This window comes from Rattus norvegicus, chromosome 13 (assembly GCF_036323735.1).
Source record: "Rattus norvegicus strain BN/NHsdMcwi chromosome 13, GRCr8, whole genome shotgun sequence".
NCBI classification, from domain to species: domain Eukaryota; kingdom Metazoa; phylum Chordata; class Mammalia; order Rodentia; family Muridae; genus Rattus; species Rattus norvegicus.
The window spans coordinates 8193107-8265195 of NC_086031.1; positions in this window are offsets into that span (position 1 = coordinate 8193107).

The following is a 72089-nucleotide window of genomic DNA, read 5'->3' on the forward strand; positions in this document are numbered from 1 at the left end:
AAATAATTCCTTCTTCTTTAAATAGAAAATGAAACAATTTAATAAAATGAACAAACCAGCATGTAAATTGTAAAATTAAACACGTGTCTTGATAAGATTTTAATAATCCATAGCTTAATGCATTCAATATGTAATGTATTTATATTGTTCATTATTTTCTGTTTCTCATTAATATTTCATACTTGGTTAATTAATTGATTTGTGACTTTTAAACACATGTTAATTAATTCTCTATGAGGAAAATAATTGTTTCTCTTATTAAAGCTTGCTGAGACATGTTTTCCCATACAGTAGTTGCTATGATCGAAATAAAATTTCTACATAAAAGTAAATTAGTTTATTCCCCATTTACTAACCCAAAGGTGACACAGTCTTAGAGTAATAAGCCCCATTGCCTTCTCTGAGCTCTTGATAATGATTGAAAAGGCAGAATTTGTCCAAGGGAGGTAAATTATTTTGTGAAAGTTTGATAATAATTTTGGCTTTGTTGACCAAATCTTCCTGAAGGTAATTTTGTTCTTTGCGTGAGCCAAAATCAATTCATAAGTGCATGATTTGGCCTCCAGGGAAAAGTCTTTTTCTTTGAAGTGTATAATCTTTACATTTTATACAATTTTCATGCACCATAAGATGTAATCCTACTTTTATAAAAACTCTAAATATTAGATTAATCCTGCTTTCATCAAATGTATGCTTCATTTACTATGGGAAACTGAATGGTCATACTGAAAAAGATTGTTTAAAGTACAAAATAGATAAATGACCACAAGAGGCAACTCAGCCTTTTTTATTGTTTGAAGAGAAGTCTTATAAAACATCAGAATAGTGAAGGCATGGATCCACCATGGTAGTATGTGGTATATGTGCTCTCATCAATAAACCCTTTTTCAGTATTTTTTATAAATAATACAGGAAATGTGAATATCACTCTCTTCATCTGTTCTCAATTTCTTTCTACCTAAATTTGCAATAAAGAAGGTTTAATTTAGAACCTTGTGTTACATTGTGTAAGTGTCCCAAAAGTTATCCAGAACCGCAACCCTCATATTCTTATTGCACATGTTGGCAAAGCACCCACATATGTGAAATAAAATAATATATTTTATATATTTATATTTTAATATTTATAAGGATTTATATATCACACTGTGTGTATGTGTAGGTCAAATGACAATCTTGAAAGCGTCATTTGCCTGCTTCTACCCATGAGGGTATGACCCGTCCAGTGGGTTCAGTGACTCAGGGTCCCGAAGATGCTCTAACTGAGTGTCAAGGGGGGAGAAAAGAAGGAGACCAAGCAAAGTTCTGTTGTCAAGGTCTTATTTATTGGGATGAGTGTTACAGCTTATAAGCCAAAGGAAGGAGGAGGTGAGGGTATTTGGGCAGTGATAACAAGAGGCAAAGAGGTCAGGCGGTAGAGACACCTCGTGTTTGTTCAGGAGACATCTGGTATTTGCTCAGGCTGAAGCATTCTGTGATTGTTATCTTCCTGTGCCGTAAATTCATGCAAGAGGCTTTTGTCCAACAGTCTCAAGACTTTATGGCAGTCATCTTAGGGGTGAGTATCTGTGGCCATACAACCCAGAGTCATGTAGCCACTTTGAGTCATACAGTCACAAAGTGGCTAGGCCCAAATCCAATACGGCTCCCTACAAGGGTAGGACTTAGTATCTGAATAAGCCACCTCTGATAATCCCCACTGTATTTTCAAAAGGTGTTATTTTTCTTCATGTTTAACTGCTTTTGTAACATTTGTAAATTAAGTATTTTACATCAAATAATTCATGTATCAAATAAAAGAATGAAATTGTTGGAAAATACTTAGAACTAAATGAAAACAAAAATAGAATATACTGAATAAGTTAGGAAGTTGAATGAAAGTTAATTAAAAATTTGTAGTGCAAATCAAAATACTTTCCCTAATAGTAAGTATAATTTCAAACCAATAATCAGATATTCTTTATCAGGAACTTAACATTTAAAAAAAACTGAAAGCAACAGAAGAAAAAGTAAATAATACTAATACGCAATGAAATAATACTTATAAGCAATGAAATTTAACACTTGGCAAAATTATGAAAGTCAATAAAATAATAAAAGCTAGCTGTGCCAAAGATCAATAGAATTGATAAATCCATAGCAAGATTGGAATACAAATAAAGCACAACACAAGTAAATACAAATCTTTAACTTAACAAAAATCAATGAAGGAATGGACAAAAGGCTCATCATCTTTAAAAGCATAAATGTGCATTCTCTATAAACTGATGCTCATAATTCTACTATTTTAGAATAAGGACAACTGACAGAAAAGATAAAATAAGCTTAAACATAATTAGACAACGAAAACTATCCTTGACAATTTCAAACTGAATTCAGAATTTCGGGCTGTATCACAAGTAGTTAGTGATTGCAAAGAGTTGGACCTCTTCATTAACACTAAATGGAGTAATCCTACAGGGAAGAAAATTAATTTCTGATGACATTTATTAAGTGAAAACAGGATGCAATGGCACATGGTGGGTACTGAACACCATTGCCTAGCTCTGGCCTTGCTTCTGGGTATTGAGGATACTTGTGGAACATCAAGATCATCCTGCTTCCATGTGGAAACCTTCAAGGGCTCCAAAACTATTAAACTTGGAATGGTGACGACCACACATCCTTGTTAGATCCACAAATCACCATAGAATGCCCACCTAAGACAACCTGCAGAGAAGAGTGGCATGGGCAGCCAACTTAGCACCACTGTCTTGCACTGGTTTGCTCCTTGGTTCAGAAGAGAACTGCTGGAAATCATTCCACCTCATTGTAGAAACCTTTAGTGGCTCCAGAATACACCACATTAAACGTTACCTGATTGTCCATCCTAGATGGATCTGCCTGCCCCTGAAATTCAGTGTGACTGGGACAAAGCCTGCAAAGCAGGATCCATCCAGAGTACAGCCAATAGAGTGGGGTCTCTCTGAGGCACAGCCAACAAAGTAGGGTATCCTGACATCCATTGTCTGGACCAAAGATCACTCAACATCCTGAGAAGTACTGGTGCAATAAGTATCAACCAGCCAACATCAGGGAGATACAGAATCCTAAAGGACATCATAAGAACATAATCAACAAAACCCAAGGCAATGCTGCTATACCAGAAACCAGCCAACCTTCTACAACTAAGGTTGGATTTTGCAGTAAACCTGAAGTACAAGATATTTTTAAATAGAAACTTATAAAGATAATAAAGGCGTTTAAATGAGACATTAATTAACCTATTAAGTAAAGACAAGAAAATGCATTTAAATAGTTAGAGATGAAGAGGAAGCAAATAAATAGAGAAATAGAGGAAAATAAAATCAAACAGGTGAATTATATGAATAAAACTGTTAAGGTATAAGACCTGAAGAGGGAAATGGAACAAATAAAGAAAGCACAAACTGAGGCAATAAGTTTGATAATAGATGGACAATGTAGGAAGGAGAAAGAAAATTCAGACATAAGCACTACCAAAAAAATACAGGAACTAAAAGAGAGAATCTCTCAGATGTAGAAAACATGAGAAAGCAAGTGAATACATCAGTCAAGACAAATGCAGTTATATATATATATATATATATATATATATATATATATATATATATATATATATATATATATATATATATCACAAAACATCCAGGAAATTTCAAACATTAAAAAAGTACCAAACCCAAGAATAATAAAAATAAGGTAGATTGCCAGCTGAAAAACCAAGAAAGCATTTTCAAAAAGATCATAGAAGAATATTTTATTAACTTGGAGAAAGAGATCCCTATAACTGTATAAGAACCTTAGAGAATAGCAAACAAATTCGACTAGAAATGGAAATACTCCTACCACATGATAATCAAGATATTAAATATACATAAAATAAAAAGAAATTTAAAAGTGCTCAGAGGAAAAGACCAAGTAAAACAAAGGCAGATCTCTCAGATATATTCACAATTTCTTAGGTGAGATTCTAAAAGGTAGAAGAAACTGGGTAGAAGTCGTACAGACCTTAAGAGACAACATATGTTAGGTCAAACTAAAATACCCAGAAAAATTTTCAATCAACATGGTAGGAGAAATAAACATATGATGAAACCAAATACAATCAATAAACACACACACACACACACACACGAACACAGACACACACACTCACAAACACAAACACAAACACACATACACACACAACTACCCCCAGCATAAAATAAGAGGAAGAAACATTCTTTGTTCATTAATATCTCTCAATATCAATTGATTCAGTTCTCCTCCTGGATAGCCTAATAAACCTAAGGATAACAAAGTACCTGCATAAAGAGAAATCATCATTCTAGTATGTTCAAGAAACACATATCAGAAACAAAAATAGTCATTATCTCAATATAAGGGGCAGAAAAATGTTTGTCTAAGCAAATAGACTAACAAAACAAGTTGCAATAGCAAATTGAGTATCAGTATCTGATAAAATAGACTTCCAACTGAAAGTAATCAAAAAAGACAAAGAAGGATACTTCATATTCATTAAAGACAAAATCAACCAAGAAAAGCCTCAATTCTGAACATCCATAACTTAATGCAAGGAAAAATACACTCATAAAAGAAAAATTATTATTTTTTTGTTTTTATTTTTTATTTATTGGATTTTTTATTTACATTTCAAATGTTATACCCTTTCTCAAACCCATCCACAAACCCCATATTCCCATCCACAAAACCCGTATTCCATTCCCCCTTCCTTGTATGAGTGTGTTCTCCCTCCCAACAATCCATCCTTTCCTGACTCCCCTTTCTGATATTTCCCAACACTGGGGATTCCAGCATTGGCAAGTTCAAGGGCTACTCCTCTCACTGGTGCCTAAAGAGGCCGTCCTCTGCTACATATACATCTGGAGACACCCCTCTTTTGGTGGCGGTTTAGTCCCTGGCAACTTGGAGGGGTATGGTTGTGTTGTCCTAAACATACACACATACACACACACACACACACACACACACACACACACACACACACACACACACACAAAGTATGCCTGTCTTTTACCTCACTAGGTTTGGCACCGCAGTTCCCCAAGATATCGGCTAGCTATCTTGCCAGAAGCACACATTCCAACTCCATGGCGGCCCAACCCAACCACCTCACACTCCCATTACACTTAAATCTACACATGAAAGAACACATAACACAATAATCTTTTACCCAATTGATAACATAATTGCCCACTTAAACACACAGAGCCCAGTACCATTCATCCCCTTAAGAAAATTAATTGCAACCTGTAAACCCACAGAGCAGAATCTTTTTTTTTTAAAGATTTATTCATGTAATGTATATAAGTAAACTGTTGGTATCTTCAGACACACCAGAAGAGGATATTGGATTGCAGTACAGGTGGTTGTGAGGCACCATGTGGTTGCTGGGATTTGAACTCAAGATCTCTGGAAGAGAAGTCAGTGCTCTTAACTGCTAAGCCATCTCTCCAGCCACACAGAGCAGAATCTTAACATCACCTGCCATGAATTCTCGCCCTATCTCTCCTGTCGTTTCCTCCTTCTCTCCCAGTCTCCTATTCCTTCAAACTGCTCTCCCACCCATCCTTCCTTCTCCTCCAATGACAGGCCTCCTTCTATCCTGGACCTTACCCTCACATGTATTTTACAAATTCAAGGTGAAGAAGTTTCTGGTGAAGTCACCTGAGTCCTAAACACTTGACTATGCAGCAGTCCTTGAGGCAGTGGAATTAACATCAAAATACAGACAACTCCGGACAAACCATAATATGGTTGGTTGGTATTGTTGTACTCATGGAGTCATAAACCCCTTCAATTTCAATCCTTTCTATAACTTCTTCAGTGGGAACCCTATTTTCTGTTCAGTGGTTGACTACAAGGATTTGCCTATGTATGTGCCTTGCTTTTGCAGCGCCATTCAAGAGAACTATATCTGGCTCCTGTCATCATGCACTTCTGGTCATCAGCAATATTATCTGGGTTTGGTTGATGTATATGTATGAGTACTTATTAGTTAGTGCAACTGTGTGTGATTTTTGGGGATGGGTTGCCTCACTTAGGATTATATTTTCTAGTTCCCCCAATTTTGCCTATGAATTCCTTTGTTTTTAAATTGATTTTTTTTATTTACACTTAAAATGCTACTATCTTTCCCAGTTTCCTATCCCATTATCACTCCCCTTCTTTTATGAAGGTGTTACTCCTCCCCAACTGCCTCCTCCATCTCACCCTGACATTTCCTTATACTGGGGAAATGTCATATTTTGCAGAACCAAGGGCTGCTCCTCAGAGTCCTTAAGTAATACTATGTCTAATTATCTGAGGAACTTCCAGAGTGGTTACATCAGCTTGCAATCTCACCCACAAAGGAGGAGTGTTTCTCTTTCTCCACATCCTCATCAGCAACTGTTGTCACCTGAGTTTTGACCTTAGCCTTTCCGACTGGTGTGAGGTGGAATCTCAGGGTTCTTTTGATTTGCATTTCCCTGATGATTAAGTATGTTGAACATTTCTTTATGTAATTCTCAGTTATCAATATCTGCAGTTGAGAATTCTTTGTTTATCTCAGTACCCCATTTTTATTACAGTTATTTGATTCAATGGAGTCTAGCTTCTTGAGTTCTAACTTCTTGAATACATATTACCTCTCTATTGTATGTAGCATGTAGAGATCTTTTCCCAATCTGTTGCTTGCCATTTTGTCCTAAATACAATATCCTTTGCCTTACAGAAGCTTTGAAATTTTATGAGGTCCCATTTGCTGATTGTTCATCTTAGAACATAACGCACTGGTGTTCTCTTCAGAAAATTTTCCCCAGCACCCATGTGTTTGAAGCTCTTCCCCAGTCTATCTTATATTAGTTTGAATGTATTCAGTTTTATGTGGAGGTCCTTGAACCACTTGGACTTCAGTTTTGTACAGGGCAAGAAGAAGGGATAGATTTGAATTCTTCTTCATGCTGACTTCCAAATGAACCAGCACCAGTTGTTGAAAATGCTATCTTTTATTCCACTGGATAGCTTTGTGTCCTTTTTCAAAGATTAAGTGACCATAGGTAGTTGTGATCATTTCTGGGTCTTCGATTCTTTTCCATTGTCGTACCTGCCCGTCTCTGTACCAATACCATACAGTTTTTTTTTTTTTAATCACTATTGCTCTGTAATATAGCTTGAAGCAGGGATGGTGATTCCCCTAGAAGTTCTTTCATTGTTGAGGATAGTTTTTTTAACCTGTTTTTTTTGTTTGTTTTTGTCTTGTGTTGTTGTTGTTTGTTGTTATTCTAAATGAATTTGCAAATTGCTCTATCTAACGCTATGAAGAATTGATTTGAAATTGTGATGGGGACTGCATGGAATGTGTAGATTGTTTTTCTCAAGATGGTCATTTTTATAATATTAATCCTGCCAATCCATGAGCATGGGAGATCTTTCAATTTTCTGAGGTCTTCTTCAATTTCTTTCTTTAGAGACTTTAAGTTCTTGTTTACAGATATTTCAATGGCTTGGTTACAGTCACACCAAGTATTTTATGTTATTTGGGACTATTGTGAGGGGTGTCATTTCCCTTATTTCTTTCTCAACCTGTTTATTCTTTGAGTAAATGAAGGCTACTGATTTATTTGAGTTAATTCTATATCTAGCCACTTTGCTGAAGTTGTTGATCAGACTTTGTAGTTCTCTGGTGGCACTTTTGGGGTCACTTCAGTATACTCTCATATCATGTGCCAATAGTGATATTTTGACCTCTTCCTTTCTAATTTGTATCCCTTTGACCTCCTTTTGTTTTCTGATTGCTCTGGCTAGGACTTCACCTACTATATTGAATAAGTAGAGAGAAACTAGGCAGCCTTATCTAGTCTCTAAATCTTAAAACATGACACTGTTGCTGATGCCACTATGTGCTCACAACAGGATACTAGAATAGCTGTCTTTGAGAGACTATGACAGCATCTGATGAAGAGTAATGTAGTCACTCACTGGAAAATCATAGATTGAAAATGTAGACCTCAATAAAAGAATTAGGGGAAGGACTGAAGAACAAGACAATAATTACAACCCCCCCCAAAAAAAACAACACTGTCATCTAACTTGAACCCTGGAGCTCTCAGGGAATAAACCACCAACCATAGTATACATGGGTAGACCCATGGTCATAGTTACATATGTAGCAGAAGATTGCCTTTTAGGGTATCAGTTGGCAGAGAGGCTGTTGGTCTTGTAGAGGCTTATTGCTCTAGGGTAGGGTGATGCTAGAGGTGTGAAGCAGGAGTGTGTATGTGGGTGGGATTGTACCCTCTTAAAGGCAAAGTAAAGGTGGTTTGGGATATGGACAATTGAGGAAGGGAGACCAGGAAGGGAACATTTACAATGTAAATAAATAAAATAATCATTTATAAAGGAACAGCTTAAATCATACAAGAAACCCCACTTTAATAATGGGAGATTGCAGCACCCGATTTTCACCAATGGACAGGTTGTTGAGATGGAAAATAGAGAGATACATAGGGAAACTAACAAATTATGACTAAAATAGACTTAAGGATAACAACAAATCATTCCATAACACAAAAGAATATATATTCTTCATCACCTTACAGAACCTTCTTCATAATTGTAAAATTCCAAGGCTGACCTCTAAAGATAGAGGCAGATTGAAATAATCCCATGCATTTTACCAGATTACCATGGATTTAAGCTAGACATAAAAAACAGAAACAACCAATAATCTACATAGTCACGCAATCCAAACAGCTCTCTATTCAATGAGAAATCAGTCAAGGGGGAAATGAAAAAAGAATTGAAAAATTTTCTAAAATCCTTAATATTAGGGCACAACATACCCAAATCAATAGATACTACAAAGGCAAAGCTAAGTCTAAAATGAAAAATAAACAGTACTCAATTTAATAAAATCAAAATTGAAAAGGGAAAAAACAATTAATGAGGAAAATCAAAGAATACTTAGATCTTACGTAAAAAGCCTGTACTCCACAAATTGTAAAATATAAATGAAATGTAAGAGTTTCTAGACAGATACCAATTACCAAAGCCAAATCAAGTTCAGGAAAACTATCAGAATTGTCTTATACAAAACATGGAAGTAAAAGTAGTCCTTAAAATTCTCCCATTCAAAAAGGCCAGGTGGGTTAAGTGCAGAATTACAATAGACTTTCAAAGAATAGGTAAATCCAATTTCCTTTATAAATATTGATATAAACATAGTGAATAAAATAGTCACAATGCAAATCCAAGAACACACTAAACATATCACCCACAATTATCAAATAGGCTTCATCCCAGAGATGCAGGGTTGGTTTAATATATAAAAATTCATTATTGTAACACAGTATATCAAGAAAAACAAAGTAAATTAAAAAAAAAACAAACAAAAAACAAAAAAGAACATGATTATCTCACTATATGCCAAAACACCATTACACAACACCTAACGCCTCTTCATTTTAAAAGCCTTGGAGACAACATACATACATGGTGCATACTTAAACACAACGAAGACAATAAAACAAGTAATTGCCAACATCAAATTAAATGGAAAGAAATTCACATTATTTCTATTAAATTCAGGCAAAAGATAAGGCTCTCTTCTCATTTCTCTTCAATATAATACTAGCTAGAACAATAAGACAATTAAGGATGATAAGTAGGATATGATTTGGAAAGGAATAAGTCTAAGTATTGCTATTTAGTGATGATATGATAGTACATATAAGTGACCTAAAAATTCTACTAGAAAAAACTTATACAGCTGAAAAAAAAACCTCAATAAAGTGGCTGTGTGGAAAATTGACTAAAAAGAAAATTAGTATCATTCCTTTACAAAAGCAATAAATGAACTAATGATGGAGATAGGGTAATAGTACTCTTTCAATACTTATAATAATGTAAAATACCTTGGTGAAACTCTAACCAAGCAAGTGCAAGGTTTGTATGACCAGAACTTCAAGTCTGTGAAGAAAGAAATGAGGAATATAAAAAATATTTGGAAAGTTCTCCATAGCTTATGGATTAGTAGGATTGACAGAGTAAAAATAACAATCTTACCACAAGCAATTTACAGATTCCATTCCACTCTCATCAGAATTTCAACCCAATTCTTTACAGATCTTGAAAGAACAATTCTAAACTTCACCTAAAAACAAGAAGAAAAAAGACAGGATAAGTAAAACAAATGTCTTAGTTAGTGTCTTATTGCTGTGAAAAGACACCATGACCAATGTAAGTTTAATAAAGAAAAACATTTAATTGGTGCTGGCTCACAGGTTCAGAGGTTCAGTCCATTATCATCAAGGTACATTCTTGTCAGCATCACAGCAGCCAGACGGGTATGGTGCAGAAGGAGCTGAGTTCTACATCTTCCCCCAAAAGAAGCCAGGGACAGACTGGGCATTCTCAGGCAGCTAGGAAGAGGGTCTCTAGACCCACCCCAACAGTGACATTACTTTGTTCTACAAGGCCACACCTTCTAATAGTGCCACTTCCTGGGCCAAATATATGCAAACCATCACAACCATCTTGAACACTAAAAGAAATTCTGGAGGTATCGCAATCCCTAACTTCAATTTGTACTACAGAACAGTAGCAAGAAAAACTGTATGATACAAGCGTATAAACTGACAGTGGATCAATAGGATTGAATTGAAGACCCAGAAATAAGTCCTCACACTTAAAAACACTTGATTTTTGACAAGTAAGACAAAATCATACAATAGAAATGAAAGAGCATCTTCAACAAATACTGATGGTCTAATTGGTTGTTTGCATGTAGAACACTGAAAATAGATCCATATTTCACATTCTGCACACAACTGATGTTCAAGTGATTCAAATAATTCAACATAAAATAAGACAGAGTTAGTCTAATAGAATAGAAAATGGAAATAGCCTTGAACTCATTGATACTGAAGATAACCTCCTGAGTCAATGTCTCAGGCACTAAGATCAATAATTACTAAATGGGACCTCATGAAACTGATAATGACACTGTCATGAAGACAAAATGACTCCTTACATTTTGAGAAAAATCTGCACTATCCTCAAAGAGCTAATATCTAAAATATATGAAGAACCCAAGAAGTTATATACCAACAGATTAAATAACATAACTAAAATTCAGGGTACCCATTTAAACAGAGAATTCTTAACACAGGATTCTCAAATGGCTGAGAAGTGCCTAAATAAGTGTTCAAAATCCTTAGTCACAAGAGAAATGAAAAAGACTATTGACTCACATTACAGTCATCAGCATTGATAAGAGCTAAATCACAAACATGCTAACAAAGTTGTGGAGCAAAAGGAACAATTCCTCCATTGATGGTGGATGTGCAAACTTGTACAACCACTCAGAAAATCTCTTTGGTGTTTTCTCAGAAGATTGGGAATAGTTCTGCCTCAAGACCTAGCTCTAATGAATCTGCGCATCCTGCAAGGACACTTCCTCAACTATATTCATAGCAGCTTTATTCATAGTTGCCCAAAAAAAATGGAAGCAAGTTAGATGTCTGTAAACAAACAAACAAAAACAAAACAAAACAACCAAAAAATAAAACAAGAACAAAAAAAAGGATATAGAACATGTGGCGTAACTACATAACAGAATACTACTTAGCCATTAAAAACAAGGGCATTATTAATTTTTCACGTGAGTGAGTAGAACTAGAAAATATCATCCCAAATCTGGCAATCCAGACTCAAAAAGGCATGCATGGTATATACTCACTTATTAGCAGATATTAGACATAAAGTATAGTATAATCAAAATATAATCTATGGACAAAAAGAAGCCAGATAACAAGGAGGGCACAAGGGAGAAAGTTTGAATCCTTCTAAGAATGGGAAAGAAACTAGAATTTGATGGAACGAGTGAGATGGATGGAAGAAGTGATGAAGAGGGGAGTAGGGGGAGATGTATGGAGAACAGAATTGGGAAAATGGAGTTTGACTGGGTCAATTGGGAGCACCTCTAGGAACTGCCAAGATTTCTAGGATGGGGAAAGGCCCCAGAGGTCTGAGTGCGTGACTCATTGAAATTTATAGCAGTGGGGTATAAAGATCATGTAGTGGTCAAGTCCTATAGAGAAGCAGGATTGCCAGGGTAAGGATAAGGAAACCAACCTGTCCAAAAAGATTTTGACACAAAATGTGTCCTGCCTATAAGATGTGCAGGGATAAACATAGAGCAGAGACTGAGCAACCAATTCCTGACCCAAATTGAGACCCATCCCATTACAAGATCCAATAGCTGACACGATTAATGATACTCTGTTATGCAATCAGGAAGCAAGCATAGCATTCCTGTGAGTAGCTACACATACCAGCCTGTGCAAAAAGATTCAAAAACCCACATGCAAATATATAGAGCTCAGGGAATCTTACCGAGAGTTGTGAGAATTGAGGCACCAAAAAGACAGGGACTGCACAAGAAAACCCACAGAGTCAACTAACTAGGACCCTTGGGGGCTTCCAGGGATTGAAATATAAATCAAAGAGTAAGCACAAGCACAGGTGGGACCTAAGGCACTTGTACATATCTAACATATGAGTAGCGTGGTCTCTATGTGGGTCCCTCAAACAACTGGAGTAGAGTCTGTAGTGAGCCTGTTTCCTGTCTGCCTGTCTGCTTGCCTGTGAATCCTAAATGGACACTCTTGTATTGCCTCAGTCACAGATGACATGCCTAATCTCTCAGAACCTTGTTGTGTCAGGAGGTGTGGAAGGTGTTTGATACCCACAGGAGGTCTTCCCCTTCTTAAAAGAGAAGGGGAAAGGAGAATATGGAGAGACTCAAGAGGATCTAAGGGAGCAATTTACTCTGAAATTTCTAGCAGTGGAGTATAGGTTTCCTGAACTGTCCACTTCCTGTAGCCAGGAAGGACTCCCAGTGTAAGGACAAGGACATATACCTACCCACAAAGCTACTAACCCAAAATGTGTGAGGGGGCACATGGGAGAAAAAGGGATTATATTAGTTTTCTTGCTGTTTCTTAGTTTTGCTTTGTTCTTTTTCTTTTCTTTTACTGGATACTTTATTTATATTTCAAATGTTATTCTCTTCCCAGGTTTCCCCTCTGGAAACCCCAATTCCATTTCCCCATGTCCTGCATCCATGAGGATGACCCCCCACTCACCTACCCACCCACTTTCTCCTGATTTCTCACTCTGGAATTCCTCTACACTAGGGCATCTAACACTCACAGGACCAAGAACTTATCCTCCCATTGATGACCAACAAGGCCTATCCTCTGCTAGATGGAGTCATAGGTCACTCAATGTGTACTCTTTGATTGGTGGTTTAATCCCTGGGAGCTCTAGGGTATCTGGTTGGCTTATATTGTTCTTCCTATGGGATGGCAAACACCCTAGGCTACCTCAGTCCCTTCTCTAATTTACCCATTAGGGTCCCTGTTTTCAATCCAATGGTTGCCTGTCAGCATCCCCTCTGTATTTGGCAGGCTCTGGTATAGCCTCTCAGGAGACTGCTATATCAGGTTCCTGTCCACATGCACCTTTTGGCATTTCCAATAGTAACTGGATTTGGTGACTGCATGTGGGATGGATCCCCTGTGTGGCAGTCTCTAGATGGCCTTTAGTTCCATCTGTGCTCCACAATTTGTCTTCATATTTTCTTCTGAGAGTATTTTACTCCACCTTATAAGAAGGACAGAGGCAATCACACTTTTGCCTTTTTTCGTCTAAGGTTCAGGTGGTAAACTGTATCTTGGATGTTCTGAGCTTTTGGTCTAATATCCACTTATCAGTGAGTGTATATCATGTGTGGTTATTTTTTGTTTGTTTTTCGGTTGGTTGGTTGGCTGGTTGATTTTTTTTTTCTATGATTGGGTTACCTCACTCAAGGTGATATTTTCTACTTCATTCCATTTGCTTAAATAATGCATGAAGTCATTGTTTTTAAAAGCTGAGTAGTACTCCATTGTATAAATGTGCCACATTGTCTGTATCCATTCCTCTGTTGAAGGACATCTGGATTCTTTCAAGCTTCTGGCTATTATAAATAAGGTTGCTATAAACATAGTGGAGCATGTGTCCTTATTAAATGTTGGATCATATTTTTGGTATATGCCTAGGAGTAGTAAACTTAGGTCCTCAGGTATTACTATATCCAATTTTCTGTAAAACTGCAAGAATAATTTCGAGATTGTTTGTACCAGCTTGCAATCCCACCAACAATGGGGGAGTGTTCCCATTTCAAAACATCCTCACCAGCATCGGCTATAATTTGAGTTCTTGTTATTAGACGTTCTAACCGATGTTAGGTGAAATCTCGGGTTTTATTGATTTGCATTTCCCTGATTAATAAGGATGTTGAACATTTCTTTATATGTTTTTGGCCAGTCAATATTCCTTAGTTGAGAATTCTTTGTTTATCTCTGTACCTCAATTTTTAATAGCGTTATTTGTTTCTCGGTAATATAATTTCTTTAGCTCTTTATATATACTGGATATTAGGACTCTATCAGATGTAAGATTAGTAAAGATCTTTTCCCAATCTGTTGGCTGCAATTTTGTTTTAATGACAGTGTCCTTTGCCTTACAGAAGTTTTGCAAATTTATGCAGTTGGATTTGTCGACTCTTGATCTTAGAACAGAAGCCACTGATGACCTATCTGTTCAAGTGAGGGAAGGGGGGCAATGGGAGGAGGATTAGGAGGGGAACACCCATATAGAAGAGGAGGGGGAGGGACTAGGGAGATGTTGGCATGGAAACCTGGAAAGGGAAAACACTTGAAATGGAAATAAGAAATACCCAATTTAACAAAGATGGAAAAATGGGGGAAGAAAAAGAAAGTAATGTTCCCCAGTGCTCATGGGTTCCAGATTCTTCCCCACTTTTTCTTTTATTATTTTGAATGTATTTTGTTGTATGTGGAGGTCCTTGATAGCACTAAAGATGGATAAATTTGCATTCTTCTACATGCTGACCACTAGTTTAAACACCCCCATTTGTTGAAAATGATATCTTTTTTTCACTGGATGGTTTTAGCTCCTTTGTCAAAGATCAAGTGACCATCGGTTCATGGGTTCATTTGTGGGTTTTCAATTCCATTTCACTGATCTACCTGCCTATCACAGTACCAATATCACACAGTTTTTAACACTATTCCTCTGTAATACAGCTTGAGGTCAGGGATAGTGATTCAACAGAATTTCTTTCATTGTTGAAAATAGTTTTTGAAAGCCTAGGTTTTTTGTTATTCCAATTGAATTTGAAAATTGATTTTGTATATCTAGGTAGAATTTATTTGGAATTCTACAAGTGATGGTACTGCATTGAATGTGCAGATTGCTTTCAGCAAAATGGCCAATTTTACTATATTAATTCTGCCAATCCCCGAGCATGTGAGATAGTTCTATCTTCTGAAAAATTTCTTCAATTTCTTTCTTCAAAGTCTTGAAGTTTTTGTCACACAGATCTTTCACCTGCTTGGTTAGAGTTACCCCAACATTATTTATGACTATTGTGAAGAATGTCATTTCCTTAATTTCTTTCTCAGACTGTTTATCATTTGAGTAGAAGAAGGCTACTGATTCGTTTGTGCTAATTTTATATCCAGCCACTTTGCTGACCTTCTTTTTGAGATGTAGGAGTTTTCTGATTGAATTTTAAGGGTCAGTGAAGTATACTATGGTATCATCTGCAAATAGTGATATATTGACTTCTTATTTTCCAATTTGTATCCCATTGACTTCCTTTTATTATCTAATTGCTCTACATAGCACTATTTGTACAATATTGAGTACGTAAGGCGAAAGTGGGCAGCCTTGTTTACTCCCTGATTTTAATTGGATTTCTTCAAGTTTCTCTCTATGTTTTTGATGTGGCCATGGATTTGCTGTATATATATATATATATATATTTTTTTTTAGTATGTTTCAGTATGAGTCTTTAATTACTAAACTTTCCAAACTTTTATAATGAATGGGTGTTGAATTATGTCAAATGCTTTCTCGGCATCTAATGAGATGATCATCTCATTTCCTTTTGGGTTTGTTTATATCATGGATTATGTTGATGGATTTATGTATATTGAAGCATCCCTACATCTCTGGGATGATGCCTATTTGATCACGATTGGTGATTATTTGAGATGTTCTTGGAATCAGTCTTCGAGAACTTTATTGGGTGTCTCTGCATTGATATTCATAAAGGAAATTGGTCTGAAGTTTCTTTCCTTGTGGGTTATTTGTGTAGTTAGTGTATAAGTGTAATTGTGGTTTCCTAGAACAAATTGGGTAATGTTCCCTCTGTTTCTATTTTGTAGAATATTTTGAAGAACATTGATATTAGGTCTTCTTTTAAGGTCTGAAAGAAGTCTCCACTGTACCCATCTGGTCCTGGAATTTTTTTGGTCAGGATACTTTTATCAACTGATTCTATTTCTTTAGGGATTTTGGGACTGCTTAGTTGATTTATCTGATCCTAATTTAACTTTGGTACCTGGTATCTGTCTAGACAATTGTCCATTTCTTCCACATTTTCCAGTTTTGTTCAGTTTAGTCTTTTATAGTCAAATGTGAAAATTTTTTGAATTTCCTATTTTTGTTGTGATGTCTCACTTTTTATTACTATTTTTGTTAATTTGATAATTTGATACTCTCTCTGTGTCCTCTGGCTAGTCTGGCTAAGGGTTTATCTATCTTGTTGATTTTCTCAAAGAACTATTTAGAGGTTTTGCTCTGTTGATTTTCTTGTTTAGTTCTTTTTGTTTCTACATGGTTGATTTCAGCTCTGAATTTGATTATTACCTGCATTCTATTTCTCTTATGTGTATTTTCTAATCCTCTTGGGTGTAGTTGCTTCTTTTTGTTCTAGATGTTTAAGATGTGCTGTCAAGCTGCTAGTGTATGCTCTTTCCACTTTCTTTTGGGAGCACTCAGAGATATGAGTTTTCCTCTTGGCACTTCTTTAACTGTTTCCCATAAGTTTCGGTATGTTATTCCTTTATTTTCATTAAATTCCAAAATGTCTTTAGTTATCTGCTTTATTTTTTCCTTGACCAAGTCATCATTGAGTAGAGCATTATTTAGCTTCCATGTGTATTTGGGCTTTCTGCTGATTTTCCTTTTATTAAAGACTGGTCTTAGTTTCAGGTGATCTGATAGGATCGATTGGATTATTTCAATCTTGTTGTATTTGCTGAAACCTGTTTTGTGACCAACTATACAGTCAGTTTTGAAAAGATACTATGAGATGCTGAGGAGAAGGCATATTCTTTTGTTTTAGGATGAAATACATATCTGATAAAGTTATTTGGTTCACAACTTCTGTTAGTTTCATTGTTTTGCTGCTTAGTTTCTCTTTCCAATGATCTGTCCATTGATCAGAGTGGAGTGTTGAAGTCTCCTGCTATTATTATGCGAGGTGTTATGTGTGCATTGATCTTTATTAATGTTCTTTATTTTTTAATGAATGTTTGTGCCCTTACATTTGGAGCATATATATTCAGAATTAAAGTTCATCCTGGTAGATTTTTTCTTTGATGAGTATGAAGGGTCATTCCTTATAATGTTTTTCTGATAACTTTTGGTTGAATGTCAATTTTTTTTCAATATTAGAATGCGTACTCTAGCTCATTTCTTGGAACCATTTGTGTGAAAAATATTTTTTAGCCTTTAACTCTGATGTACTGTCAGTCATTGACTCCGAGGTCATTTCCTATATGGAGCAAAATGCTGTGCCCTGCTTATATATCTAGTCATTTAGTCTATGTATTTTTATTGGGGAATCGAGTCTGTTAATATTAAGAGATATTAAGGAAATTTTATTTTCTGTTATTTTTGTTCTTAGAAGTGAAATTATGGTTCTCTGGCTATTTTCTTTGGGCTTGTTGAAAGAATTTAACTTTATTGCTTTTTCTAAGATGCAGTTTCCCTCCTTGTGTTGGAGGTTTCCATCTATTATACTTTGAAGGGTTGGATTTGTGTGAAATGTTGGGTACATTTTGTTTTGTCATAGAATATCTTTATTTTTCCATATAAGTTAATTGAGAGTTTTGCTGGACATAGTAACCTGGGCTCATATTTGTGTTCTCTTCGGGTCTGTATGACATCTGCCTTGGTTCTTCTGGCTTTCATAGTCTCTATTGAGAGGTCTGTTGTAATTCTGATAGGGCTGCCTTTATATGTTAGTTCACCTTTTCACTTACTGCTTTTAATATCCTTTCTTTTCTCTTTTTATTTTCTTTCTTTCTTTTTTTTGTTAGATTTGGTATTTTGACTATTATGTGATGGGAGGCATTTCTTTTCTGGTCCTGCTTATTTGGAATTCTGTAGCCTTCTTGTAAATTTATGTGCATTTCTTTCTTTAGGTTAGGGGAATTTTCTTCTATAATTTTGTTGTATTTACTGGCCGTTTAATTTGGGAATTTTAGTTTCCTTCTAAACTTATTATCCTTAGGTTTGATCTTCTTGTGTCATAATTTTCCTTGATGTTTTGGGTTAAGATCTTTTTTCATTTTCCTTTTTTTTAAATGGTTGTATCAATGTTTTCTATAGTATTCACCTCCTCCGCCCTGAGATTCTCTCTTCTATCTCTTGTATTCTGATAATTATGCTTGCATCTATGATTCCTGATCTCTTTCCTAGCTTTTCTATCTCCAAGGTTGTTGCATTTTGTTATTTCCTTACTGTTTCTATTTCTGTTTTTAGATACTGTATGGTGTTGTTCAATTTCTCCACATTATTTGTTTTTGTTTTCCTGTAAGTCTTTAAGGTATTGTGTGTGTGTGTGTGTGTGTGTGTGTGTGTGTGTGTGTGTGTGTGTGTATTTCTTCATTAAGGGTTTCTACCTTATTGCCTGTATTGTCCTGTATTTCTTTAAGGGAGATTTTTATGTTCTTTTTAAAATACTTTAACATCATCATGAGTTGTAGTTTTAAATGAAAATCTTGTTTTTCTGTGTGTTGGGTTATCCACTGCTTGCTGTGGTGGGAGAACTGGGTTCTAATGATGCCAAGTGGCCTTGATTTTTGTTGCTTATGTTCTTCTCTTTGCCTCTCACCATCTGCTTATCTCTGCTGTTAGATGGTCTTGCTGTCTCTAACAGTGACTTGACTGTCTTGTAATCCTGTGTTCCTGTACTCCTTGAGACCAGATTTCTTCCGGTGGGATCTGGGAACAGAGAGTTGTGGCACAGGTGGAAATCGGAAGGATACTGTCTCAGACTGCTTTTCTGTTTAAGAGTCCTGAGAGCTACATTTGTATTCCTTGGAGCAGAAGTGTTGGTCTTGCCTGTGCTCACATATGTCAGCACTCCTGGAGACTGACTTTATCCCAGCAGGATGTGGGTACAGCGATCTGTGTCATAGGGTCAGCTTTGGGTGCAGGTAGAAACCAGACAGATTCTATTTCATGCTCCTCCTTGGTTCCTGGGTACAGAGGCCTCCACGTGCGCTCTTGGGCCAGGAATATGAGCTGAAGTGGTGGTCTTCCCTGTGTTCTCAGGATTGCTTGCATTTCTGAGAATCCAGGTCTCTCCCCAAGTTACCTAGTATAGTGAGCTATGGCAGAGGGTCAGCTCTAGGTGTAGGCCCACATTTGTTAAGAATTGAAAGATTACTGTGGAGGTTAGAAATTTTAAATTGGGGTAATCATATGTCTTGGTGCTAAATTCTGAATTTGTATTTGTTGGATGTTTCTGGTGATAATAATAGTGGTCTTGTTTCTTTTGCTGTTTTTCTCTTAGTTTATACTTCTTATATTTTCTTCTTCCTGGGCTGGTCTTTGTTTGAATATAAGGTCTCCACCAAAGGTGGGAGCTGGAGTTATGATCAATGATATGGATTCTGGTCCAGCAGCATGCCTTCTTGATCAGGATATAGTGACAAAGAAGGGAGGCCCATTTAATGGTGGACTTGGCAAGCACTAAGAGAGTGGGAGCAGTCTGCAGATAATCTGCTTACCTAGGATTCTAGCAGCCAGGTGGCTTCCAGTGGAGTAATTGTCCTGCAGTATAATTGTAGGCTTGGAAATGGTGACAGGAGGAGGGGCAGTATTAGGAGCATGTTTGTGGGTCTCTGAATAACAATGGTAGTCTGTGGGTAGCGGTGCTTATAAGTGGGTTCTGATTGCCAGGTTGTTCTCTCTATAATTGCTTGAAATTTTGATCACTTAACTAATCTATTATTACTAATAGACATTGTAATTTGATTATAATTTTTAAAACACTACAAAAAAAGGTAGACATATAGTACTCCAAGTATAGTACAGTAGTAGGTTTTCAAGTGAAAAAAATAATACAGACTGGGAATAAAATGATAGAACATTTTTCTCAAAACAGAAAAATACGGAGAAGAACAATTGGTCAGCTCTCCCTCAATACTAGATCAATACTCCTGTATATAAACACTGATGGTGTCATGTGCTTTATGTTCACATAATGTATCATAGAATTCCAACATATACTTGACCATATATTCCATATCCACACTAATACATATTTAACTGTTGCAATGATCTAGCATCAGTCTTCCAAATTTGGAGCCAGGAGAACTGTAGAGTAAAAACCTAAGGAATGTTTGAAAATTCAAGTAGTACCAAACATCATGTGTATGTTTTTTTTAAATCCTGAATTGGATATATGTAATAAAGTTTAATTTATAAATTTTACACAGAAATTAGCAATAATTATAAGTATAATATAATAATATAATAAAGAAGCCTAATATCATATAACGTCTACTTTTTTATACAAAATATCTTTTTTACTATCAACATCTTTTATTTTTCACATATAATACTTTGAGATAGGGTCTTGTAGTACAGAACCCCCTGTGAAGGGAAAGAACAATTATACATAAGTGTTGTAAGTTTATATCTAATGAAGACAGGGCCCCAATTACGTATTTCTTAGCAAATCTTTCCCTAATAGGCTATGCTCTCCTGCTTTTCCTAGTTCATGATGAAGTCTTATAACAAAAGAGAATAAAATTTATGCAAAGAAAATAAAAGTGAATTTATAGAGCTAGTTATGCTTTACAAGGTATTCATAGCTCTTTCCTTCATTTTCTGATCTCTGGCATACCTCAAACATGTAAATGCCACCTTTTTCCCTATTTGATTTTCTATAACGATCTATCTTTTTCACATAGGGTTCTGAGGGCTTGGGAGAGACTTTCACTGATATTTCCTCTGTTGTCAATCACAATTTTTTCACTTGCAAAATTATTGTATTAGTAAGGATATTAAAACAGTGGACTCAAAGAAGAAAAGTTCCTACTCTATAAATCCTTCGGAGAATATGCGCGCGTGTGTGTGTGTGTGTGTGTGTGTGTGTGTGTGTGTGTGTGTGTGTGAAAGAGAGAGAGAGAGAGAGAGAGAGAGAGAGAGAGAGAGAGAGAGAGAAAGAGAGAAGGAGGGAGAGAGAAACATCTCTAAGCACAGCAATCGAATTTTACAACCTCTGAAATCTTTCACCTATCATTCCACAAAGTCTTGTAGACATATCTTCACCTGCAAAAAGTTAGAAGTGACTTTCTCTAAGTCTCTGCCCCAGTTTCCCATGTTGGAACTTCAATGTTAGAATCCAGACAAGACTGCAGCTCAGTCTATGATACCACCACAGTCTCTCAGTATTTTACTTGACACCTACTGAATGTCAGCTAGAGACTTCGTAAATTCTTTTTTCTTTTCTATTTTTCAGAGCTGGGGACCGAACCCAGGGCCTTGCGCTTGGTAGGCAAGCGCACTACCACTGAGCTAAATCCCCAACCCAACTTCGTAAATTCCTAATGGACTCCCTACATAGCTAGGTTTTACAAGTTCCCCAAATGTGGTTGTCATCAAGGGCTACTGGTGACTATATATACTCTCTACCTTCCCTGATTTCCTCTAGGAAATCAATGAGGATTCAATTATCTAAAGGTTTTCCTCAGCCTTCTGGGCTTGCACTCTCCTCAGAGCACATATCATGCTACTGTCTCACTGTCTAATTATCTGGTTATAAAATAATTTAATAATCTTTTTATTCAAAAGGAAAAATTTTCACAGTATCTGTCTTGAATATCAATCCTAAAGCTCTTTCATAATGAATGTATTACCTCTAACAAATGTTATTTCTGTCTGTGGGTGGGGGGACCTCCAGGCTTCATTCACAGCATCCTACATGAGCTCGAGTGTCTATTAGTCCAGGATTGTCTCTCTTGCCAGCTTGATCCAATTTTTTCTACCATATTCAAAACTTTTGTATTCTTAGCATGATTACCTCAGGCCTTGGTTAAGTGCCTACAAAATGCAAAGAGTTTTGTTCATATTAAGGCAATAATGGTTGGTGATGATATGCAAATATTTTTTTTTTGCTCAACATTCTAATTCTAGTAATTATACTATGTAAGACCTGGGGATGACATTCAAACCATTGAACAATTCCTATGGTAAAGCAATTAATGTGTACATTTACATGCATTTGAATGTTATACTTTCAAGATCTACTTTTTTAAAATTCCTTACAATTTCCTATAGACAAATTACATACTGTATGTTATAAATATTTATGGAATAATAAGTGCTATAATATGGTCACTGCTTTAACCAATTGTTCCAGTACTTTGTATATTATATATTGATTTTTGCAAGGTTATATTTGATGTAATAGTATAACTTTTGCCTAACCAAGATTGGACAAGCAAACAAATGAACAAACAACCCCAAACAAACAAAAATGAAGCAAGCAATCACAGTAGCTGCCTCCTTTTTATTGGAGGATCATGGAAACTTTTGGCATGGTAAGTACAAGTAGCTGCTTTTGCTTTCTTGTATTTGGGCTTCCTAGATGCCTTTAGGTCTTTCTGTGCAGCATACCCTATGTTCTGCTTTCTGTTGGCAGAGGAATTTGGACAAATAGGATAAAGAATTGAAGAAGTGTGGTCAAGCTAGGTTTCAATTACATCTGGAGAAGTTGCAATTGGAAAATTCAAGAGATAGCTGGAGCATATACTTATGGTTTCAAGATCTTCACTTTTTAAATAAAGAAGGCACAAAAAATGTGGTAGGGGGTATTGATTCTCTTATTGATTCTTGATTGTGTCAATAAAGGTGGTGGGAATCGATGGACAAAGGGGAAAGGTGGGACATCCGGGTCACAAGAGGAAGAGGAAGAAACCAGAAAGAAGATTTCAAGAGGTTTTGAAGTGGGCTGGAAGCTGCAGACATGTAGGTGTCTGGGGCACCTGTACTTTGTACACATAGCTGTTGGTGGAGGCCAAGGAGAATGGAAAGAGTTAGTTGCTAAGATTAGGGAAGGATAGTTCTCGCCTATTAATTGAATTATTTGGCTACTTTTAAAATATTTAAACTGTCTAGTGTGTTTAATCTGTGGTGCTAGGTGGGCATAAGAAGAAAGCAGGCAGCCAGTGGTTCTTTTTTTAAATGGAAAATGTTTATGTATTTTCATATTAATATTATAATTAATCTTGATGATTGAAGAGGAGTTCATAACCAAGACCTGTCTTCTCTTCCCAGTAGTTTTCTAGTCATCTTAGTTACAAGTTCATGCATTTCTCAGAGCAGTTTCTCTTCACTAAATTTTAGAGACATTATTACATTATTTAATTGAAGTTAATAATTTCAATTAATGGGAGTTTTATCAAGACTTCGGAATACAGCCATTCCTAAATCCATATATTTTAATACTAATAATATTTGTAAAACTTGTCTCCTTTTATCACATTATACATGGGAAATCAATCATGGGCTCAGTTATGGATCTCACCTTTAATCTATTTTTAATTGCCAGGTATCCATGAGTAAATTAGTAAATTTTAAAGTGTAAAAATTTCCCCCTGTGTCTCTTCCTCTCCTCATCTTCCTTCTTCTTCTTGATTATTGCTTAAACCCTGTTCCTCTGCCAAACATCAAACCTCCTTAATTCTATCATAATCTCAGTACCTAAGAGTACTTGATAAAATACTTGCAAAAGTTAACTTTGAGAAAGTTTTACATAGAGTAAAAGTCCTGATACACGTGAAAGCACAGCCTAAGCACAGCTTGAAAGTAGAGTCTGTTAACTGCTGAATTTAAAGTGATGGCCTCAAGTCACTCAGACCACCTGTTCACATTCATTTTTTTATCTTTATTAACTTGAGTATTTCTTATTTATATTTCGATTGTTATTCCCTTTCCCAGTTTCCAGGCCAACATCCCCCTAACTCCTGCCCCACCCCTTCCCTTTGGGTGTCCCCCTCTCCATGCTCCCCCCATTACCGCCCTCCCCCAAATAATCACTTTCACTGGGGATTCAGTCTGGGCAGGACCAAGGGCTTCCCCTTCCACTGGTGCTCTTACTAGGCTATTCATTGGTACCTATGTGTTTGGAGCCCAGGGTCAGTCCATGTATAATCTTTTGGGTAGTGGGATAGTCCCTGAAAACTCTTGTTGCTTGCCATTGTTGTTCCTATGTGGTCTCAAGCCCCTTCAAGTTCTTCCAGTCCTTTTTTCTGATTCCATCAACGGGGATCCCTTTTTCAATTCCGTGGTTTGCTGCTGGCATTCGCCTATGTATTTGCTGTATTCTGGCTCTGTCTCTCAGGAGAGATCTACATCCATTTCCTGAAGGCCTGCACTTCTTTGCTTCATCCATCTTACCTAATTGGGTGACTGTATAAGTATGGGACCCATGTGGGGCAGGCTCTGAACGGGTGTTCCTTCTACCTCTGTTTTAAACTTTGCCTCCCTATTCCCTGCCAAGGGTATTCTTGTTCCCCTTTTAAAGAAGGAGTGAAGCATTCACATTTTGGTCATCCCTGTTGAGTTTCCTGTGTTCTGTGCCTCTAGGGCAATTCAACCATTTGAGCTAATAGCCACTTATCAATGAGTGCATACCATGTATGTTTTCTTGTGATTGGGTTACCTCACTCAGCCAGTAGTTCTTGATCAGCCCGTAGTTCTTGATCAGCATCTTCCAGTGCTCTGTAGAAAGGTGTCAGCTGGAAGCTTGGCGAAGCTAGCCATGAAAGGTGGGGAGTATCCACGAAGGAGGTAGGTTAGACTGGGTGGAACATGATCCCAGAGATACACCAAGAGGTCATAGCCACTGCCTTTTATTTTTAATTACACACATCATAAAATATTTTAAAAGGGTAAGATTTATAAGCATCTAAGTATAGTAGCATTTGTTCAGGACACTTAAAGTTGAATCAGATCATTCACAGATTTTTAACAACTTTTCAGGCTACACCGTTTGATAGACTGAAGAAAGACAAGGACATGTCAGGTAGCTAGCATAGCACCCTGACCAGGACACCTTAGTTATTTAGTCTTATTCTTTAATATTTAATTCCAAATTCAATATCATAACCTTGAAGATGAACTTAGAAGATGGTGAATGTCAATTGACCATTTCTTCCTCTTTCTAGGTTGCCACAGTTAGAGTAATAAGTCTCCATTTTCTACTTCTCTTACATATCTCTGTAATTATCACATTAACAGTTGATAGCTGAGCCTGACTTTGTAGAATTAGCTAAGCCAAAGACTCATGACCATAATAAGTCTAATAATAATTTTAGTTTCTAAATTTGCCTCAGTACCCCTGTTTCAGATCTAAGAGAAGTTGCTGACTAAATCCACCATGATTTTATAGTTACATATAAAATTGTAGTTATATTCCACTCTATTCTATTGCTTTGAAGGCAATGTATAAAATAGTGCAGATACGTGTTACAATTCTTCAACCATGTCATGGAATTTTATGTCAATTTGAATATTTATTACAGGTTTCTTGATTTTTATTGGATATTTATTGGAGCCACAAGCCTCCTATCCTATCCCCCTGCCCTTCCTCTATAAAGGGGCTCCCCATATCAAACCAACCCTCCTTCTCACCCTCTGATATTCCCTGGCACTGGGGTAGTATTCAAGCCTTGGCAATACCAAGGACTTCTCCTCCCATTGGTGCCCAACAAAGCCATCTTCTGCTACATATGCAGCTGGAGCTATGGTCTGTCCATGTGTAGCTTTTGGGTAGCGATTTAGTCCTTGGGAGTTCTGGTTGGTTGTTTTTATGGGGTTGCAAGCCCCTTCAGCTTCTTCAATCCTTTCTCTAATTCCTTGAATGGGGTGGGACCTCATAATATTGCAAAGGTTCTGTAAGGCAAAGGATACTGTCATTTGGACAAAATGGCAAAAATAAAATAACTTGGGAACTTACTCTCCCTGACCTTAAATTGTAATCCAGAGTAATAGTGATAAGAACTGTATGGTATTAGTACCGAGACTGGTAGGTAGATCAATGGAATAGAAAGGAAGACCCAAATATGAACTCAAACACATATGGTCACTTGATTTTTGGCAAAGGAACTAAAATCAAGGAGTGGGAAAAAAAGATAGAATTTTCAACAAATGGTGCTAGTTGACTGGAGGTCACCATGTAGAAGAATGCAAATTGATACATATTTAAAGACTTGTACAAACCACAAGCCCAAGTGTATCAAGGACGTCCATATAACAGAACATAAACTCAAACTAATAGCACAAAAATTGGTGAAAAGCCCCAAATGCATTGGCACTAGGGAAGTTTTTCTGAATAGAACACCAGTGGTTTATGCTCTAATATCAAGAATTGACAAATTGGACCTCATAAAACTGCAAAGCTCCTGTAAGGCAAAGGACATTGTCATTAGGAAAAACAGGCAACCAACAGTTTAGGACAATATCTTTACCAATCCTAAATACGATAGAGGGCTAATATCCAATATGTACAAAGAACTCAAGAAGTTAGACTCCAGAGAATCAGGTAACCCTATGTAAAGTGGGGTACATCCTAATTTTTGATAACTTTTGGTATTTTAACAGATACAAGAAGATTGAAATAAACATCTTGTATCCTATTTGGAAACTATGAATTAAAACTGGATTTCAACAACAGAAACAACTAAAGCCTACACAGTCATAGAAACTGAACACCCCTGCACTTACTGAATGCTGAGCCAAAACAGAAATTAAAAAGTAAAACTCCTTTGAATTTACTGAAAATGAATGGACAACATCTTTATGGTACACAGTGAATGCAGTGGTAACAATGTTCACAGAACTATGTACTCTTATGAAGAAAATAGTGAGTTGTCATACTACCAACTTAATAGCACCACTGAAAACTCTAGATGAAAAAGAAGCAAGCTTACACAAGAGGAGTAGATCATAAGAAATACTCACACTTAGGAATGGAATCAATTAAATAGAAACAAAGAGAACAATACAAAGAATCAATGAAACAAAGCATTGGTTCTTTCAGAAACTCAAGATATATTTCTTTCTACAAATTAACTAAGAGAGTTAGAGATATTATCCAAATTCACACAATTAAAAAGAAAAGATGGGAACATAACAATAAACCCCAATCTAAAAATCCAAACAGTGCTCAGGTTATAATTTAAAATTTTTTACTCCAAAAAATTAAAATAAAAAAAGAAATGGACAGTTTCCTTGATAGATACTACTTCTAAAGTTAAATCAATATTTGACAAAGAATTTAAATAGATGTATAAAACTCTAGTGAAATCAAAGCAGTGATTAAAATTCTATCTCAGAAATGGCCACTGTCACATGGTTTTAGTACAGAATTCAACTAGAATTGTATTCAAGAAAAGGTAAGAGCTATACTTCACTAATTATTCCATAAAGTGAAAAGTGAAGGAATATTGTCAAATATTCCTTATTTTATGAGGCCATAATCATCCTGATTGTCATATCACACAAAGATTTGAATAAGGAAGATAATTGCAATGCTTCCTCATGAACATTCCTGTAGAAATACTTAAGAAAATATTAGCAAACTGAATGGAAATTACATCAAGAAAATCAAGTATCATGAACAAGTTAGTTTCATCCAAGAGATGCAAGGATGGCTCAATATAGAAAAGTCAGTCAAAGTAATTTACCATATAACAAACAGAATGAAATCACACAATCATTCATTAGATGCAGAAAATTCTTTAATAATATCTCCCCATCATGGCATTTTGCTATACTAGAGCATCTATGCTTCCTAATACCAAGGCCCTTTCTTCCCATTGATGCCGTGGAGGGCTCATTCTCTGCAACATATACGGCTGGAGCCATGATTTGCTCCATGTTTACTCTTTGCTTGGTGGTTTAGTCTGGGAGATATGGGTTGTCTGGTTAGTTGATATTATTCTTCTTCCAATGGTGTTGCAAACCCCCTCACAAATCTCTGTCCTTTTCTCTAACCCTCACTGAGGATCCTATTTTCTGTCCAATTGTTGGTTGCAGGCATCCAACTCTATATTTGCCAGGGTCTCGCAGAGCCTCTCAGGAGACAGTTATATCAGATTCCTGTCAGCATGTACTTCTTGGCAACCACAAGAGTGACTGGGGTGGTAATTGCATGTGAGATGGATCCCCATGTGTGGCAGTCTTTGTATGGCCTTTCCTTCAATATCTGCTCAACACTTTGTCTCAGTATTTCTTCCTGTGAGTATTTTGCTCCCACTTCTAAGAAGGATGGAAGCAGGGAAGTTTTGGTCTTCCTACATCTTGAGCTTCACGTGCTCTGTAGATTGTATACTGGGTATTCTAAGTTTTTGGGTTAATATCCACTCATCAGTGAGTGCATACTATGTGTGCTTTTTTGTGACTGGGATACATCACTCTGGATGATATTTTCTAGTACCATTCATTTGCCTATGAATTTCATGAAGCCATAGTTTTTAATAGCTTAGTAGTATTCCATTGTATAGTTGCACCACATTTTCTGAATCCATTCCCCTGTTGAAGGACATCTCTGTTCTTCCTAGCTTCAGTCTATTATAAATAAGGCTGCTATGACCAGAGTGGTACATGAGTCCTTGTTGTAGGTTGGAACATCTTTTGGGTATATACCCAGGAGTGGTTTAGCTAGGTCTTTAAGTAGCACTGTTTTCACTTTTGTGAAGAACTGAAAGACTGATTTCCAGATTGGTTGTACCAGCTTGAAATCTCACCAACAGTGGAGAAGTGTTCCTCCTTCTCCACATCCTTACCATCATCTACTGTCACCTGAGTTTTTGATCTTAGCCGTTCTGACTGGTGTGAGGTAGGATCTCAGGGTTGTTTTGACTTGCATTTCTCTGATGACTAAGGATGTTGAACATGTCTTTAGGTAATTCTCAGTCATTTGATATTCCTCAGTTGAGAATTCTTTGTTTAGCTCTGTACCCCGTTTTCAATACGGTTAATTGATTCTCTGGAGTCTAACTTCTTGTACAAGTAGATAAGAATGAATCGAATTACATGTTTTTACCCGCTGACCTCCAGTTGAACCAGGACCATTTGTTCAAAATGCTGTCCTTTTTCCACTAGATAGTTTTAACTTCTTTGTCCAAGATCAATTAAACATAGGTATGTAGGTTCATTTCTGGGTCTTCATTTCTATTTTCTTGAACTACCTGACTCTCTTAATCAGTACCAGGCAGTTTTTGTCCCAATTGCTGTGTAATTCAGCTTGAAGTCAGGGGGCGGTGATTCCCCAAGAAGCTTTTTTTTTTTTTTTTGGAGAATAAGTTTTGCTGCTGAAACATAGTGAAAACATTATACAGCAAACCAGTAGCTAACATTAAACTAAATGGAGAAAAACTTGAAGCAATCCCACTAAAATCAAGGATAAGACAAGGCTGACCATTCTCTTCCTACCTTTTCAATATGCTATTGAAGTCTCAGCAAGAGCAATTGGACAAGAAAAAGAGGTCAGAGAGATGCAAATTGAAAAGGAAGAAGTCAAAATATCACTATTTGAAGATGATATGATAGTATATTTAATTGACCCCTAAATTCCACCAGAGAACTCCTATGGCTGATTAACAGCTTCAACAAAGTGAGTGGATAATGTTAACCCAAACAAATCAGTAGCTTTCCACTACTCAAAGGATAAACAGACTGAGAAAGTAAATAGAGAAACGATACCCTTTACAATACTCACAAATTCTGTAAAGAACTTTGCTGTGACACTAATCTAGCAAGTGAACTGTCTGTATGACAAGAACTTCATATCCCCAAGGAAAGAAATCAAAGAAGATCTCAAAGTTGGAAAAAATATCCCATACTCATGCATTTTCAGAACTAATATAGTAAAAATGACCATCTTGCCGAAAGCAATCTACAGATTCAATGCTATCTTCTTTAAAATTCCAAATCAATACTTCATATAATTAAAGCAAGAAATTTGCAAATTTATTTGCAATGACTATGTGATCCTCTAAGTAACATCTCATCAATTATTATTTTGAACATGTAAAATACAATGTGTTCTTGATACTCAAGAATTGGGTTTATACCATGGAATACACATAAGGATAAGGCCACTTCTCTATAATCATCATTGTTCTCAAATGTTATTTGCATATTCGCTTGCTTTTTTTAAAAAATGTATTCTTCTACAAATTCATCAAAAAATGACCTATCTTTTTCCTTTTTTTGATAAATTCGTGCCAGCTGTTGACTGAGAGGAATTATGGGAACCAAGTTTAACTTTTCAGAAAGACATATTTACATCTTTGAGTGAGAAGTACTTACAAATTGATATGAATAGATGATACTATAAGTTCTTCTATATTAATAGGTATTTTAACTTAAATATATGTACTGTTTTTTCAGACTTTTGCTTGGTGTATTTTGATTTTTTCTTGTTGTTGCTTCCATGCTTTCGTTTTATGCAAATTAGCATAAGTCAGTTATAAGATTTGGAAAATGATTGGTATATTCTTAGCTACTGTTCTAAATTCATCTTTAATCAAAAGGTCAAAAATATTAAATGTGCTTCTGTGAATAACGTTACAATTCTGAAAAGTTGTGAAAACAGAAATTAAAGGTATATTTTACCTTAATATTAGTCTAAATTAGATTGCAGGTCTTCCTCTAGGTCAAAAGAGAATAAAAGGTTATATATTAATAAATTAGGACACCCACGGATCCCGGACCGCAGCAGCTCTCTGCTCCCAGAACCCTTGGGAAAGAGACCACACCGCCTGGTCAGGTGGGCACTCCTGAGGCTGCAGAGCGGAAGAGACCACCAACACTGCCCACCCCTGCCCACATCCCTGGCCCAAGAAGAAACTGTATAAGGCCTCTGGGCTCCCGTGGGGGAGGGCCCAGGACCGGCAGGACCCCTGCCTGAGACACCGCAGGAACCTGAAGGAAACAGACCGGATAAACAGTTCTCTGCACCCAAATCCCGTGGGAGGGAGAGCTAAACCTTCAGAGAGGCAGACAAGCCTGGGAAACCAGAAGGGACTGCTCTCTGTACACACATCTCGGACGCCAGAGGAAAACACCAAAGGCCATCTGGAACCCTGGTGCACTGAAGCTCCAGGAAGGGGCGGCACAGGTCTTCCTGGTTGCTGCCGCCGCAGAGAGCCCGTGGGCAGCACCCCACGAGCGAACTTGAGCCTCGGGACCACAGGTAAGACCAACTTTTCTGCTGCAAGAAAGCTGCCTGGTGAACTCAAGACACAGGCCAACAGGAACAGCTGAAGACCTGTAGAGAGGAAAAACTACACGCCCGAAAGCAGAACACTCTGTCCCCATAACTGACTGAAAGAGAGGAAAACAGGTCTACAGCACTCCTGACACACAGGCTTATAGGACAGACTAGCTACTGTCAGAAATAGCAGAACAAAATAACACTAGAGATAATCTGATGGCAAGAGGCAAGCGCAGGAACCAAAGCAACAGAAACCAAGACTACATGGCATCATAGGAGCCCAATTCTCCCACCAAAAAAACATGGAATAACCAAACACACCAAAAAAGTAAGATCTAGTTTCAAAATCATATTTGATCATGATGCTGGAGGACTTCCAGAAAGACATGAAGAACTCCCTTAGGGAAACACAGGAAAACATTAATAAACAAGTAGAAGCCTACAGAGAGGAATCATAAAAATACCTGAAAGAATCACAAAAAACCCTGAAAGAATTTCAGGAAAACACAAACAAACAGTTGAAGGAATTAAAAATGGAAATAGAAGCATTCAAGAAACAACACATGGAAACAACCCTGGATATAGAAAAACAAAGGAAGAGACAAGGACCTGTAGATACAAGCTTCACCAACAGAATACAAGAGATGGAAGAGAGAATCTCAGGAGCAGAAGATTCCATAGAAATCATTGATTCAACGGTCAAAGATAATGTAAAGCAGATAAAGCTACTGGTCCAAAACATACAGGAAATCCAGGACTCAATGAGAAGATCAAACCTAAGGATAATAGGTATAGGAAAGAGTGAAGACTCCCAGCTCAAAGGACCAGTAAATATCTTCAACAAAATCATAGAAGAAAACTTCCCTAACCTAAAAAAAGAGATACCCATAGGCATACAAGAAGCCTACAGAACTCCAAATAGATTGGACCAGAAAAGAAACACCTCCTGTCACATAATAGTCAAAACACCAAACGCACAAAATAAAGAAAGAATATTAAAAGCAGTAAGGGAAAAAGGTCAAGTAACATATAAAGGCAGACCTATCAGAATCACACCAGACTTCTTGCCAGAAATTATGAGGCCAGAAGATCCTGGACTGATGTCATACAGCCCCTAAGAGAACACAAATGCCAGCCCAGGTTACTGTATCCTGCAAAACTCTCAATTAACATAGATGGAGAAACCAAGATATTCCATGACAAAACCAAATTTACACAATATCTTTCTACAAATCCAGCACTACAAGGATAATAAATGGTAAAGCCCAACATAAGGAGGCAAGCTATACCCTATAAGAAGGAAGAAACTAATCGTCTTGGCAAAAAAACAAAGAGAATGAAAGCACACAAACATAACCTCACATCCAAATATGAATATAACGGGAAGCAATAATCACTATTCCTTAATATCTCTCAACATCAAAATCTCTCAACTCCCCAATAAAAAGACATAGATTAACAAACTGGATACACAACGAGGACCCTGCATTCTGCTGCCTACAGGAAACACACCTCAGAGACAAAGACAGACATTACCTCAGAGTGAAAGGCTGGAAAACAATTTTCCAAGCAAATGGTCAGAAGAAGCAAGCTGGTGTACCCATTCTAATATCAAATAAAATCATTTTTCAACTAAAAGTCATCAAAAAAGATAATGAAGGACACTTCATATTCATCAAAGGAAAAATCCACCAAGATGAACTCTCAATCCTAACTATCTATGCCCCAAATACAAGGGCACCTACATATGTAAAGGAAACCTTACTAAAGCTCAAAACACACATTGCACCTCACACAATAATAGTAGGAGATTTCAACACCCCACTCTCATCAATGGACAGATCATGGAAACAGAAATTAAACAGAGATGTAGACAGATTAAGAGAAGTCATGAGCCAAATGGAGTTAACGGATATTTATAGAACATTCTATCCTAAAGCAAAAGGATATACCTTCTTCTCAGCTCCTCATGGTACTTTCTCCAAAACTGACCATATAAATGGTCAAAAAAACCGGCCTCAACAGGTACAGAAAGATAGAAATAATCCCATGCGTGCTATCGGACCACCACGGCCTAAAACTGGTCTTCAATAACAATCAAGGAAGAATGCCCACATATACTTGGAAATTGAACAATGGTCTACTCAATGATAACCTGGTCAATGAAGAAATAAAGAAAGAAGTTAAAAACTTTTTAGAATTTAATGAAAATGAAGGTACAACATACCCAAACTTATGGGACAAAATGAAAGCTGTGCAAAGAGGAAAACTCATAGCGCTGAGTGCCTGCAGAAAGAAACAGGAAAGAGCATATGTCAGCAGCTTGACAGCACACCTAAAAGCTCTAGAACAAAAAGAAGCAAATACACCCAGGAGGAGTAGAAGGCAGGAAATAATCAAACTCAGAGCAGAAATCAACCAAGTAGAAACAAAAAATACCATAGAAAGAATCAACAGAACCAAAAGTTGGTTCTTTGAGAAAATCAACAAGATAGATAAACCCTTAGCCAGAATAACGAGAGGACACAGAGAGTGCGTCCAAATTAACAAAATCAGAAATGAAAAGGGAGACATAACAGCAGATTCAGAGGAAATTAAAAAAATCATCAGATCTTACTATAAAAAGCTATATTCAACAAAACTTGAAAATCTTCAGGAAATGGACAATTTCCTAGACAGATACCAGGTACCAAAGTTAAATCAGGAACAGATAAACCAGTTAAACAACCCCATAACTCCTAAGGAAATAGAAGCAGTCATTAAAGGTCTCCCAACCAAAAAGAGCCCAGGTCCAGACAGGTTTAGTGCAGAATTCTCTCAAACCTTCATAGAAGAATTCATACCAATATTATCCAAACTATTCCACAAAATTGAAACAGATGCATCACTACCGAATACCTTCTACGAAGCCACAATTACTCTTATACCTAAACTACACAAAGACACAACAAAGAAAGAGAACGTCAGACCAATTTCCATTATGAATATCGACGCAAAAATACTGAACAAAATTCTGGCAAACCGAATCCAAGAGCACATCAAAACAATCATCCACCATGACCAAGTAGGCTTCATCCCAGGCATGCAGGGATGGTTTAATATACGGAAAACCATCAACGTGATCCATTATATAAACAACCTGAAAGAACAAAACCACATGATCATTTCATTAGACGCTGAGAAAGCATTTGACAAAATTCAACACCCCTTCATGATAAAAGTCTTGGAAAGAATAGGAATGAAGGCCCATACCTGAACATAATAAAAGCCATATACAGCAAACCAGTTGCTAACATTAAAATAAATGGAGAGAAACTTGAGGCAATCCCACTAAAATCAGGGACTAGACAAGGCTGCCCACTCTCTCCCTACTTATTCAATATAGTTCTTGAAGTTCTAGCCAGAGCAATCAGACAACAAAAGGAGGTCAAGGGGATACAGATCGGAAAAGAAGAAGTCAAAATATCACTATTTGCAGATGATATGATAGTATATTTAAGTGATCCCAAAAGTTCCACCAGAGAACTACTAAAGCTGATAAACAACTTCAGCAAAGTGGCTGGGTATAAAATTAACTCAAATAAATCAGTTGCCTTCCTCTATACAAAACAGAAAGAAGCCGAGAAAGAAATTAGGGAAATGAGACACTTCATTATAGACCCAAATAATATAAAGTACCTCGGTGTGACTTTAGCAAAGCAAGTAAAAGATCTATACAATAAGAACTTCAAGACACTGAAAAAGGAAATTGAAGAAGACCTCAGAAGAAGGAAAGATCTCCCAGGCTCATGGATTGGCCGGATTAATATAGTAAATATGGCCATTTTACCAAATGCAATCTACAGATTCAATGCAATCCCCATCAAAATACCAATCCAATTCTTCAAAGAGTTAGACAGAACAATTTGCAAATTCATCTGGAATAACAAAAAACCCAGGATAGCTAAAGCTATCCTCAACAATAAAAGGACTTCAGGTGGAATCACTATCCCTGAACTCAAGAAGTATTACAGAGCAATAATGATAAAAACTGCATGGTATTGGTACAGAGACAGACAGATAGACCAATGGAATAGAATTGAAGACCCAGAAATGAACCCACACACCTATGGTCACTTGATTTTTGACAAAGGAGCCAAAACCATCAAATGGAAAAAAGATAGCATTTTCAGCAAATGGTGCTGGTTCAACTGTAAGTCAACATGTAGAAGAATGCAGATCGATCCATGCTTATCACCCTGTACAAAGCTTAAGTCCAAGTGGATCAAGGACCTCCACATCAAACCAGACACACTCAAACTAATAGAAGAAAAACTAGGAAAGCATCTGGAACACATGTGCACTGGAAAAAATTTCCTAAACAAAACACCAATGGCTTACGCTCTAAGATCAAGAATCGACAAATGGGATCTCATAAAGCTGCAAAGCTTTTGTAATGAAAAGGACACTGTGGTTAGGACAAAACGGCAACCAACAGATTGGGAAAAGATCTTTACCAAACCTACAACAGATAGAGGCCTTATATCCAAAATATACAAAGAACTCAAGAAGTTAGACCGCAGGGAAACAAATAACTTTAGTAAAAAATGGGGTTCAGAACTAAACAAAGAATTCACAGCTGAGGAATGCCGAATGGCTGAGAAACACCTAAAGAAATGTTCAACATCTTTAGTCATAAGGGAAATGCAAATCAAAACAACCCTGGGATTTCACCCCACACCAGTGAGAATGGCTAAGATCAAAAACACAGGGGACAACAGATGCTGGCGAGGATGTGGAGAAAGAGGAACACTCCTCCATTGTTGGTGGGATTGCAAACTGGTACAACCATTCTGGAAATCAGTCTGGAGGATCCTCAGAAAATTGGACATTGAACTGCCTGAGGATCCAGCTATACCACTCTTGGGCATATACCCAAAAGATGCCCCAACATATAAAAAAGACACGTGCTCCACTATGTTCATTGCAGCCTTATTTATAATAGCCAGAAGCTGGAAAGAACCCAGATGCCCTTCAACAGAGGAATGGATACAGAAAATGAGGTACATCTACACAATGGAATATTACTCAGCTATCAAAAACAATGACTTTATGAAATTCGTAGGCAAATGGTTGGAACTAGAAAACATCATCCTGAGTGAGCTAACCCAATCACAGAAAGACATACTTGGTATGCACTCATTGATAATTGGTTATTAGCCCAAATGCTTGAATTACCCTAGATGCCTAGAACAAATGAAACTCAAGACGGATGATCAAAATGTGAATGCTTCACTCCTTCTTTAAAAGGGGAACAAGAATACCCTTGGCAGGGAAGAGAGAGGCAAAGATTAAAATAGAGACTGAAGGAACACCAATTCAGTGCCTGCCCCACATGTGGCCCATACATATACAGCCACCCAATTAGACAAGATGGATGAAGCAAAGAAGTGCAGACCGACAGGAGCCGGATGTAGATCGCTCCTGAGAGACACAGCCAGAATACAGCAAATACAGAGGCGAATGCCAGCAGCAAACCACTGAACTGAGAATAGGTTCCCTATTGAAGGAATCAGAGAAAGAACTGGAAGAGCTTGAAGGAGCTCGAGACCCCAAAAGTACAACAATGCCAAGCAACCAGAGCTTCCAGGGACTAAGCCACTACCTAAAGACTATACATGGACTGACCCTGGACTCTGACCTCATAGGTTGCAATGAATAGCCTAGTAAGAGCACCAGTGGAAGGTGAAGCCTTGGGTCCTGCTAAGACTGAACCCCCAGTGAACTAGACTGGTGGGGGGAGGGCGGCAATTGGGGGAGGGTTGGGAGGGGAACACCCATAAGGAAGGGGAGGCGGGAGGGGGATGTTTGCCCGGATACCGGGAAAGGGATTAACACTCAAAATGTATATAAGAAATACTCAAGTTAATAAAAAAAAATTAGGTGATCTAGGTGAATGGTTTCTACATCATAGTTGTCCTTAGACCCTGAAATTGTGTATGGTTTGGAGAGTGAAGCATACAATAAATTTCACAATAAAGGATATTAGGAATCTTAATATTTAACTTCTGCATACAATTTATGAATATAGCATGAAAAATACCATCTATAATCCTTTGTAGTACATTTTCGTTATGGTAATTTGACAAAGCATCTAAAATGATTAAAACTAAATAGCTCACTGGCATTAAAAGATTTAAATGGCATGGTGTTCTGGATGGTACAGGGTAAAGTTGCATTTGATGCAAACTTAAGTTCATATTCTAAGAACCCATACAATAAATTAGTGATTGGACTGTACCTATAATACCAGCCCTGGGTTGCCAAGACAGTAGGATACTGGGACTCTGTTCAGAAATTCTTACCAGTCAGTGAATTCCTCTTTCAGTGATAGACCAGAACTCACTAAATAACATGGGTATCTACAGAGGAAGATATCAAATGTCAACTACTGATCTGCACATTCACATGTATAAATGTGCATTCTCACATTCATGTCAAATACACATGACGTAAAATATGAATTTTTAAAAATATTAAATGGCTTTAATCAAATTAGATTGATTGTTTTTATACTACAATGAATAAATCCATAAAAATACGTCATTTTTAATACAAACACTGAACGTCAATGTTGCTTTAATTTACTGTCCCACTTTTTTTTGGAATTTACAAATCAAATGCAGGCAGCATATTCCAAAACAGTTGAGGTGTGGCTACAATAGAAGTCCTCATAGACACAGGAATATATTCACAGTGGAAAAGTGAGCAGATTTGAGGATTGCCACTTAAATGATGATTGGACATTATGTATATTCTGGTGTCATTGACTCTTCAGGGTAAGAGTTGCTTTGATGACTCTTATGTAAATGATGGCTCACTATGTGGCAGTTTGAATGAGAAATGTACCACACAAGCCCTTGTAGTAAAACACTTGGTCCTTTATCTGCTGTTGATGGTGCTTTTTATGATGGCTCTAGAATCATTGGGAGGTAATGACTTAGGATGTGAACTCTGTCACTGAAAATGTACTCTGAGGGTTTATACTACTCTCTCATTTTCTCTATTCTCTCTGTTTTTCCAGTGTAGATGAAAATGTGAGCTGTCAGATTTATGCTTTTTCTAGTCACAGTAATGTTGTCCTGGTATCTAAACTTGAAATGTAAGTTAAAATAAACTCATTAGTGGTTAAGTCTATTTTTGTCATTTTGTGATATGAAACCGAGGTCAATGTTTCTTGTAAGATATAGTCAGTACTTAATTAGCAACAGCAAAATAAGTGAATCACACTAATGAGAGGAATAACAAAGCTAACATAATGCATTCTGTGATAAAAGAATGCATTAAAAATGGTTATCTTTTTCTGTAACTTTGCCTACATGTACACGATGACCTAGAATTCATAGTATGGAAGGAAGGCTAGATTGAGAATAGTTGTAGAATTCCCTAAAGAGCTCTCTCTCTCTCTCTCTCTCTCTCTCTCTCTCTCTCTCTCTCTCTCTCTCTCTCTCTGTCTCTCTCTCTCTCTCTCTGTCTGTCTCTCTTTCTCTACCTCTCTCCCTCCTTCTCCCTCTCTCTCTCTCTCTCTCTCTCTCTCTCTCTCTCTCTCTGTGTGTGTGTGTGTGTGTGTTTTGTGTGTGTGTGTGTTTGTGTGTGTGTGTGTTTGTGTGTGTGTCTGGGTGTCTGTGTGTGTTCATGGAAAATAATAGAGTTTGCACTCTAATGCATTTTATTGTTCATACTTTCTTCTCTCACTTGCCCTCTTCCTCTCTACAGCATTTCTTCCAGTTTTTATATTGTATTTTTTCTCTGTGTGTATGCGTGTTTTGGTAAACCATTCCTTTTTGTAACAAATATACAAAGTTCATGGCGAATTGAGTTTTCAACATGATAATTTATTTTTACTCCAATAAAGTAACTATATATATATATATATATATATATATATATATATATATATATATATATATATATATAGAGAGAGAGAGAGAGAGAGAGAGAGTGCTTTAGGGATGAAGAAATGAGGAATTTCCAACTATTCTCAATCTAGCCTTTCCTTCCATACTATGAATTCTAGTTCATAGTGTACATGTAGACAAAGTTATAGAAAAAGATAACCATTTTTAGCGCATTTATTTTATCACAGAAGACATTATGTTAACATACAAAAGAGTAAAGCTCATGATTTTGTAGGCACTATCCATTTTATGACCAGGTTTTTCCACCTCTCAGTTTCTTGCAAAGAAGAACCCCATTGTAGGGAAATGTCCAGCTGCTTAGAAGCCAGAAAGCAGAGGCAAGAAAGAGGAGTTTCTTAATCCCCTTCAAGGAAAAGTCAACAATGGACTAAGTTCCAGAAGAGAGCTCCAAATCCGAACTGTTTTATAACCTCTCAATAACATCACCCTAGGAACAACACACATAGTTGTGAACTTTTAAAAGAGAAACTTACTCAAATTAAGCAGAAGTTCTTATCATGGTCATTTGTGCACTAATTGTTGGATGCCAAGTAATGAGTGCAGTCTTGGAGCTTGCCAATGCAAAGAATTTTCTACTGTTTTGGAATCAGCTTGCATGTTTCTTTTCTCAAGGCACTTCACCACCTGCAGTTGATCATTTTGTACCACTACTATCCAACTATGGCCTTAGCTAAATGTATCACATTGTGTAAATGGCAGGGTAATTTCATGGTAACACAGTTTATATGCTTAAGCACCTGATCTGTAGTGGGTGATCTTGTTTGGGAAAGTTGTAGAGCCATTAGAAGGTGGAGTTTAAATTGCAGAAGGGAGTAATTGGGAGATGACTTCAAGGTGAAACAACCTCTCTCCATGTCCTGTTCACGCATTCCTTTCTGCCTTCTGATACAGTGACACTAGCCAGCTGCTGCTTTTCTTACCATGCCTTCTCTCCAGGATGGACTGTTATTTCCTCAAATTGGGTGTTGAAGTAAACCTTTCTATCTTTAAGTTGCTTCTTATCAGGCATTTTGTCATGGTAACAAATGAATAACAAATACTAATAAATAATGGTAAATGCCAGTAATAGATCTGAGTATCTACACAAGTTACTAGAATAACAGTATGTGATAATTATTATTGATTTTTGTCACGGAAGAATATTTTAGGGTCTGCTTTTAAGAGAGACTTCTTCTCAGTAATTACTTGGTTATGGTAGAATGATATGATTGCCCATACAGTATGATAACTCAATGAAAATTCAGTGCTGTAATTTTAAGTTATTATCTGCTTTGAATTCACTTATATATGTTAGTATTAAGTCAATACTGCAGCTCTTTTATGGTATCTTTAATATTTACAATGGTAATTTTAAACTTTTATGTCTGTGCATGTGTGTATTATGTGCAAAAATGTATTGTATTCTACACATCAATGTGTGGCTTCATTTTTTGTAGGAATTCCTTTCTTCTGCAGCTCTAAGGATAGAATAGATGAACTAGGTAGGGGGAAAGGAACAATTTACTATGTTTGTGAATTTGAGATGTCTGTTGAAAGTTGAACTCTTTTGTTTTCCACATAAATGAGCACAATCTGTTAAACAGAACAGAAACATTCACAACTTTATCTACAATACTACTAAGATCGTGGCGTTAATGCATATTTATTATTAACTCACATGACTCATGTATTCTTAGCAATGTTGTGCTGTAATGCAGTGTATGATCTTAATTGGATTTTATTATGATGTGTACATAGTGACTTTATATTAATTCAGAAATAATATATGCCATAATTATCTAAGTTTCTGAGTGACAACCCTAGACTTATTACTTGACTTATAGCAGCTGATGAATATTTGATGTCAGAGTTATAAATATGTTGATATTTGGAATTAGAACTGCAGGCCATTAAAGTGGAAACACTGATAAAAAATTAGCCTACCTAATCATGTCTTGTTGCTGATGAGGCAAATAACTTTAAGAGCACATGGACGGGAGGCTATTGTTATTCTTAGTTTTATCTGGCATTTGTTGTTTTTCTATTTATGTAGGATACAGATAGGAATTAGATACAGCCTCTAATAGAAGTCAGGATAGAGACTTTATTTGAGATGAAAATTTATTAGTCGCAGGTGTAGACATGACAGCGAAAGTAGCAATACTTAGGAAGCCTCTGGTTTTTAAAGATGCTGTGAACTTGAATTCACATACAAAATTAAAACAGAAGTGAATATTTCACAAAACAGAAGATCCCATAACTACTTCATTTAATGGAAACTAGTTGTAACTGTATGAATGAAGCAGAACTGATCTTTAGGAAGTTTATAGTAACAGGGCAAGAGAGGTTGCTTAGCAGCTTGAGAAGACAGAGATCCATGCACAAGCCACAGATGAATCAGCCAAGTGAAAGCAGGGCATGATTAATTGTGTCTTCATTGGGTTCTACTTTAATGTTAAAAATCTCAATAAATCTACCCTTTCTACTTTGCTACTAATTGTAAGTTTGGTTCTTGTGCGTTGACAGAACCACAAAAGGTTGTGATGTTGTTGTCTCATGTGAATTTAACCAGAATGGAAAGTGAGTGCAAAAACCAAGAAAACTGCTTAAGAAAAAGGTCCACATTAAAGAGATCTGATGAGGGGAAAAGCCTAAAAACAGTTAGTCCTTTGATATCATTCCACCTTTGTCATGATTGTAGCATGTCAGTTGTATTATCAAGGGAATTATAGATATTTTGTGTCAGGTTAGCATTTTTACTTGGATGTGTTTATCCCACAATGCATAGTACAGTCATTCAGGACCTCATTAAATGGTTAGCAGTTAATTTTATTTTTTTTTCTTTAACATGGAGAACATTTTAGAAAAGTAAACATTTACTAAATCTGTTACAATAGAGATTTCTGTTTTTGTTGTTTATTGCTTGTTTTTGGTTTTGTTTTCCTTAAGGAGTATGTGTGCACTTAGTATCTTGATTTCCAGAACTGATACATAGGCATCTTCTGAAATAAATAAGTGAATCTTTGAATTTTTTTAACCCAGGTTTAACCAGATTCTGAAACTATAATAAATACAACACACACACACACACACACACACACACACACACACACACACACACACGTAATTGATTAAGATATTCATTAACTTTATCCTCTAATTCAAGCTTTTTCTCCTTCCTCTCCTCCTAGTCCCTGCCTGTCAACACCCCTTAAGCCCATCTATGCCTCTTTCTCATTTTTTTAGAAAAGAGGAGGACTTCCATTGTTATCAACTAGCTTTGGCATAAAACATTCCAATAAGACTAACCATATTCCTATATTGAGGCTAGACAATGCAGCCCAGTTAGGAAAATGAATACAAAGGCAGCCAATGTAGTAAAAGAAACAGTCCTTGCTCCTAATTAATGGAAGACCCATCTGCACAACTATTACCTATGTGTAGAGGGTACTAGGTCCATCCCACACATTTTCTCTGGTTATTAATTCAGTCTCTATGATCCCACATGGACTGAGGTTTGTTGAGTCTTCAGGTTACCTTGTGTCAGCTTGACTCTTCTGGCTCCTTCAATACTTCCTCCCCCTTCTTCCACAGAATTTCCCAAGCTCCCCCTACTATTTTGCCCTGTGTGTCTGCATTAGTTTTCATTACTTGTTGGGTGAAGCCTCTCTGGAAACAGTTATTCGAGGCTCCCGTCTGAAAGTATAGCAGAATGTTATTATTAGTTTCAGAGGTGGGATCTCCCTTATAGCATAGGTCTCAAGATGGGTCATTGGTTGGCCTTCATTAACAAAATAGAAAGGTCTGCATGCTCATGGGTAAGTAGGATTTAGATAGTAGTAATGGCCATCCTACCAAAAGCAATCTACAGATTCAATGCCATTCCCATTAAAATTACAACATAATTATTTAAGGGTCTTGGAAAAACAAATTTCAACTTCATATAGCAAAACAAAAATTTCCAGGATTGCTAAAACCATCATGGATAATAAAAAACTGGAGTTATCATGATCCCTGACTTCAAGCTATAGTAAAAGTAGTAGTAAAAATAAAAAAAAAAAATCCCTAAAACCAGACAGGTTGATTAATGCAAGAAAATCAAGGTAACAGATGTAAACACACACTGTAAATTAGGGACACTTGATTTTTGATAAAAAAGTTAAAACCATATAATAGAAAAAAAGGAAGCATCTTAATCAAATAGTGTTGATCCAACTGGGTGTCGGAATGTAGAAAAAATTAAATAGATCCACATCTATCAGCTCTGAACAAAGGTCAATTCTATATGGTACAAATTTCTTAACATAAAGACAGATACATTGGATATAAGAGAAAGTAGGGAGATAACTTTCCATGCTTTGGCACAGGAGGAGGGCACTTCTTGAACATAACAACGGCTCAGGAATTATAGTCAATGATTAGTAAATGGCCCATCATGAAATGGAATGCTTTGTAAGTCAAAAGACATTGTCAAAAGCAAAAACAGACGAAGCAAAGAAACAAACCTAACCAACCAAAGAAAAACAAAAATAAAAACCAAGCAGTATATAATATGAGGTAAGGTTTTCTCCATTTTTTTCTACTAAGAGAAACTGAATGAAAACAAATAAATCAAGATGACTTTTCTTACAAAATATTGATATCACTTTTCTGCTACTATTACTTATAACATACAATTTATAAGCTAAACTTAGCCATTCAATTTACAAATAGGAAAAACAACATACAGTTTGTAGGGTGATATATTATCAGTAGTTTACAACATCTATTGGGTGTCTTTGGATGAATTCTTCATATAAAAAGAATTGATTGCATTTTTAACAAATAACCATAACTTTTATAATACACAACTTTGTAAGAGTCTCAAAAATTCAGTTTGTTTATCTGTCAAGATCATTTAGTTCTTTTACTTGAGGAAATAAATGTGCTATTATCCAACACATGAATTTAGAACTCTATTCTTTTACAACTCTCTTGAAGGCAAAGATTCAGTCTGTCTAAGAAGACAGTTTTGTGCAGTCACCTAATTTATGGAGTTTACAAACACTTACCATAAAATTTTAAAACAGCCAGTAAGCAGACATAGCCATGCCAACTCAGTCGTCAAGGATGAAAGGAAGGAATATCTGTCTTCATGAATTTAAGGGCCTTCTTAGCTCCATTTTGACTGATCATCATCAGTTATCATCAATTTTAAAGTAGGTCTAAGACAGACTGATGTCTTATCTCATAAAGAAATATATAATAAAATGAAATGGAAGTAAATAGAAGGGAAGGAGGAAAATGGGAATAGAATAAAGAGAAAGGGAAGAGAAAGAAGGGGGAAATGGAAAGAATGGAAGGCGAAATGGAGAGAGGAGGAGAGGAGAGGAAAGGAAAGAAAAAGGAGTGGGGAGGCGCGGAGAGGAAAAGAGAGGAAAGGAAAACAAAACAAAGAAAAGGGAAGGGAAGGAATGAAAGGATGGAAGGTAGGAAGGGGAATGGAGGAAAGGATGGAAAAATTAGAGGGTAGAATTTTACATTCATTCGTTTAGTGATTCAACATAACTAAGTGTACATTAGGTATACTGCTAATTTTAAGTCTGTTTTTCTTTACTTATTACAAAAATAATCCCAAAAGAAAATATTTAAAAAGTAGATTTGAAATATATATTCATCTTGACTGAAATAAAATGATAATATGAGACTATTATACCCTCACAAAATAACATGAAAAATCTCTGCCTAGTTTTGTGCCTATTAATCTGATTATTTGTACAGTATTAAATGAGCAACAGTATGCAAAAGGAGTATCTATGAGAAGCCAAGATTCTAAAGATGGCTGCCAAGGAACAGGTTCAGTTTGGAGAGAGCTTATGAGAGATAAGAGGTATGGGAGCTGCAATCTAGTTTCTGATGAAAGGGCTTTCCAAATTTTTTCTCTGTCTTCTCTCTCTCTCTCTCTCTCTCTCTCTCTCTCTCTCTCTCTCTCTCTCTCTCTGAGTGTGTGTGTGTATTCTGCCCCACTCTAGATGGCTTTTTCTTGCTATTCTAAATATTCTGTGGTTGAGACATCTCTGTCCGCTAGTGAAAATTCTAAAATCTGGCTAAAAATCTGTTAAGAATAAAGTCTTCTTTTATTTCGGGGAAGAGGTTTGAAATATTTCCTTTCTTTCTTTCTCTCTTTCTTTCTTCATTTTTAGTTAGTTTATTTATTTACATTTCAAATGTTATCCCGTTTCCCAGTTTCCCATCCCCAAACAATTTAAGGTCAGAGACCAGATGTAAGACAAACTTTTCTGCTCTAAGTTGCCTCCCTGGTGGACTCAGGAGGCACGCACACAGGAACAGCTAAAAGCCAGTAGACAGGAATGATTACATGCTTGAAAGAAGAACACTGTTCCCAGAGCGAAAGAAAAGAGGAAAACACGTCTACAGCACTTCTGCCACACAGGTCTATAGGACGGTCAAGTCACTGTCAGAAATAGCAGAAGAAGGTTTCACCAGAGACAATCTGATGGTGAGAGGCAAGCGCAGGTACCCAAGCAACAGAAACGAAGAATACACGACAATATTGGAGCCCAATTCCCAACTTCGGTGTGGCGGCTCAGTGTCTACAGTCACCGCACACTTTCCTACATTCAAACCCTCACATAAAAGAACACACAACATAATAATCTTAGATCCAATTGAAAAGATATAATTGCTTACTTAAACATACAAAGCCCGGTACCATCCCTCCCTTAAGAACTTTGATAACAACCAATAAATTCACAGAGCAAGATCTTTACATTAGCCTCCATTGTCCTGCCATGACTTCTCCCCCCCCCTCCTCTCACTCCTGTCTCTCCCTTTCTTTTTTTATATATAATTTATTCAGTCAGACATGACTAAACACTAATGCTCACATCAATTTACAAAAAGGAGAAAAAAAGTAATGAGATTAAGTACATAGTGACCATATTAGAATTTGTCTCCTGTTTTCTTGCTCCTGTTTCCTGGGAATCATGAGACAGTACCTTGTGTTTGATTTTAGCAGAAAAAGGGAAGTTGGGACTGACAACAGTGAGGTGTGTCCATATCGTGGAAATGTATTAGAGTATGACATCATTGTTAATACCCCATAGAATCTCATCTTAAGAAATGCTGAAGATATTTTAATAGTCACCATCAAGGAATGTTCAAATATTTCCATTCATATTTCCAAGTAGTATTTTTACCTCTATATTTTCCCTAAAGTATGAATATATTTACTATTTCGATAAAAAAATAAAGTAAAATTCAAAATTCTAGATGGTTATTACTTGACTATCTATAGATCAATATTTCTGAAAAGTACTACATAAAGACAGTTGGGAATGACTATGCTAAAAGCTACTAGTGCATCTTCATAAAAGAAGAAAAATGGGAGGAAGTAAAGGAAGAGAGAGAAGGAAGCTAAGGGAGAAACGGAGAGAGGAAGCCAATTTCACACCATAGTAATGGAACTTAAATTATATCAGGAATTCACAATAGCACATTTCATTTTCTCCAAAACCACCACAAAACAGCAACAAGAAAAAGTCTGAAAAATTTGCAAATTATTTTTTCACTCACAAGGTGTTATTTTTTTAAAAGTTTTTTCTTTTATTCGATATTCTTTTTATTTACATCTTAAATTTCCCCTCCAGAAACCTGCTATCCTATACCCCTCTTTCTGCTTCTATGAGGTTGCTCCCCCATCTAGCCACCCACTCCGACCCACCTTCCTCCTTAACTGGGTCATCAAGCCTTGACAGGACCATGGATGTCTCCTCCCACTGATGCACTACAAGGCCATCCTCTTCTCTTCTTTCAAACTTCACTCCCGCCCATCATTCCTTCTCCACCAATGCCAGTCCTCCTTCTATCCCATACCAGCCTCTAAACTATACTTTACAAATTCAATGGGGAGAAAGTTCTGGTGAAGTCACCTGATTCCTGAGCAGTGACTAGGCAGCTGTCCTTGGGGCAGTGGAATTAGCATCAAAATACAGATAACTTCAGGAAAAACCACAACAAATTGTTACACATCTCTGTTCAATTTCCTGATCCTCTGTTTCATCCCATACCTGACCTTGTTCCTATGCTTGCCCTCCCTGTCCTCTCGTACTCCAAGTCCCTTAGACACTCTAACTCCTGTGAGTATTGTGTTTCTCTTTCTAAGAAGGATTGATGAATCCATAGTTTTGAATTCCATTCTGTTAGTGGTATCAAGGATATTCAGAGCATTTTTCATATCCACTCATCAGTGAATATATACCATGTGTGTTCTTTTTTGACTTAGTTACCTCATTAAAGGCAATATTTTCTAGTTCCATTCTTTAGCCTAAGAATTTCATGAAGTCATTGTTTTTAATACTGAGTGGTACTCCATTGTACAGATGTACATGTTTTCTGAATTTATTCCTCTATTAAGGAACATCTTGGTTCTTTCTAGCAGCTGGATATAATAAAGGAGGCTGCTATGAACATAGTGGAACATGTCCTTGTTATATGTGGGAACATCTTTTTGGTATATGCCAAGAAGAAGCACAGCTTGTTCCTCAGGTAGCTATGTCCAATTTCCTGAGTAATCACCAGAATGATTTCCACAGTGTTTGTACCAGGTGCAATATTATCAGCAATTGGAGGTGCTTATCTATCTCCATATCTTCACCAGCATCTGTTGTTATCTGAATTTTTGATCTTAGCCATTCTGTATAGTGTGGAAAGGAAGAAGTCAAGATATCACTCTTTGCAAATGATATGATAGTATACTTAAGTGACCACAAAACTTCTACCAGAGAATTCCTATAGCTGATAAATGTCTTCACCAAAATAGTTGGACATTAAATTATTTGAAACAAATCATTAGCCTTCTTCTCAAAGGATAAATGGGCTGAGGAAGAAATTATGGAAATGACACTTTTCACAATATCACAAATAATATAAAATGTCTAGATGTAACTCTAAACAAGCAAGTGAAAGATATGTATTACAAGAATTTCAAGTCTGTGAAGAAAGAAATTGAAGAAGACCTCAAAAGATGGAAAGATCTCCCATGTATATCGATTGACAGGATTGATATAGTTAAAAAAGCCAACTTACCAAAAGAAATTTACAGAATCGATGCAATCTCCATTGAAATTCCAATTCATTCAAAATTCTTCATAGAGATAGAAAAAGTCATACTCAAATTCATTTGGAACAACAACAAAAACAACAACATCAACAATAACAACAACAACAACAATAACAACAACAACAACATAATAGTGAAAATATTCACAACAATAATAGGACTTCTTTTGGAATCTCCATCCCTGACCTCAAGCTCTATTACAGAGCAATAGTGTTAAAAACTACATGGTATTGTTACAGAGTCAGACAGACAGATCAATGTAATAGAATTGAAGACCGAGAAATAAACACACCGACATGTGGTCAACTGACCCTTGACAAAGAAGACAAAAAAGAAAAAAAATCCAGTGGAAAAAAGACAGCAAATTAATCAAATAACACTATTAAAAAATGGGCCAATTCCTCTGAGTAAAAATGGGCCTATTGTTTAGTGACTGATGCAGTTGAAGGGGGCTTGGAAAAGAATGTTTAACTGTTCTGGGATAATTCTTGCATGAGAATCCATGTCTATTCAATAAATACACAATTGGAAATTCTGAAATACTATTTCTGGTTGTGTCTATTCTTACAGAAAACTATCACGCTTTCATAAGAGTAAATTTTTGAGCATGGACTTAGTTCAATAGTTGGTATTTGGAACTTGAATTAAGTACTTATACATAAATCATAGTAGACACAAAACCTTTAGCCAGGAGCTGCTTGGAAAATTTTGTACATATACTGTCTTGTTTAGTATTTAAAACAATGCTGTGAAGTAAGTTCTGTGTTTTACGCGCAGTACTTAAAGTCCTATGGTAGAAAATGTATATATTTTGCCCAAATTCCCAGTGCTAGAAATGTCCTCTCTCTCTCTCTCTCTCTCTCTCTCTCTCTCTCTCTCTCTCTCTCTCTCTCTTTCTCTCTCTCATTTTGAAAAGTGTGTTTTATCATCTCTTAAATGTATATAGATGAAATCCTCCCCTTGTGCCATCAAAAGTGTCAAATGAGTCAATTTTACATGATACTTTGAACGTTTGATTAACCCAGGTTTCCTAAGCCTGAATGGATTGCAGGGTTACTTTTGGGGGAATGATTGAATTCAAAGTATATAAAATATATTTCATGATTCTCAAATAGTTATTTCAAAATATCTGGAATATTCTATTTATGGAAAATTTATGTATTATGCATATGTCAAATTTTAAATTAGATAGAAAGCTTTGAGTATATCCTATATATCAGCTACTGAGCTACATGTGTAGGTACAGGTAGTAGAATCACAGGGGCAGAATCTCTCTTGGTTCCAAGTACAATAACCTGAATAACAGATGTTTAGACAGACCTGTCAACAGTTATTTAAGTGCCATGAGTGACATTTATACTAGTAAATATGCTTATTGCTCTTCTTCATAAAGAATATTATTAAAGACCTGAGTGATATCTTGGTGAGTTTAGGTAAGCAGATAAGGGTCAGGCTTTATTTTATTTCTAAGGGCTACTGCCAGCTGTACCCATTATCAGTCTCTCTACTTCCCATTTTAGGGCTTCACTCATCTGCCCAGTACTGCCTTGGCCTGTGCTCTTGATTCTGAACACAGTCCTAATCTGAAAACTGGTAAAAGTACAATATCAAGAAATCTCGACCAACGTCAGGAAAAAAAAACACACCAATCCAACATGGTTCCACATGGAGAGGTTTAATACGAGAAGACAAGTAGAAGAGGAGAGGAACAAAGGATGCTGGCCATGGGCCCATGGAGGGAAAGGGATAGAGAGAAGGGACAAGGAAGGGGGCAAGAGAGCAGCAAGCAGCCCCCCCCCTTTTTTTAAATTTTTACCAAGGTTTAATATTATCATTATGACTATTTTAGCCCTTCTGTTAGGTAGGTAGTGGTGTCTTATTGTGATTTTCGTTGGCATTTTCTTTTCTTTCTTTCTTTTTTTTTAACTTGAATATTTCTTATTTACATTTCGAATGTTATTCCCTTTCCCAGTTTCCGGGCCAACGTCACCCTAGCCCCTCCCCCTCCCCTTCTTTATGGGTGTTCCTCTTCCCATCCTCTCCCCATTACCACCCTGCCCCCAACAATCACTTTCACTGGGGGTTCAGTCTTAGCAGGACCAAGGGCTTCCCCTTCCACTGGTGATCTTCCTAGGATATTCATTGCTACCTATGAGGTCAGACTCCAGGGTCAGTCCATGCATAGCCTTTGGGTAGTGGCTTAGTCCCTGAAAGCTCTGGTTGCTTGTCATTGTTGTTCATATGGGGTCTCAAGCCCCTTCAAGCTCTTCCAGTCCTTTCTCTGATTCCTTCAATGGGGGTCCTGTTCTCAGTTCAGTGGTTTGCTGCTTGAATTTGCCTCTTTATTTACTGTATTCTGGCTGTGTCTCTCAGGAGAGATCTACATCCAGGCTCCTGTTGGCCTGCACTTCTTTGCTTCGTCCATCTTGTCTAAGTGGGTGGCTGTATATGTATGGGCCACATGTGGGATAGGCTCTGAATGGGTGTTCGTTCTGCCTTTGTTTTAATCTTTGCCTCTCTATTCCCTGCCAAGGGTATTCTTGTTCCCCTTTTAAAGAAGGTGTGAAGCATTCACATTTAGATCATCCGTCTTGAGTTTCATGTGTTCTGTACATCTAGGGTAATTCAAACATTTGGGCTAATAGCCACTTATCAATGAGTGCATACCATGTGTGTTTTTCTGTGATTGGGTTACCTCACTCAGGATGATATTTTCCATTTCCAACCATTTGCCTATGGATTTCATAAAGTCATTGTTTTTGATAGCTGAGTAATATTCCATTGTGTAGATGTACCACATTTTCTGTATCCATTCCTCTGTTGAAGAGCATCTGGGTTCTTTACAGCTTCTGGCTATTATAAATAAGGCAAGCAGCCCCTTTTATAGTCAGGCACAGCTGGCTGTTATCGGGCAACTGTGGGGTGGAACATACATGGCTCTTCCCGGGTAGCTGTGGGAGTGGAGCTTAGACAGAATACCAACATTTAGGATTTACCACCCAAGAAAAAACAAATAGGGAAAACGGAGATCAGTCTGTTTAGAGGGCACAGCCACTGCTGCAGTATGGCAGAAAAGCCACTCCTGTCCCTCAAATACACATCTAGGTTGGCCAAAGACAATGGAAAAGCATATCTGAAACCCAAAAGTATTCAGGCTTTGTTCTCTAGCAGGAATAACTAAGACAGTGTTAATGCTATGTACCCAAAATTTTCATGTCTCTTTTTAAATGTTTTTCTCCCTAGCACTCATGATTTATGTCCAAACAATTTCCAAATTTCATTTAAGGTTTAAAAGTCATCTAATCTACTCCCACAAGTCAAACCAACTAATCCTTAATTAATCAGTTTCTGTCACAGACAAACTGTTACTGCCTATCCCAGGTATGTAATTAACATGACATTTTCTTCTACGGCTGACCAAAGCAGATTTAAAGGATGCCTTCCATGACTAAATTCAAACACCCTTGCATTTTTAGAAAAATACCAGGCCACAATGTGCTCCCAAGCAAACCAACACAGGCATAACACATGACACCCACCCTATGAAGACATTCCCCTCTGGGGTTCTGCTTCTCTGTTGTGATCAATATTTAGGTTTTTACAGTGCTGCTCCCACAGATCCATCTGAGACTGAACTCCATCTCCTCAGATCTGCCTGGGAAAACAAAGATGCCTTTCTCCAGACACCTCATCTGAATGATGACTGCTGAGACACACTGAGAACCACAGATGACAGCTGAGACCCACAGACTTGGGACCTTCCAGCTGCAGATTAATTCTCCTGCTAAAACAAGTGACTATTGAGCCTGGGGAAAGTTACATGATAGTAAGGAAAACATGATATCTAGCTAAATTAATCTAATGTTGTTTAAAACCAATGTTAATACCCTCAAACTGTACAACCCATGGAATAATTACTTGTCTCAATGGTCATTTGTACTCCCAACAACCACCTTCATCCCTTTCTATCCCCTCTAGTTTAGTTGCACTATTTCACTGGCCTATTTAGTGTTTTCTTTTAATACTTCAATCCCACCGAAAATTTTCATTACAAATGACACCTCTCATTTAAAAAAGTAAATGGGTGAATTGTGGGGTGGCAGGCAGTGAAAAGTAGCCTGATTCTGGGTCAAGATAGGTTGAATACCCAGGAGACCCTAAAAGGGACAGCAGGCAAATGCATTCCCAATTTCCCAGGCTATCATGTCACCCATATAGCTGTGTGCCTCAAAGACCCCTGTCTTTGGGAAGGAGGACCAGCAAATGGAGGCTGCAGAAGAAGTCTTCTCTACCTGCCTGAGTTCTCTCCCCCTTGCCCTAATCTGAGCAACTAGAGATCAGTGTGAAGAGCACCCTGGCCACAGAGCCCTACAAAAGCTGCCTTTTTTTTACACTGGATGGTTTTAACTCCTTTATCAAAGATCAAGTGACCAAAGGTGGGTTCATTTCTTTGTCTTCAGTTCTATTCCATTGATCTATCTGCCTGTCTTTATAACAATACCATACAGTTTTGTTTTATCATGACTGCTCTGTAATACACCTTGAGCAAAAACAGCATTAAATTAGCAGTACTTATCCTAGCCTCCTCCATCTACCTCTGAGTTGGCATCATAGCTATTTCCATCTTTATCCAAAGCCTTTTTCAGGAACTGATTTACAGTAGTCACTGTGCATTAAAATTCTTTGTTGTTAAAGAAGCTGTCTTGAGGCATGCAGCTTACAATCTTCTGTAAAATAGCTCCAATGGAAAGGTAGTGGGGTATTAACATGTGGTCTTTATGGTGTCAGTGATCTGGAGGTTTAGATCATATACCTTCATTCCGTCCTTTCATAACAGGATAGCAGTTTCCAACATAGCAGCTGAGGAGCCTGGAGGTATTGGTGGAATGATTAAACAAGAGGAATCTACCTCCTTTTCTCTTTTTCTGTGGTGTATATCTGAATATGGTGTTTCAATGAATATGGATGTGCATGAGCAAAGATCAATCCTTACCTATTCTCCATTATTCCCCCCAATTTTTTTTCTTCTTGAGACATGCTTTGTTATTAAACCTGAAGCCATAGATTCTGCAGGACTGTTTCTATCTCCAAAGTACATCACTATACCTGGCTTCTTTTGTGTTATCTGGGAAACTCAGGTTATCACACCAGCATGGCAAGTACTTGTTGACTGAGCTCTTCTGTTCTTCTTTCACTGTTACTCAGAACTGTTTTCTACTTACAACATTTTAAAAATAATCCACTGTAGGTATATTGAAATGGGATTTGCACATCCAAATTTTAATTATGTGTTCATGTACACATTGTCTCTTGTCTTAATTTTATATTTATTTATATTCTGTCAGTTTCCAATTTTCCTATTTAAATATTTGTATTGATTTAGGCTCCAAATATTATTTTCAGTATAAATGTGATGTCTGGTCCATGAAGAACACAAACTTTGAATATTTACTACAAATTACACAGATATGTATGTTTTCTCTTTACCATTATTCATTTATTTTTGTCTTTCCAGAGTACTTCCATTTCATTAGAAACAGACACAAAATGCTCCTTTTGAAAACACCGTATCTTAATGTCATCATAATTTCAAGTTTCCCTGTCATAATTTCCCAGCACTCTGTCTTCAAAGCACACCCATGACATGAAAACCATTCCTTCCTTCAACATATGTCTTGGTGTTTTTTTTAAATATTATTTTTGATATTTTATGCATTGACATTTCAAATGTTATCCCCTTTCTCCACTCATCCTACTTCTATGAAGATGATCCCACTCCCAACCATGCTCTCCCACCTAAACACCTGGGCACATTCAAGGCTTCACAGGAACAAGGGTTGTTCCTCCTATTGATACTGGACAGCGCCATTGTCTGCTATGTGGCTGGAGACATGGGTCCCTCCATGCATGTTCATTGGTTGGTGGTTTAGTCCCTTGGAACTCTGGAGGAGTCCGGTTGGTTGGTATGGTTGCTCTTCCTAGGGTGTTGCAAACCCCTTCAGCCACTTCAGTCTTTTCTCTGCCATTAGGGTTTTCTTGTTCAGTCTAATAGTTAGCTGCAAGCATCCTCATCTGTATCCGTAGGGCTCTGGGATATGCATTCAAGAGATTGCTCAGCCATTAAAGTCTAGGCTCACAGCCATCATATATCATCTAAACTTGAGAAATCCTTTTGCTGAGCATTCTACTGTAGATCTCAACAGATCATTTTGAGTACATATTCTATTATTACTTTTTGAAGCTTCTCCAAATCTAAGCATCCATTTCTTTTAGTAGCCTAGATATACCAAGAATTCATGTTGGATAGCCTTATATACCCGAAAACCAAATATGGGCTAGCAAAATCTGCTCAAAGTTTTTTAAGCATGCTTCAAAAAAATGAAAATGAAATATCCTAACATGTCCTCTAAAATTAAATTTATTTATTTATTTATTTATTTATTTATTTATTTATTTATTGTATATGAGTCCACTGTTGCTGTTTGTAGACTCAGCAAAAGGGACCATAAGATCCTACTACAGATCCTGTGATTCACCATGTGTTTGGGAATTGAATTCAAGACCTCTACAATAGCAATCAGTGCTCATATCCACTGAACCATCTGTCCAGGCTCCAGATGTGTGTGTGTGTGTGTGTGTGTGTGTGTGTGTGTGTGTGTGTGTTTAGGTACAAACGCATGCATGACACTGTGTATGTGCAAATTTCAGAGGAATTGAATTTCAGTGCTTATGCTTTCTGTGAGACAGAGTCTCATTACTACCTTCTCCAAGATAGCTGGCTAATGAACTCTTGTGAATTGTTCCATTTCCATTTATTATTTCAGTGTAGAAGAGAGGTGATTGCAGATGGTGTGAGTTATTTCATCTGGTTTATGTGGATCTCAGATTTTCATGCTTGCACTGTAAACACTCTACTACTAAGCAATCTATCACATTAACTTCTCTTACATTTGTTCAATGCTTAACAAGTAGATAGTACAAGTTATAGGAGAAATGTGTGTGTGTGTGTGTGTGTGTGTGTGTGTGTGTGTGTGTGTGTGTGTGTGGTATGGACAATGAAGAAATTTAAAAGGTAGAAAATAATCATTCTGAAGAGACATTAGAGAAAGGTGCTTAAACTTAAAATAATTATTAGAGGTAATATTTATTTTTATGTTCAATTTACATCTAGTTCAGAGCCTTAGAGAAATTCCTTTGTGTGTCCTGCATCATCTTCCTTTATCTTGATGAAGAAAGAAAACATTTTCTCTCAGGTTTTTCATAAAGTTTTGGTTAAGTCAAAGTATAACACACTGACTATATAAAAAATAATCTTACCATTAAGGTTGTTAGATTGTTTAACATGTGTCTTTCAAAATCATGTTTGGAATGATCCTTTTGAGCTTCAAGAAACATTGAAAGTCTGTGACTACTTCAGTAGGTTGGGTACAATTGGTAGAAATGTCACAATACTTTGATGTGTTTGCCAAAACTTACTTATGTCTGACATCTCTCATTCCGTCTACAGTATGTGAGTAACTATCTTTTCATGCTCCTTTGATGTCCTTGTAATTATCAATTAAACTATCTCATCTCTCCTAAACCATGAGACCTGATGTGTCTATTATCAAAGATAATGATTTTGTAAAGTTTTAGTTTTGTTTTTTTCAAAAGTATTATTAAAACAAATAAAACAAAGAATTTAAGACACCAGTCCTTTACTTAAGTTGTCATTCGTCCTAGAGAAAGTGGTGCTGATAAAATCATTCATTTCTTCATGTCAAAAATTGTGTCTTTATCACCAGAAAAAAATCATAAAGCATCCTGTCTTCATCAATGACCTTAACTTTGTGTCTTTGATAAAATGTCAGCTGAAAACTTAGGGCATGTGTTTCATTTCAATTCATAATTCCAAGCTTTAGTTCATTATCGTGTGGAAAGTAAGTCAAGAAATACAAATGCACACTCCCATCAACTCCTGTAAAAAGCAAAGAGATTAATTTCTGTATGCTCACTTGTTTGTACTCAGCTTGATTTTCCTGCTCTTCAACACTTCAGAACCCTCTACTGAGGGAATTGTTGTTCCCAGAGTGGGCCTAATCTGGCCTTCACATATCATTTAACTTAATATAACAACTTGCAGCACACTTATTTGCAGACTATCCCTAACACAGGTAATCCTTCATTGGGAATTTCTTCCTAGGAGATTCTAGGCTATTTCATATTGTCAAAGGTAATTATCAGGAGTTACCACTTGGTAATCTTCAAAACATTATTAAGGAACATGCATCTAAATGTCAAACGAGGACTTGAAGTAAGTTTTAGGAAGAACACATGTTCCCTTGAAAATATAAAATGAAAGGTAGGTTTTAGACTAGGTATACTAGTTACCATTTTTTGCCAACTTGAGAGAAACTAGAGTCATATGGAAAGAGAGAACGTCAATGGAGAGCCAAAATTCCTCCATCTGACTGACCTTTAAACAAGTCTGTTATACATTTTTTCCTAATTGATGTTTGATGTGAGAGGAACCAAACTCCTACAGGGTTTCCCATTCCTGGGAATGAGGACTTAGGTGGTGAAGAAAAAAAAAAAGAACTTGTTAATAGGGTATAGACCACTCCTCCTGAGTTTTAACATCTTTTCTTTGGGTTGGCTTGAGTGTCTGCCTTGACATCTCTCAATTATGACCTGTGACATATATGTGTAAGCCAAAGAAACCTGATCCTACCCTAGTTGTCTTTGGCTAGTGTTCTATTGCAGCAGTAGAAATCAAACTTCAGAATTAGTTCACTAAATAGGGTGAGAGAGGAATCATTATTCATAAGTGTACCATGGTAAGAGAAAAGTAGACTGATTCCACAGAATTTTCAGAGATGATGGCATATCTGGAAAGAGAGAGAGGGAGAGAGAGAGAGAGACAGAGAGAGAGAGAGAGACAGAGAGAGAGAGAGAGAGAGAGAGAGAGAGAGAGAGACAGAGACAGAGACAGAGAGAATAGAATTATGGACTAGCAGATGGAGGGTATATAAATTTTCATTTCAAACCTCTCTCTTGGGTATAAAGAGATTTCTCAGTTTGTAACCTCCAGGACCTAAATTTTGATCCCTTGAACACATGTAAAATGATGGAGATGGTGGCCCATGTTTGTAAATTTGACAGGGTAAAGCAGAGATAGTCAAGTTCCTGAGGCTGAACTGGTCAGTCATCCTGTCTTTCTTGGTTAATCTCAGTGAAAGATGATGTATCTAGAAAGAACAGAGTTATCTTATGAGGAATAAAACTTTCCTCTCACATGGACACCACACACACACACACACACACACACACACACACACACGAGTAAAAATAAAGGCCATGCCCTGTTACTGTATTATTGAGTTCAGAAATAACACAGGAAGAAGGATTTGACATGAGCTAAAAGGGTCATCTTCTGGAGTTGTCAGCCCTCTGGGCAACTAATATAGTTTAGTTCTCCAAATATCACAAGGGATGTGTATCCTCCTATACTTCACTGTGCAGATGAAATTTCTGAAAATATGTTTGCTTTTTTTTCCCTTAACGTACTTCAAATGCCTCTTCAGAAAAGTGAAGTAACCTTCTCAATTGCTGTTCAAACATATAGCATTCCTGCAAGGCTGAAATTTTTGAAAAACCCACATCACACTTTTCTGATTTTATTCTTCTGAGAAATAGAGGTGTCTATCCATCCACGATTATGGGGGAATCCTATTACAACCTCCATATTTCTGCCTGAATCCCAAGGAGAGCCTTCTCCATTTACTGTTTTTTCCAATATTTATATCTGCAACAAAGTTCAATGTGCAAATTTGCTATGGTAGGATATTAGCAGTAAAAATTAGTAAAAATAAATTATATTATAAGAAAAGTAATTAATATGAGTAAGTTTGATGTTTGATATTTTTAAATATACTGTTAATTAAATGTATATTAATGAAATTCATTAACAAACATTTCATTTTTAATATTTCATTTAAATATATTGAAACTACATATAGTACTCATGTAGACATGTAATAAAAATTTGAAAAATGACTGGTTTCTCTTGTAAGATGCCATTAAAAAGGTCATAGGTATTACCCAGATCCAGAATTCTGTAACCATACACTTCTTCCATTGCAGGCTAATATTTCTTGCCTCAAAATAATAACCTCAAAAGTTTTCTGTAAACATTAATGATGTGATTTTATTCAGATGTATGGAAAGGTAAAATCATAAACCTGCTTTAAAAATGAGTGGGTTAGAAATGTTACATTCATGAAGGTAACACAGGATTAGGAAGATAAAACAATGTGTTCTTTCTTGTGTGTGTGTGTGTGTGTGTGTGTGTGTGTGTGTGTGTGTGTGTGTGTGTATGCGTGTGTTTATGCATTTATTGGAATATACATATAGGAGTGAGTGATGACTTATGTTGTTCCAATGGACTACTAAAAAGGGGAAAAGAGACACTAAATAAAGGAGAGGACAATGGGACATAGCAGACATGAAGAGGAAAGGAAATTTGGGAAGGGAGAGGGTAGAATAAAGGACGTGGAAAAAAGGTCTTGGAGTGACTTTTAAAAATAAAATGTATTTGACGTGCTATATTGTAATGATGGAGGATTTTAAGAAAGACATAACTCCCTTAAAGAAATGTAGGGAAACACAAGTAAGCATGTAGAAGACCTTAGAGTGGAAACACAAATATTCCTGAAAGAATTACAGGCAAACACAACCAGACAGGTGAATGAATTGAAAATGGAAATAGAAACAATAAGGAAAGCACAAAGAGAGCAACCCTGGATATAGAAAACCAAAGGAAGAGACAAAGAGCCATAGATACAAGAATCACAACTAGAATATAGGAGATAGAAGAGAGAAGGGGGCAGAAGAGACCATTGAAACCATTGACCACAACTGTCAAAGATAATGTAAAATGCAAAAAGCTCCTAACCCAAAATTTACAGGAAATCCAGCACAAAATGAGAATATCAAACCTAAGGATGATAGGTATAGAAGAAAAGTGGACACTCTCAACTTAAAGGTCCAGTAAATATATTTAAAATTATAAAAGCAAACTTCCCAAACCTAAAGAAGGAGATGCCTGTGAACATATTAGAAGCCTACAAAACTCCAAATAGATTGGACCAAAAGGGAAATTCCTCCCATCACATAATAGTTAAAATACCAAATGCACAAAACAAAAAAAGAATTTTAAAAGCAGTAAGGGGAAAATATCAGGTGCATTTAAAGGCAGACCTATAAGACTTACACCAGACTTCTCACCAGAGACTATGAAAGTCAGAAGAACCTGGACAGATGTCATACAGACCCTAAGAGAACACAAATGCCAGCCCAAGTTACTGTATCCAGCAAAACTTTCAATTAACATAGATGGAGAAACCAAGATATTCCATGACAAAACTAAATTTATGCAATATCTTTCTACAAATCTAGCCCTACAAAGGATAATAGATGGAAAACTCCAATGCAAGGAGAGAAACTATACTGTACAGAAAGCAAGAATATTTCCTTGCAATGAAACCAAAAGAGGGACAAACCTAATTCCACCTTGAAAAATGAAAATAATAGGAAACAGCAATCATTAATCCTCAATATCTCTCAAAATCAGCAGACTCAATTTCTCAGTAAAAAGACATAGACTAACACACTGAATACTCAAAGAAGACCCAGGATTTTGCTGAATCCAGAAAACACACTTCAGAGACAAAGACAGACACTACCTCAGAGTAAATGGCGGGAAAAAAATCTAAGCAAATACTACAAAGAAACAGGCTGGGGTAGCCATTCAAATACCAAAATACCAAAGGAAATCAGCTTTTAACCAAAAGTCATCAAAAAGATAAGGAAGGATACTTCATATTCATCAAAGAAAAAAATCCACCAAGATGAACTCTCAATCCATTATATTTATATGGCAAAAGCCAGGGCACCTACATTCATTAAAGAAAGCTTACTGAAGCTGAAAGCACACAGTGCACCTCACATGAAAATACTAGGAGATTTCAATAACCCACTCGCATCAAGGGACAAATCATGGAAAGAGAAATTAAATGAGACCTAGAGAAACTAACAGAAGTTAAGAAGCAAATGCATTTAACAGATGTTTATAGAACATTCCATCCTAAAAGAAAAGGATGAACCTTCTTCTCAGCACCTTATGGAACCTTCGCCAAAATTGACCATATAATCAGTCAAAAAACAGGCCTTAACAAATACAAGGAGATAGAAATAATCCCTTGCATTCTATCAGATCACCACACACTAAGACTTGTCTTCAACAAGAACAATAATGACAGAAAGCCCACATATACATGGAAGTTGAGGAATGCTCTACTCAATAACAACTTGGTCAAGAAAGAAATAAAGAAGGAAATTAAAGACTTCTTAGAGTTTAATGAAAATGAAGATCCACCATTCCCAAACTAATGGGACACAATGAAAGCTGTACTAAGAGCAAAACTCATAGCAAGAAATTTATATTCTTGCTATCTGTATGGTGTAGTTTCTCTCCTTGTGTTGGAGTTTTCCATCTATTATCCTTTGTAGACGTGGAATTGTAAAAAGATACTGCATAAATTTGGTTTTCCCATGGCATATCATGGTTTCTCCATCTATGTCAATTGAAAGTTTTGCTGGATACAGTAACTTGGACTCACATTTGTGTTCTCTTACGGTCTGTATGACATCTGTCCAGATTCTTCTGACTTTCATAATCTCTGGTGAGAAGTCTGGTGTAATTCTTATAGGTCTGCCTTTATATGTCAGTTGTCTTTTTTTCCTTACTGCTTTTAATATTCTTTATTTGCTTTGTGCATTTGGTGTTTTAACTATTATGTGATGGGAGGAATTTCTCTTCTGGTCCATTCTATTTGTAGTTCTGCACACTTCTTGCATATTTATGGGCATATCTTTCTTTAGGTTAGGGAAGTTTTCTTCCTCAATTTTGTTGAATATATTTACTTGTCCTTTAAGATGGGAGATTCATTTTCTATTATACCTATTATTCTTTTGTTTAATATTTTCATTGTGTCCTGGATTTCGTGAATATTTTGGGCTAGGAGCTTTTTGCATTTTACATAGTCTTTGACAGTTGTATCAATGTTTTCTATGGTATCTTCTGCCCCTGAGGTTCTCTCTTCTACCTCTTGTATTCTGTTGGTGATGTTTGTGTTTAGGGCTCCTTGTTTCTTCCTGTGGTTTTCTAAGTCCAGTGTTGTCCCTTTTGTGCTTTCTTTATTGTTTCTATTTCCATTTTCAATCTTCACCTGTTTGGTTGTGTTTTCCTGTAATTCTTTCAGTGATTTTTGTGTTTCCTCTCGAAGGACTTTCACTTTCTTACTTGTGGTTTCCTGCATTTCTCTAAGGGAGTTCTTTACGTCTTTCTTTTTGTCCTCCATCATTATCAAAAACTGTGATTTCTAATCTAAATCTTGCTTGTCTGGTGTGTTTGGATATCCAGTATTTTTTTTTTTTTGGTGGGATTACTGGGCTCTGATGACGGCAAGTAGTCTTTGTTTCAGTTGATTAGGGTCTTGCCCTTGCCTCTAGCCATTGGGGTGTCTCTGGTGTTTGCTAGTCTTGATGTTTCTGGGAGTGACTTGGGCCTGCTGTAAGCTTCTGCATCAGAGCTCCTGTAGAACTGTTTTCCTCTTTTCTTTTGACCTTTCCTGAGAACAGGTGCTCTGCTCTCAGCTGTGGTGTGGCTCCTGGAGACTGTCTTCCAGCTCTAGGTGTGGGCAGGAATAAAAATCTCCTGCCCCTGAGTGCTCGTGTAGATCCTTGAATCCCTCAGCACAGTTGGCACTATCCCATTAATTCTTGGGTCTCGACTGTGGGCAGAGGGTATTCTCCTCTGACTTCTTAAGAGTATCCACACTTCTGAGGTTCCATCACTCTCCTCCAAAGGATTTGGTTGTAGGGAGCTCTTTGGTGGGATCAGTTTGGTCCTGGGAGCAGACTAGAACAGCAAGTACCAGCGACTGTCTGTTCCTATATCCCTCTGTCCAGAGAAAGGCACTGTGCAGTATTCCCTTGGACCAGGGATGTAGGCAGAGGTGGCAGTTTGCTCTGCGGCATTGGGATGTCTGCACTCCTAGGTCTCAGTTGCATTTTGACTTACTTCACAGTTAGTTTCAAAATGGTAAAAGAATGATAGACACCCTATCAATATCTCTGCACATATCCTTATTTCTGCGTTCAGCATTCTCAAAAGACAATATATCATATCCAAGGGACCAACCACCTAATTTCATTTTGCCTTTTCTCTTTGTCTCTGTAGGCTCATACAAAATCTCTACCTTCTCTCTACTTGAATCTATTTCTCTGGATTCTCACACAATGGAATTATTCTCAAAATATATATTACTTTATTACAAATATTTGAAAATCTTATGATATTTAATACGTAGAAAAAGCAGCCCACACAGAATGATTCTACTGATTTAGAAATGTATTGGGGTTGGGGATTTGGCTCAGTGATAAAGCGCTTGCCTAGGAGGCGCAAGACCCTGTGTTCCGTCCCCAGCTCCGAAAAGAAGAGAAAAAATAAAAGAAAAAAGAAATGTATTCAACAGTTAACATGTATTTACAAATTACTGTTTAACAATATAGCATTCATTTACATATTAAATAACCAAATTCCAGTACTACATAGCTGAAAGTTAATTAATTAAGCACAAAAAAATCCACGAATGCAAAAAGATGATTAGAACTGTATACTAAAAACTTAAACAAATTAATTAAGTATTAAAAGTTTCATAATTTTTGTTGATAAAATTAGCAAGAATATTAGAATATTCTAGTCATTAGTATATTTTTAATCAAAGCAACTTTAAGACATGCTAATTTATAAGGCTTAATTTTTTTCATAGACTCTATTTCTTACATCATATAGATATGTTTTTGTAGAACTTTGTAAATTAAATAAGCTTTCTAGAATTTAGAATCAAACATCTCAGATTTTCTGACTTGTGGGTTCGGAGGGCCATAGGAACACAGTACCACAGTGTCAACCTTAACGTTTTGGAATAAGCATGTGACATAAATTCTTTGAACAATTTTTTCAAAGCTTTACAAAATGAAAGAGAAGTATACCAAAGTATGAATTCTCGCCAACTGAAAAACTTCTAGAATAACAAAGGAAACACACAGTGCAATGAAAAGCAAACTTCTAAATGGAGAGAATTACTTGAAAAACACAAATCTGTTAAGAAGACAATGACTTCATGAAATTTATAGGCAAATGGAATGAAATAGAAAATATCATCCTGAGTGAGGTAACTCAATCACAGAAAAACACACTTGGTATGCACTCGCTAATAAGTGGATGTTAGACAAAAAGCTCGAATTACCCAAGATGCAATTGACAGACCCCAGGAAGCTCAAGAAGAAGGATGACCAAAATGTGGATGCTCCCACTCCTTCTTAAAAGGGCAAAAAATATCCATAGGAGGGGATATCAAAGCAAAGTTTAGAGCAGCGACTCAAGAAATGGCAATTCAGAGCCTGTCCCACATGTGGCATATATATATATATATATATCTCCACCAAAACCAGATAGGATTAATGAAGCTTAAAAATGCAAGCTAAAAGGGACAGGACATAGATCTCTCCTGAGAGACACATCCAGATCATGTGCAATACAGAGGTTAATGCTAGCAGCAAAGGACTCAACTGAGAACAGGACCTTCTTGGGGGGAATTAGAGGAAGTATTGAAAGAGTTGAAGGAGGGGTTGGGGATTTAGCTCAATGGTAAAGCGCTTGCCTAGGAAGCGCAAGGCCCTGGGTTCGGTCCCCAGCTCCGAAAAACAAAACAAAAAACAAAAACAAAAAAAAAAAAAAGAAAGAGTTGAAGGAGCCTGCAGCCCCATAAAAACAACAATGCCACGCAATCAGAACTTCCAGGTACTAAACCACTACCGAAAGATTATACACGGACTCACCCAGGTCTCCAACTGCATATGTAACAGATAATAGCCTTGTTTGTGCACCAGTGGAAGGGAAATCCCCTGATCCTGCCAAAGTTGGACCACCAGTGCAGGGGAACATGAGGGGGCAGTAAGGAGGAGGTATGGGGAGAATAGCCATATGTGGAAAGGGGAAGAGGAGGGGAGAGAATGGGAGCTTATGGACAGGAAACCAGGAAGGAGAGTAATGTTTGAAATGTTTGTAAAGAAATACATCTATTAAAATATTACAAAAAGAAGATAAGGACAAAAATGAACAACAACCTCCTCCCATAAAAACAGAAAAGATATTCCTGTAACACATAAATTGCCAAATTACCAAAAGTTTGTGAAAGGGTAACTCAACCTTATTGATCATCAAGGAAATTAAGGTTGCCACCAGTAATACCTCCATTAAAGAATGATAGATCAGCAAGTAGCATTGAAATAAACTTACAGATACGGACGAAATTTTGTAGATTCTTTGGTAAAGACAACAGAAAATCCAAAACCCTCATCACAACCTCACTCAAGCTATATATGATGATGTAAAAGTTATATAAGTATGTTTGTTTGTGTACATGTGCTTGTGTGTGTGTGTGTGTGTGTGTGTGTGTGTGTGTGTGTGTGTGTGTGCGTGTGCGTGTGCACGCGCGCACGGGTGTGTGGTGTGTGTGTGTTCTACATTATGGAATCATAGAAAAGAATTCTTGGATATCTAAATTAGACAATAAAAATGTTTTTATGTTGGCAGAGAAAGGTAAAGAAAACTTTTGATAGAATGTGAGTATACTATGTTCTGATTATACCATTCTGAATGCAAATGGAATTGTTTGATATTTTTCTCTCTTAGAACAGTGAGCAGATATGTGAGGCTGAAATACAATAAAATTATCTCAAACTTTAACTACACTGTAAGATACTTGTTCTTGGCCTAGAAAGTACAAAGAGGTCATTGGAAAAAAATTGACAAAGCAGAAAATTAAACAAACCATGCAACACACAATGAGAAGACAGATTTCAGTATTGTTGAAATATAGACTTTCAGCAAATGAGGTTTAATCCACCCGTAGTATTTCATTTGAAATTACATAGTAGGTCATTTGCTGTAGAAATTGCAGTAGATGTCCAAAGACACTTGATTGATAGAAGATATTTGTTTGCCTTAGTTCAAAATATTTGAGCAAAGATCTACCTTCAATTCACTGAAATACTTTTCTTAGCTAGCTGCATTTCAGACATCCATTGCAGAAACAGTCTTTTCAGTTAGGTTTTGTGTCTATGATATGTTGTGATAAAATAAAATGTATTCAGATCAACTTCGCCCATATTGGCCTGATTTAAAAGAATCAACAGATAATTTGTGCAGTTGAAGAAGGGATTTCAAGATTCAAGGATTTATTGAAGTCATAATTCAGCAAGTTTCATTATGTATTGTGTATCATATATCTATGGCAAAGAATATTATTTTCACCTATGAATGAGAAAAATCTTCCTACTGAACCATAAAATTCCACCTTCTAGAAAGATAGAACCTATGGCCACCTGAACCTGTAAGAAGTGCACAAAAGACAAGTGTAAACAATCAAGGCAGGAAGGATTGTTCAAAGATTTCCACAATTCATCTCTGAGATATTTTGTGACAGAGGAACCACTCCTTAGCTTTGAACAACTTCTGAATCCACCTGTTTCAATAGAATAGCTCTAATCCCATGGATACACAGAATCCTCTGGTTAAAATCAGTGGAACCTGCATCAAAAGAAATGTATGTGAATATTTTTGGTAGGGGATAACTGCAAGGTTTGGAGTGTGGTGAAACTAAGAGTGGTGAAAATGATAAACATTTATTTAGGTGCTTCTAGACCATTCAATAATCTCAGTTCAGAATTCTTTTTTTAGCTCCATAGCCCATGTTAATAGGGTTATTTGTTTTTCTCAAGTCTAACTTTTTGAGTTCTATATATAACATTATCCCTCTATCAGATGTATGATTGAAAAAGATCTTTTCCCAATGTGTTGGCTGTCATTTTGTCCTATTAACAGTGACCTTTGTCTTACAGAATCTGCAATTATATAATGTTTCACATATCCATTATTGATGTTAGAGCATAAGCCATCAGTATTCTTTTCAGGAAAATTGTCCCTATGCCTGTGTGTTAGAGGCTCTTCCCCACTTTCTCTTCTATTAGGCTCATTGTATCTGTTTTTGTTGAGATCCACTTGGACTTGAACTTTGTACAAGGAGATAAGAATTGATCAATTTGCATTTTTTTCTTTTCTTTTTTTTTTTTCAGAACTGGGGACTGAACCCAGGGCCTTGCACTTGCTAGTCAAGCACTCTATCATTGAGCTGAATCCCCAACCCCTCAATTTGCAATCTTCTACATGCTATTTTACAGTTGAAATAGCATTATTTCTTGAAAATACTGTATTTTTTACACTTAGGTTATAGCTCCTTTGTCATAGATCAAGTGATCATAGGTGTGGGGGTTCATTTCTTGGTCATAAATTCTATATTCCATTGAACTACCTGAATGTCTCTGTACCAACACCATGTAGTTTTTTTCACAATTGCTTTGTATTAAGATTGAGAAGTACCTAAAGAAATTCTCAACATCCATAGTCATTAGGGAAATGCAAATTAAACCAACACAGTGATTCTACCTAACACAAGTCAGAATGTCTTAGATCCAAAACTCAGATGACAACAGATGCTGGTGAGGATGTGAATAAAGAGAAATACCCCTCCATTGTTGGAAGTATTGAAAGCTGGTACAACCACTGTGGAAATCAGTCTGGTTCTTCTTCATAAATTGGACATAGTGTTGCCTGACGACCAAGCTATACCACTCCAGTATATAACAAGAATATGTTCTGCACTATATTCATAGCAGCTTAAAAGCTGAAAAGAACCCAGATGTCCTTCAACAGAGGAATGGATATAGAAAAGGTGGTACATTTACAAAATGTACTCAGCTATTAAAAACAATGACTTCATGAAATTCATAGGCAAATAGATGAAATATCATCCTGAGTAAGGTAACCCAATCACAAAAGAAAACACATGATTTGCACTCACATATAAGTGTATATTTGCCCAAAAGCTGGGAAAACCAAAGGTACAATTTCCAGATCATATGAAGTGCAAGAAAAAGGAAGACAAAATTGTGTTTGCTTCAATCCTTAGAAACCAGAACAAAATTCTCAAAGGAAGTTGAAATTGGGAGGGACTTGCGAAGAAGAGAATAGGAGAAGGCAAAAAAGGGAAGCAGGATCAGGTATGAGAGGAAATGGAGTTGGTATGTTAGGATTTGAACAGAGATGTGCTGCAATCTGTGATGTGGAACTAGGGGTAGCCGCAAGCAAGTCCCAGATGCCAGGAAAGCAAGAGTCTCCCAGGAACCAACAGGGATGAGATTAGCTGAAATGCTCTATAAAGGTGAGGAGAAACTTGTAGAAATCATATCTAGAGGTTAGTCAAGGCCATGGTAGGGGAATGGGGCCACCCACCCCTTTCAAAAATCTTAGTCTAGAATTGCTCCTGTCAAAAGGAAACATAGGGCTGGAGAGATGGCTCAGTTGTTAAGAGCACTGACTGCTCTTCCAGAGGTCCTGTGTTGAAATCCCAGCAACCATCTGGTGACTGACAACCACCTACAATGAGGTCTGATGCCCTCCACTGGTGTGTCTGAAGACAGTGACAGTGTATATAATAAATAAAATAAAAAAAAGAAGAATAAATACAGGGACAAAGAGTAGAGCAGAAACTGCTGCACCTGGGGAATCCATCTCTTATGCAACCACCAAACCCAGTCACTATTGCTGATGAAAAAAAAAAAGGAAGAAAGAAGGAAAGAAAGAAAGAAAGAGAGAAAAAGAGTGGTTAGCATGGGAGATGGGAGTGGTATCTGTGTGCAAAAGTATAAAAGAAACAAAAAAAGTATAATCTGCATGTAAATGTTTCAGAAAACAACTTTAAATATTGGAAAAAATATTATTATCGTGTTCTTCAAATTCAAAGTTTTATGAGAAAATTATATGAAATAAGTAACAAGTATAATATGATTTTAAAAATTGTTTGAAGTTACAATATTGATGAAATCCCCTCCAAAATTTCTTAACAGAGCTTAAAAAAATAAATATATTTTATACAAGTGTACAATCAAACACAACACATAGTGGGGCATGTCTCTGTGTTTCATGTTGGAACATCTTTTAGGTATATGCCAGGAGTGGTATAGCTTGTTCCTCACATAGCACTATGTCGAATTTTATGAGGGACTGCCAGACTGATTTCCAGAGTGGTTGTACAAGCTAGCAATCCACTCAACAATGGAAGTTTATTCCTCTCTCTTTATATCCTAGCCAGTGTCTGAGTCAGAATTCCCAAGAAAAATTCTCAGACCATATGAAGCTCAAGAAGGAAGACTTTCGAAAACGTGGATGCTTCAGTACTCCTTAGAAGGAGCAACAAAATACATACAGGAAGAGATACAGTGACAAAAAGTGGAGTAGAGATTGAAGGAAAGGCCATCAACAGATGTCCCCACCTGAGGATCCATCCCATATGCAGCTAGAAAACCCAGTCACTATTGCTGATAACAAGAAGTGCTTTTTGGGAATGGAGAGATGCCTCAGTGGTTAAGAGCACTGACTGTTCTTCCAGAGGTCCCAATTTGATATTCCAGCAACCACACGGTGGCTCACAAGCATCAGTAATGAGTTCTGCTGCCCTCTTCTGTTGTGTTTGAAGACAGCTACAGTGAATTTATAATAAATAAATCTTTTTTAAAAAGTGCTTTCTGACAAGACCCTGATATGGATGTCCCTAAGAGGCTCTGCCAGAGTCTTACTGATACAGATAAGGATCCTTGCAGGTAATCATCAGACTGAGCATAGGATCACCAATGAAGGAGTTAGAGAAAGGACTGTAGGAGATGGAAGTGTGCGCAACCCCATAAGAAGAACAATAATATCAACCAACCAGAACCCACAGAGCTACCAGGGACTAAAGAAACAACCAAGGCTCCAGGAGCATATATAGCAGATGATGGCATGGTCTAGCATCAATAGGAGGGGAAGCCCTTGGTCTTGTGAAGGCTCTTTTCCCCCATATAGGGGAATGCCTGGGTGATGAGGTGCAAGTGGGGGCTTGGGAGAGAGAGCATTCTTACAGAAGTAGGGAGAGGGGGAAAGGAAGCAGGGGGAACTGGGGAAGGGGGTAACATTTCAAATGTAAATGCATAAACTAATAAAAAAGCAAAGAAGACAAAGCATGATTCCAATTTTCCATGGAAGGTTCTAGGAACAGTGAAAAAATATATGATCATCTCCATGAACGACTATGTAACACTTAACTCACTGGTGGCTATTTACCCAATATAAGCAAAGACACTTTCTTCATTTACCATAGGCATGTGAATGTGTAGCAACATACCTTGTCCAACAGACAAAATGACATACATATTATTTTATTAAAAACTTAGCATCACGGTAAAAGAAATCTCAGTCCCATCTGTGACTTTGCAATGGTTGGAACAATTTGGGAGACTACCATTATCCTGACTGGGGAGCTGATGGCATAAATAATATGTTTTCTGGGTTCTAGAAGACATAGTGTTACAGTATCAAAAAGATTTCAAATTAGTTTAATATGTGTCTTAGTCAATTGTGTGGCATGTTTAGGATCTATATCAAGTAACAATGAAGATTATTTAAAAAGAAGCCCCCTTTGTATTTGTCAAGGAATGTGTTTCAGTATTAATGATAGTTTATGTAAATTTTAGATAAAATATTACAAAATACATGTTTTTCCTAACTCCTGGTTGTTTATTCAAAATGTCTCCAGCTTTATTCTATCACTCTCAGTTACATGGATGATTTTGTTGATCCAGACCCTTCTCACGAATATCTAACAATACCTATTGAAAAGATGAACTTCTTTCTTGGCACACAGTCACACTATTTAATGATACTAAAGTTTTTCATAGTAAAGGTGCAGGACAACATATTCGTTTAGTAATATTTGGTCAAAAGCTCACACAATTCTCTCAGTGGAGATGATTTTATCCCCATTTGAAGAATCATTAAAAAAAAACCAATGCAAAGAAGAATGAAAAGATTACAGCCAATATCTGGAATTTATAATATTTCTTTCCATTTGATAATCAGTTATTTTTATTTTACCTTTTTTTTTTTTGGTTAGTCAAGGATAACCTTGAACATGTGATATTTCTCTACCTTATACACTCTGGGATCAGATGTATCACAAAGCTTAGCTTATGGAATTAAAGCCAGAGTTTCAGATATGTCAGATGGCAGGCAATTATTCTACCAATGAAACTGCATCCACAGCAGGAAATGAATAAAATGAAGCCGGGAACCTTCAAGGTGATTACTGCAATATTGGAAAGCAGGTGAGGGAAATGCTAAAAAAATAATCACTTATAAGCTAGGGTACAGTGTTTTATAATTTTGTTTTTGTTTTGATTTCATGCTGTGTGTGTGTATGTGTTTGCACATGTGCACACACTCGCACATGCATGTAGATACGTTATCTAGTGCTAATTTACATTATTTGTCAGGGACTGTTTGTTATATCATTATTACTTCCAGAACCAATTCAAGATAGTGAGATCTGGTTGAGATAATAACAAGGGTATGTAGAAACATGATGTGTGAGGAACTTTTCTTATTGTCATGAGAAATTACCTGAAAGGAAACAACTTGTATAGACCCTCTATGTCATTTGATATCCCACAGGTCTCTGGGACCATTGGCAGAAAGGATAGAAAAACTATAAAAATATAAAATTGTAGAGAGCCAGAGCAAACAATGTTTCCTGGATGTTCGATGGATGTTGTACTCATGAACACCTAGTAGATAGTGCCTTGGTAAGATCTGCATAAGATGAAGCCAGTCAATATTCCAACAGGCATGGATGAGGAGCTTATTAGATACTACTTTAAGCTCAGGACCTACTGAGAGTAGATGGCTGCTGTGTTATGAAAGTTACTTTTCCTTAAGAATGTAACGCTTGGTAGATAAACCATTTTCTGGTGAATGTCCCACCCGTATGAATGTATGGTAAGGACAGACTGAACTGGTAAGTTATAAATAATCTACAAAATGAAGCATACAGGAGTTTGGGAGTTGGGTATGAATGAGAAGGAGGGTAAATTTATGAGGAGTTTAAGGAATTGATAGTGGTGAAAATGATTAAAACACTGTAAATATGTATAAAATTCGCAAATAATTAATAAAATGTGGTATATGCAAAATAAATTCCAATTCCCAGTATAAATTGTGACGTGAAAAGCATCACAGCAGAAGCAGGTGACAGCTTGTCACCACTGCATCTAATGTCAGGCATTGAAGAGTAAGCATAAGGAGTCCTGTCCTCCAAAGCCGTACTGCCCATCACTTTTATCCTCTTCCTACAACAAACTTCACTTTTTATTAAAAGATATATTTCTTCATTTACATTTCAAATGGTATTCCATTTCCCTGTTTCCTGTCCAAAAGCCCCTATGCCCACCCCTCCCCGGTATGGGTGTTCTACCAATCCAGCACCCTTACCCACCCCCTGACATTCCCCTGCACTCAGGGGGGGGG